Source organism: Neovison vison, chromosome X (genome assembly GCF_020171115.1).
Source record: "Neovison vison isolate M4711 chromosome X, ASM_NN_V1, whole genome shotgun sequence".
Classification (NCBI taxonomy): Eukaryota; Metazoa; Chordata; class Mammalia; order Carnivora; family Mustelidae; genus Neogale; species Neogale vison.
Genome location: NC_058105.1, coordinates 109,463,941 through 109,536,029, shown reverse-complemented (window position 1 = coordinate 109,536,029; position 72,089 = coordinate 109,463,941). Strand labels below are relative to the sequence as shown.

Below are 72,089 nucleotides of genomic sequence, written 5' to 3'. Positions count from 1 at the left end.
CTCTAGCCACACTGACCTCATCATCTTGCAAAAGGGCTAGGTACTCTCCTGCAAATTCCTCCAAATTCTGGATTAAAAACTTTCCTATTTTCTATTTCCCACTTGGGAGAAAAAACTTAGTTCTTACACTGGCTTTTAAGGGTCTCAGTCTCATTATTTTAACTTTAGGTTCTTAAAATCTCCAGACTGATCTACACATAGTCCCCAGAAAACATCATGGCCTTTCCGATTCCTGAGTCCTAATACTCATGCTATTCTCCCACTTTATGTGCCTTACTCTCTGTTTGTCACATTCTATCCATTTGCCAATGTTCAACTGAATGTCTGTCTCCTTTTTTAAGATTTTTCTGATCAGAGCACATGCTATTCTCTCACTTGTCCAAAGTCCGGTAATTACTAATATCCACACTTCTCACCAATTACTTTAAATTATACTGCTTTTACTATTTATTGCCTTGATTTCTGAATTATAAATGTAAGATGAAAAATTTGAATGACTCTAAAATCCCTATAGTAATAAGCATTTTATATTGACTTAGTCATTAAAGAGGTTTATATCATATTTTTCATTAGTTCTTGATATTCTGCATCTTCAGGAATTACTTCCCCATACAAGAAAGCAAACGTAATAAAATATACTATATTTTTCCTTTTATCTTTATGTCTAAGCTTGGAACATGATTAAGAAAGTTGAACATGAAGAGTTTATATTCACTGTTGCAAATAGATGGATTTATACTTAAATTTCTTTTTTAAGATTTTATTCATTCTCTTAAGAGACAAAGTGGGGAGAGTGGGACAGAGGGAAAGGGAGAAGCAGACACCCTGCTGAGCAGGAAGCCCAGCATGGGGTTCGATCCCAGAACTCGGAGATCATGACTTGAACTGAAGGCAGATGCTCAATTACCTGAGCGACTCAGGCACCCCAAATTTATATTTAAGCAACAGAAATATTTAAGGCATTTTGATGGCTTGAAAAACTCTAATAAGAGTTAAAATTTGAGGTATTTTATGTTGTCATAAGTACTTTACATTCATGTTTTTATTATGAGAATAACATGGGTCTCATATTCATTTTGGAAATGATGAGTCTGAGTCTGAGGAATATTAAATAAGTTCTGCAAGGTGAAGGAGTATAGGAGAGGATTATACGAAAGCTGTCTTACAAAGATATAACCATCCACAAACACATTCAGAATGAGGACTCTTTAAAATACAGACTATCCATAACTCTGACTTTACAGATGAGGAATTTGAGACATAGGTTAAGTGTCTTCCCAACATCACACAGGTACTAAGTGAAAAACTAAGATGAGAACAGGGAGTTAGTGCCTCTAATCTTGCTGTATTTTATAGGCAGAGACCACTGTTTGAGTTAATGCTCTTGGTAGCTTAACTAACATATTTGTATTTTTAAAATTTTTCAATGTTCAATAGTAAAATCAACTCCTCAGATGTAGGTAAATATACTAGAACAAGCTAGACACATTTTTTTAATTGAGAAAAGAATCAAGGTGAGATAAAATTATACAGAGAGGGCGCTATCTCAAACCACATAGCTGTCATTCCTGTGTTTCTAAAAATGAGCCCTTCATTGTCCTAGCTGTATGCCACTGCAGCTGTATCAGGGAGTGCGTCGTCGTCGTCGTCTTCTTCTTCTTCTTTTTTTATTAACTAAGATGTTTTCTTCTTTTCTCCTAATGCCCACGTTAGAAACTCATTTGGCATTTGTAGGTATTCATAAAGGAATTCTAGTTACTTCCTACACATACCTACCTGTTCTGATATAGCCAAAAACCATTTGGTGACATTATCAACTCATTAAAGTGAAAGATGTGACAGAAAGAGCACATGCCACATGGAATAAATATAAAAGTGTCAACCACTTAAATGGAAAAAAAAAATCCATCTGGCTGATTTGTCTTTGAAAAATGAGCTGTGTATTAAATTCCTTCCTTAATACTTGACTGCCAATTAATCTAAAATGGGTAGAAGCATATAGTATTCAATTTAATTAAAACCAAAGTGATTGAGAGTTTCCTATATGTAACACATGTGCTAGATTTGAGAAAGATTATATAAAGGAATGAAAGATAGTCACTTCCCTCAAGGGTGCTTGTCTTCTAAAGGGAAGGGGAGTAGTTAGAGGGGAATTAGATAAAAACGCTGCCAAAGAAATTCAAAATAAAATGAATAACTTCTGTATTACAGAATGAAAATCAATCACGTTTAGTTGAGAAGGAATCGAAAAAAGTTGCAAAAGATGCTTTAGGTGAGCCTTAAAGGAACAGACCAAAATATTTAGCACCTACTACCAGCATCTGCCTAGAATATATTTTGTTGCCCACATTGTGAATATATGAATCTATTGCCTATAACATAAAATGCTGCTATAATTATAAAATGGTGACATGCAATACAGCAAAATTAATAGGTGCTACAAATCAGGTATCAAAAAAAAAATCAGCAGTAGAGTATTTCAGTTTAATAATCTCTCCATTAAATTAAAACTAACATGCTGGAATAAAAATATTCTTTTTAGAATATAAGACAATTTAATATTATCTATTCCACTGTTTTTAATTACATGCTCATGAAACAGAAGCCATTCGGTATTTTCAAATAAAGAACACTATGGATACACAAAGACTACTTGGAAGGTATTTGCCAAACCCAGACAATGAATATTTAAGAAAACTGACTTGCCCCCAAATATATCGAGCATTAAGATACCAATCTGACCAATATTACCATACGGCCAGTCTTTTATCATATATCTTCATTTACAAGACATCTCTTAATTCTCTGCATCAATAAATTCTGAGAAGGAATGATTCCAAACCAGATTCTACAGGACTACCTGGCTAGAAGATACACCATATAACTTACTGGAAATTTTCTCATATTGCCTTAACATACTGGCCAAATATACTTAATTAATGACTCTAGTAAATGGAAATTTCAAAAACAAATTAAACTCCTTCGTTCTTGTGAATGTATTAACATGATATGCCACAAATGATTATTCTTTTAAAGCAGATGGTGCATTTTCAGCAACAATTATTGAAGAGTAGATAGCTATATTTAAACAAATTCCACCACCTACCATCATGTTTCATTTGACAATCTGTTCTTCTCAATTCTAAGATTCCCATCTTTTGTGAGCGCAGAACTTTCTTAATGTGTTTGAGAGACATTCAAAGACTTCATAGTTATATCAACTAAATCCCAAATTTGTAAGCATTAAGCTATTTCTTCCAAACAAAAACAGAACACCCCCCCCTTATAATTCCTGCCATTGGAGAGAGGTTATGGAAGGAAAAGCACCAAAATTTAGATATGTTATTTAACGGACTATAATACATGTTCTTCAAATCCATCCCAGGTACCACATATAGTTGTACAAGAGTTTTTAACAACAGGTTACATCATTTAAACAACTTGCTTCTATTTTCTGTGGGAAAAAAATAACATTTTTAAACATTTTGAAATTGTTTTACTCTTTTAAAGTAGTAATTAAATGATACCTGTTGTTTTTTTTTAACTGTTGTGTTTATTTTATATTTATAACCTTATATCTTTTAAGAAAATAAGTTAAGGAAAGATAGGTTTCCAGGTAGCACTGTCTGTCTATTCATATAATAATCCTAATTTTTTGCCTACTTTCCCAGAGCAAAGCTAATTTCATAATAACTGTAGTTAAAAGGGGGTGGGTATTTTGACCTAATATCAACATTTCTAAGCTACAAACCACAGAACTGGAGCAACTCATGGGCATGGCATATTTAACCTTTTTTTTTTTTTTACTTTTTATTTTATTTTATTTTATTTTATTTTATTTTAATTTGAGAGAGAAAGAGCATAGGGTTAGGAAGGGGCAGAGGGAGCGATGCAGGCTTTGATCTCATGACCCCAAGATCATGACCTGAGCTGAAATCAAGAGTTGGATGCTTAACCTACTAAGCCACCCAGGTGACTCTAGCATGTTTAACTTTAAAAGAGAGAAGTCTATTTAAAAAATTTGCCTGTCCTAATATACAAGAATTGCTTTGCATTAAAAAAAATATTTAAGATTCTTCTTAGTAAAGCATTTTCTCTTTTACTATTATTAAACAGACTTCAGGCTATGATAGAGACTTGACAATGTAAGTGACAGAATTGCTGGACTGAAATGGAAGCTGCATTACATTCCCCTAAGACTTCTTCTAACTTTGTGACTGTTCTCAAAAGTGATCATTTTGGAGACAAGATTTAACAAGATTAAGAAAGTGTTATGATCTTGGATAATATCATTTGATAAATAGAAGAAAACAGTGGTCACGCTTGGTGGCACAACTCACTATAGACTATTATAATTATTTTGTTTTATGTAAGGTATGGGTGAAAAACGGTTTAGAAATGTAGGAGCAGAAGGCACCTGGGTGGCTTAGTTGGTTAAGCAACTGCCTTCAGCTCAGGTCATGATCCCAGGGTCCTGTGATCAAGCCCCACATCTGGCTTCCTGCTCAGTGGAGAGTCTACTTCTCCCTCTGACCCTCTTCTCTCTCATGCTCTCTCACTCTCTCTCTCTCTCAAGTAAATAAATAAAATCTTAAAAAAAAGAAAGAAAGAAAGAAAGAAAAGAAATGTAGGAGTAGAGACAAGTTTCCTTGCCCAGTGTAATTAGTTACCAGGGGCAAGTGGCTATTAAACATCTAAGGTGTGGCTAGTCTGATTTCAGATGTACTATAAGCATAAAATATATATTGGATTTCTAAAAGTATTAAAAATGTAAAATATGTGTCATATGTTATATTAAATGTATGCTGAAAAATTATATTTTAGATATATTGGCTTAAATAAAATATATTATTATAAATAACCTCACCTGGTTCGTTTGTTTTTTTTAATGTGACTACTTGAAAATTTTAAATTATATATCTGGCTGTCATTTGTGATTCACTGTATTTCTATTGGACAGCATTGCTCTATACAGTAGAATTTCTTAACCCGCAGTAAAGCAACACTACTGACATTTGAATCAAGATAGTTCTTTGTTGTGGGAAGCTGTCCTGTGCATTGTAGAAGATTTGGAACCATCCCTGGGCTCTACCTACTAATGCCAAGAGCTCCTTGCCCCAAGATGTGACTATCAAAAATGTCTTCAGACACTGTCAAATGTCCTCTGGGGGTAAAACTGCTTCCATGTGAGAACCACTGGTCTACAGTATCCCCAGTGGTCTCATATGACTATACCAAGGTGAGTTTGCAATACCAAATTTCAGAAAGGAGATACACAGGTACCTTAAATTCAAAGGTATTAAATTTGCTGATTTGATGTGACTATCAGAATTATTTTTCAAAATGTTGTCTTCTATCAGAAACATAATGGAAGAGCAAGCTGCATATAGACATGTAATTGCAAATGTGTCCATAAACTGAATTCAAACAAATATATCCTTAATTTAAAATATATATAGAATGTTCACAAAAAATGAAACTAAAATTTCAATATGTAATATTGGTTTTTAAAAAGATCTTCTTATGGCATGATGCTATTTTTCTTTTTTTTTTTTTAAGGTTTTGTTTTGTTTTGTTTTGTTTTGAGAGGGACAGAGAGCAGGAGCAGGGGACGGGTAGGGGCAGAGGGAGAGGAAAAAATAGACTCACAGCTGAACACGGAAACTGCTGTGGGGCTTGATCCCAGGACCTTGAGATTTCAACCTGAGCCGAAAGACAGATGCTTAACAGACCGAGCCACCCAGGCACTCCAGTGTTATTTTTCATAATGACAAATATATGCTCTAAATGACAATAATTTTTAATGTATATAAATAATAGATTAATATGAATAAATTCTTTCTGTGAATTCCCTAGTTGTGACTTTGGATCACATCTGAAAAGAGATGGCTTTTAAGTCATTTTTATATTTGGCTTCATGATCAGTGTTTTGTCACAAAAGGAGAATAATAAGACTGTACATGATGAATAAAGCTCAAACTACTTGTTTTAGTAATCATCCATGTAGCGATACAAAAGGCAGCTCAAATTCCTAAACATACAACTAAGACCTGTTGATTATAATGTTAAGCAAAGAGTAGTATAGTTAGCTCAAGCCAATAGTTGGTAGTGATTTTCACCACAGTTCTGCTGCAGGTTCTTTCAAATAGTTATTATTTCTTTATTGCATGATATCACACAAATCAATAACCAACTGAATTAGGGCTTGTATATAATATTAATGACTGTGTTAATACTCAATGTTGTTTTCAACTGTGAAAAAGCAACAGGAAATCTTGTGCCTCATTTGTGTTTCATTTGAAGCAAAAGCAATAACCAAATCTTTTTAGCAAGAAAGAAAAATAAATTTGAATAAGGAAATATAATCATTTTGTATTATCTCATTTTTATTTTAAATGAAGGAAATGTGAATTTGATTTCACAAGAACTTCTCCCAGGGCACAGCAAGTTAGTAATGTTAATTTGGGGGCTAAGGCTTCATTTAAAAAATGGTCAAAGAGAAGAAAAGAACTGTTGAGATAAAGTGTGTAGGCATAAACAGCACAATTTTCACTAGGACAACAAAGAGAATAAGATAATCTACACTAACATGCTTCCTATCAAAGACATCCTCTCTGAGGATTTTATAACAACTGCTCTATCTTTTTCTACCACTATCGTTGTCCTATGTCCCAAGAACAACTACTAGCATGTGGTCCCCTGAAGGACAAATCTGTTACTCCAGGTCGATGAATAGCTACAGGGTAGTCCTGAAACTCTGTGACCCAAGGCTGCGGTGGATGTATGAAAAAGATCTAGAAAATATTCCTCGTTTAAACGACTACCTTTCATTTAATAATACTTAACCATTTCCTATAAATGTAATCCAACCTGCAATAAACTGTTGGACAGTTATTTGGAGGGTGAGATTATCTCATTAGTATAGACAGTCAAATCAGTTTTCAGAATTAAAACAAAAGACACAGACAAGTGTGGCTAACTGCTTGTTGTCTCCCTGATTCTATGCTTTTTGTTACCATGCCAGATAAATTATCTCATGCTTTTGTTTATTCATTGTGCAAAGAGACACTTCCAGGGGTCTTCACATTCTACCTTGATGAACACATTTGGTGTATGTTGATGGAAAGTTTTGCAGGAATAAGCCAAGAATTCTGAGAATTGTAATAACTCTGCCAGAGGACACTCTGCAAAGTAATCTCATTTAAAATACCCTTCTGAAAAAAATACTTAAATAATAGAAGATAATATGGGATCCAGAAAGGCAAAAACATGGAGTCCCAGGATAGGAAACAGTCCTTTAGAACTACTAGTTAGAAATTCCTCAATCAGTGAACAACAACTGATGGCCAGGGTTTTTTCTTTTTTCTGTACTCCTCCTCTCCCCCCATCACCCCCCCACTCCTTCACCACCACCACCAACCCGTTTCCTCCTCTTTCTCCTTTCTCTTTGTCCTCTCTCTCTAATTCTCCCCCACACCCTCTCTCTGCAGAAAAATAAAGTCAGAACACTGAACTCCTGAACTGATCTGGCCCTAGGCAGAACTGTAAAGCAGGTGAATATTGTGTATAATTTCTACGGACATTTTCAGTTTTTTGTGCTATCTGTCCATCCTAGTCCATCATCCACAAGCTACTCACTGTGCTATTAACTTATTCTTATTGCCTTACTCATTATTGAAACTACTGTTACAGAACCTACCACTTCCTCAGGACGTTTCTCATTTATGACATTAACTCATATAAAGAATATTGCGGAATCATCAGCTACTAGTGACACAATAATTTTTAGATGATCTATGAAAGACAACAAAACAAACGAACACATTTCTGAAGTGAGACTGAAACAAGCAATGATGCAAACTGGGACAGAGAAATTGGGTCAAATTTCTTGTCAAATTGTTTATTATGAACACTGTATATACCCATTCCCTGTCCCTGTCAAAACACCCTTTTGACAAGGTCATGCCAAGACATTTCGACCTGAAGAGGATCCAAAGAAGTGGTATATAAAATAAAGTAAAAGTTGAACCGAATGGTTTATGGTCTTCTGTGTTCTTCACAGGTGATACATATATGATAACATAATGTCCCAGACCAAAGAGTCTAGCAACTCCAAACTTTCGGAAAACTGGCTTCTTACTTACTTTGCTTCTCTGCCTGCAAGAATCTTTTTTTTTTTTTTTTAAGATTTTATTTATTTGACAGAGAGTGATCACAAACAGGCAGAGAGGCAGGCAGAGAGAGAGGAGGAAGCTGCCTGCAAGAATCTTAATAGACCTTTTCAACTGGATGATATCCTAGAAATCAGAATCTAGAATATCCAAGAAAATACCCAAATGTTGCACCACTAGAGATAAAATCCATTTTAAAACTGAGAAAAGTCCCATATGACTAATGAAAAATGGTTCAATCTTATTCTAGAATCAAATATATGTTTTTTACCAAATGGTTTTATACATACACAAACAACATAGGCAATCAGGGTAAAATATTCAAGGTAATACATAAATGTATGTAAAATTATTATCCCATAAAAATAAATATGAGGATCTAATCACTAAATGTTTATACTAACAGCAAGGCTTTTCAGAAGCTTTAGTAGTATGTATCAACTCCAGGGGACTATGTATCAGAAAACTTTTTCTGTAAAGGACCAGAGAATAAATGTTTTAGCCTTTATAGGAAATATGGTGCCTGTTATAACTAGTCAACCCTGCCATTATCTTGTGAGAGCCAAAGACAATACAAAACATAGGCAATACAAAAACATTTTATTTGTTTTAAAAAAAATGTATTTTATTTTAAAAAAGCATTTTATTTATTTATTTGTCAGAAAGAAAGAGTACAAGCAGGGGAAGCAGCAGGCAGAGGGAGAAGACTCCCCACTGAGCAGGGAGCCAGATGTAGGACTTGATCCCAAGACCCTAGGATGGTAACCTGAGCCAAAGGCAGATGCTAAACTGACTGAGCCACCCAGGTGTCCCCAAAATTCTTTGTCTTTGAGGGCAGATTTATTTCTTGGGAAATCTGTTTGCAGCAGTACTGAGGCATGCTGCAGTGGGATTCTTATTTTAACTTCCAAGCCTATTTCAGTAGAGTTGAGATTTTCCTCTATTAATTACCAAGAGAAATGGTTCCTTTTATTCTCCTTTTTCTTTCTTTCTTTCTTTCTTTCTTTCTTTCTTTCTTTCTTTCTTTTTTTTTTTTTTTTTTTTGGCCTCCCTTACAACTTTGCATTGAAAAGACCACTATCTGTTATCATGATCTTTCTAGTAAGTTCATAGAATTTTCAGCTTCTACATTTAATCAAAAGCTGAACAACAGTGGTTGCTCTTCAGAGCTACTGCACATCTTTACACAAATGCCTGGGTGATCCAGCACAGTTATGTGAAAGTGTGTGTCTGATTAGCTGGAACAAGTTTCTTTCTGTCTACTGCCTCCGTGTTACAGAGTTTCCTGGTTGCTATGAATGTTCATCTGAGCAAGGTGGTAATTACAGTGCCTTTCTGTTCTTCCTTTAGGGGACAGGAAAGCTCCCTTTATGCAGATGTCATTGGTTCTACCGTTCTTATATAGTGTAACTTAATTTATTAAAATAATGCTATTGTGATTATCCCATTCTAGGTCTATCCCACAAAGGCACCATAATAGTGTTCACGTCTACATCTTTGAGGTGGGTAACTTTTTAAATGTTTTCTTCTTCAATACATAACATTAACACAATCCTATTGCTCTATATTTGCTTGATTTACGCATTCTTTTATGTTAGCTACTTGGTTCTTTTTGAAGACTGGCTAATTTCTGTCACGTAACATCCCCCTGGTTACCAAATTTCATAATCAGCAGACTTCCAAAATGAGATCTCATAGGAGCAGCACATGCTGAAGAACTTATGGCAATCTTATTAATTTTGTCACTTTAAACAGAAGTTAAGAATTTCAAAGCCAAAAATGAATCAGGTTTTTTTTGGCTGAACACTCTCATAGAATGTCTCCATGAAAATAATGCTTGTTTACTCATTATTTAAAACATTTTTCATTTCTAATATTTGTATATGTTTAATAATGAACATGATACACTGGTACATTAGTACAAGTATAAAGTACAAAGTATAAATTTATGATCCAACTATTCAAAGGAATTGTCAATTAACTTAAAGTTCTGGCACTGGTCATGTCTTCAGAAGGAGAGAAACAAGATAGCATACACAGCAATAAGGGATATATAATGCTAAGTGGATGGCTAGGTTCGAGAACCCTTGTTGATATTTCGATACAGATTACTGCTAATCATTCAATCCTATAGGTAGATATACATGCTGGTTTTATTGTGCAGTTGATTTATCATATCACTCGAAAAGTTATGAAGACTATGACCTTACAGATATCATGTTTCCAAACTTCATAGAGATCTCTTAGATATGGCCTAAGGTTTTGTTGTAAAAAATAGAACATGTGCAATAAAGACTGCCCCAACTAAATAACTCAGGGAAGAATTATCTTGGTTTGGGAGGTGTGCAATAGCATGGAGGCTTACCCTGTTGATTGTCGCACTCAGTATCATAGCTCCAGCAACTAATTTGCAACAACTCCAATTCAGGACCTGAAATGGTCACTTGAATTCTCAGTGATATACACAGAGGAAATTACAGGCATTCATAATCTTTGAAAATTAGAAAACAACATTTGTGCCAAGTAAAACTGAATTTTAAAAATTCAAAACTTTGTGGGGGCACTTGGGTGGTACGTTTGGTTAAGCATCTGACTCTTGGTTTCAGCTCAGGTCATGACCTCAGGGTCGTGAGATGGAGCCCCATGTCAGGCTCCATGTTCAGCATAGAGTCTGCCTGGGCTTCTCTCTCCCTCTGCCCCTCAACTCTGATCTCTCTCTGAAATAAATAAATACATCTTTTTAAAAAATTTAAAACTTTGAAATAAAAAATGTATTATAGCCTCTTACTTAAGAAGCCACAAACACAGGAGATAAAGTAACTTGTCTAAATAAAGGCAAAAATAAAATTCAGTCAGCACATCCTTGGTATCTTTTATATGAATGACTCCTAATTGTCCTCTATGTGTCCAGTGTGGCATTTTCTGGCTATTGATTTCAAAAGAAATATATAGGATGGAAATGTATACCATTAGTAATTGGTACAAAAAAATGTGAAAAACTCTGGAAGTTCTTACTATATCAGAATTGTTAAGTAGCTGACGGTATACATATTCACCAAATCCAACCTCCCTCCTCTGTTTTATCATAATGAGGACTGCAAATCACCCAGGAGCAGATTACGGTCTCTATCACAAATACTCAAAGGAAGATACACATTCCTTCATGCCCTGTGTTTGTTTTACATAAAATAACCATATACTCTGTTTACTGTACAAGTGTGTCATTTAAGGCACAAATGTGAAGTATTCATTGCTCTCACTGACCCTTTCGACCAGCTCTATAAAGCTAAGTATTTCCCTGCCTAGAATGAAATTTCAAGCAGATCCCATAACCTTTGTGACACTGTGAGATAATAAAAAGATATTTGTTCACATTGAGTCATAAGAGCAGTCGTATTTTTACAATTAAAATATATATATTTTTGCATCATTATCAAAATTCCATAGTCTTGTTCAGTTAGAAGCTGGTTCTCTTACCTAGATGATCCTGTATCTCTCCCGCGCTATCATCGGGTTGTCATTTTCACCCCATCTTACACTTCTCCTTTTTCTCACTCTCCTACTCCAGATGAGCAGCCTATAAGATCAAGAAAATATTTATTTCAATGACAGGTATATTTCCTTGATGATTCCCACAGAGTACAGCAGAATCCTAATGCCAATTATTATTTCACAGAATTCTTCTTTTGTGTTAATCAGAATTAAATGAGAAACAGCCCAATTAGGTGCAGCCAAGTTCACTATTCTTAACCTTGAAAAGGTCTCTTCTATAGCCATAGAAGAGCTATTAGAGGGCCACTCAGGACACCTATAGAAGGGCACTCTGGACACTTCCCTCAATTTCTCTTCACAAGTTGGGGTGACATTCTACAATCAGGTGGTAATTTTAGGAAGAATTCAAGATAAACCCAGGAGGGCTTCTTCACATAAAATCCACACTTCTTATGCTGTGAGCTGCTTTTTAATTTTATTCTTCACTTATTTTTATTTTTGATGGGGGGCCAGTCTGTAAGACTCCCTGTCAATTTAGTAATTTTTTTTTCCAGATCCAAATATGTCAATAGTTCCCCTATAACCCAAATTCTAGGACACAGCTTTAATATTCCAACTGGTGTGGTTAGCACTGTGCCACATTTTCCACAAGGTCTTGTTTTCAAATAACTAAATCATTTCGGATCCTTCTCTGAGAATATTTAAGTATCTCCCCACAGGTACCTACCATCCAAATGGTGTTTAGCATGAACGGCTACACGCAAAAAAATGAAACTCGATCACTTTCTTATGGCATACACAAAAATTAATTGAAATTGAACTAAAGACTTGAATATAATGCCAGAAACCATAAAATTCCTAGAAGACATAGGCAGTAAGCTCTTTGACATCAATCTTGGCAATATTTTTTTGGATCAGTCTTCTCAGGCATGCGCAAAAATAACTAAAATAAACGAATAGGATTACACCAAACTAAAAAGCACAGCAAAGGAAACCACAACAAAACAAAAGGGTAATCTACTAAGTGGGAAAGGTATTCGCACTCACACATCTGACAATGGGGCAATATCAAAAATGCATCAAGAGGGGAGCCTGGGTGGCTCAGTGGGTTAAGCCGCTGTCTTCGGCTCAGGTCATGATCTCAGGGTCCTGGGATCGAACACCGCATCGGGCTCTCTGCTCAGCAGGGAGCCTGCTTCCCTCTCTCTCTCTCTGCCTGCCTCTCCATCTACTTGTGATTTCTCTCTGTCAAATAAATAAATAAAATCTTTAAAAAAAATGCATCAAGAAATGTTTTTAATATTAAAAAATCTAACCCAATTAACAAATGGGCAGAGGACTGGAATATACATTTTTCCAATGAAAACATACAGATGGCCAATAGGCACATGAAAAGATGCTCAACATCACTAACCATCAGGGAAACACAAATCAAAACCACAATGAGATATCACCTCACACCTGTCAGATAAACAATTATCAAAAAGACAAAAAATAACAAGTGCTGGTGAGAATATAAACAAAAGGGAACCCTCCTGCACTGTTGGTGGGAATGCAAACTGGTACAGCCACTATGGGAAACAGTATGGAGGTTCTTCAAAATTTTCAAAATAGGACTGCCCTATATGATGTAGCAATTCCACTTCTGGGTATTTATCTGAAGAAAATGAAAACACCAACTTGAAGAGATAAATGAAACCCTATATTCACTGCAACATTATTTACAATAGCCAAGATAAAGAAGCAACCTAAGTTTCCACTGATAAATGAATGGATAAAGGAAATGTGGTATTTATACAATGGAATATTACTCAACCATAAAAAATAATGAACGCTTGTCATTCACAACAATATAGATGGACCTTGAAGATATTATGCTAAGTGAGATAAGTAAGATAAGACAGACAACACACAATTTCACTTATATGAGAGCAAAACAAGCAAACAAAAAACAGGAACAGACTCATAGTTACAGGAAGCAAACTGTTGGTAACCAGAGTTGGGAGGGGTTTAGGGGGTGGTCTAAATAGGTGAAGGGGATTAAGAGGTACAAAATTCCAGTTATAAATAAGTCACAGGGATGAAAATACAACATAGGGAATATAAACAATAATATTTTAATAACTTTGTATGGTGGTCAATTGTAACTAGACTTACGGGGATCATTTTGTAAGGTACAAAAATATTGAATCACTATAACATATAGCTGAACTAAGGGAATACTGTCTGTCAAGTATGCTTCACTAAAAAATATTTTAAGGTGGTATTTTTCCTAAATTTTATATTTCATTATATCCATCTAGTTCCATAAATAATGTGCTATGGATTTTTTGTTTTTAAGCTTTATATAAGTGATGCAATAAAATTTGTTATCTTTCTATAATCTTACTTCCTCTCTCTTTTAAACTTTAGTGTTATAGGGGCACCTGGGCGACTTAGTCAGTTAAGCATATACCTCTTGATTTCAGCTAAAGTCATGATATCAAGGTCATGAAATTGAGCCCCACACCAGGCTGAATGCTCAATGGGGAGTCTGCTTTTCTCTATCTCTTTTCCCCCTTTTCCTCTGCTCCTCCCCTTGCCTGTTCTCTCTCTCTCTCTAAAATAAATAATCTTTTAAAAAATAAATAAAACTTTAGTACTATAGCACACTTATAATTCAGGATTTGCAGAACATTACATCATTGACTCATGATCTATAAATAACTAGTCATTCATTTTAACATCTACTAAGTATTCCATTGGAAAATATATAATTTATTGATTTACTTTTCTATGTGTAGGTCATAGATAATTTCTAATTTTCCACCATTACAAGCAATGCTGTATCAAATAATTATACAAATGTTTCCTCATGTTTCCTTCATTTCCTACGAGATCAAGAGTTACTTTGAAGGCATGAGCATCCTTAACAATTTTAAAGCTTGTCAAATTTTTCTTTTAAGTGACTATACCATTTTACCATACCATGGCAGCGTTTGGGGGCTTTTATTTTCCCAAATTATTACTGAAATTTACCTAGCAGACCTGTGAAAAGCTTGGTCATCTGATGAGTGTTGTATTCTTATATTATTTTTTGCCATTCTTAAATCATTAGCGAGTTTCTATGTGTGTGTTTAAAAAATGTTGGGGCTTCTGTTTCTTTTTATTAGGTTGTTTCTCCCTCTAGTTTACAAGTGCATCTTCTATATTTTGATTACTATGCTTTGTCATTTTTATGTGTTACTTTGTTTCTGAGCCGTGAGAGTTAACTCCCACAGGTCTGGAAAAGATCTGAGTGGTTTTATTGAAAAAAGAAAATTACCTGTATGGCACCGACACTGACCAGGGCAAAAACTACACTCACACTAGTGTTGCTTTGAAATATGGGTCTAAAAAGTTCTGGGATGATAGACCAGCATGTCGGCATTATTTATTGCTAAGCAAGCCTGATGATTTGCCGCTGGCATTGTGAGCGACCTGGAACACTCTGCCATCAGGACAGGTTATGCAGGAGGAAGATGCCTACATGATCATCAGGGTCCAACGAATCTTGATTGAGACTCCACTTTGACTTTCCCTGTTCTGTGGTTTTATGTACACACGTAGGTGGTTTCTGATAGGAGAGAAAATCATGCTCCTGGTCTGAGAGAGAAGGTGTATCCTGGTATGGCCTTTGCAAAAGGGAAGAACAGGAACCTACACTTCTCTAGACCCTTGCTCAGAAAAAGCCTTTGGCTGTGATCCATATCCTGACTTTACTGCTGTTGCTTTATTGTAGGCTTTTCATGCAATGAACTATAGGTTTTTAAGCCTTACGGTTGTTAGTGTTATGAGTCTTTCTTCCTTAGCAATTGAACCCTGTCTGATACCTAATGTCTAATGCCTAATCCGTAATGCAGTTTGCCATTTAATACTGTTGACAATGGAATCATTGATTTCTGTAATAAGAAAAGAAAATAAAGCAACTTTTTTTTTTATTAAAATGACTATATTACAGACTGTTTGGATTATTTTTATAATACGAAAATATCTATTTGCTATTTGGGATTGATATTTCCTAGGAAAGAAGTGAGCTTCTCAAAATACTCCAGAGGAAGTTCATAAAATATTAAATGGAATATCATATTTTTCATATATTGGTAAGTGCCACAGTTTAATAGTTCCAAGGGGCAGAATGTCCACTATGCAATTTTCCTTAATAGTAATGAACAGTCTGCTTGGACTGAATACAGATGGCAAACAAATGTTCACGGTGGGAGAATCTTCTTAACATAATATTCTGGTTTAAAATAAATATTTTCACACAATGTTTTGTTTTGTAGCATATAATTATAATGTTTAAGATTGCGCTACATGTGGGCAATAAAATGGAGCACAGAGCCAATTATCTACAAAAAATTTTAAATTACAATTACTTTTCTGGGTACACATCAGACAAAAATGTATGTGTTATATATGTGTATAAAAAGAGAAAACAATTTCTGCAAAATATGCAAGACATTCAGTTATAAATAAAAAAATATTTGCATATTTGGGAGTATATGCATATATATTTATATATTTAAGAGTTTTATATATATACACAAAACATATCTCTATATATGGAATATATACATTTATAAATTCTTATCTAATGATCTAATTACTTTCCTTTTATATGTTTTAATGGTTATATTAAGAGTCTTAAAATCAAATGTCCACATTCATTCATTTATGATTTAATCCAATTATTACTCAAAACAGTGGTTTTGAGTATTCTATATGCCAGACCATGGACCAAAGACTGAAGATTATAGAATAAATCAGACACAGGATATAACCACAAAGAGCTAGTAAACTTATAGAAAAATCAAAGAAATATATGCCAGGAGGAGAGATAACTAAAGTAATTCAGTGGAGGGAGAAATCACTTACAGCATGGAAAACCAGGAAAAGTGTCATGAAATAAACGGCTACTTCACCTGAAACAATTAATCCAATTGAAAAACGGGCAGAATATCTGAATAGACATTTTTCCAAAGCAGACATATAGCCAGTGGACACATGAAAAGATGCTCAACATTACTAATTATCAGGGAAATGCAAATCAAACCACATGCCTGTAAGGATGGTCACCATCAGAAACACAAGAAACAAGTGTAGGCAAGGATGTGGAGAAAAGGGAATCCTCGTGCACTGCTGGTGGGAATGCAAACTGGTGCAGCCACTGTGGAAAACAGTATGGCAGTTCCTCAAAAAATTAAAAATGAAACTACCATATAATTCATCAGTTGAACTACTGGGTTTTTATCCAAAAAAAAAGTGAAAACACTAACTTGAAAAGATATATGCACCCCCGTGTTCAGTGCAGCATTATTTATAATCTCCAAAATGAGGAAACAACCTAAGCGCTCACAGATGAATGAATGGATACAGAAGATGGGATATATATGTGTGTATTATATATACACACACACACACACACACACACACAATGGAATATTGCTCAGTCCTAAGTAAGAATGAAATCTTGCCATTTGCAACAACATGGATGGACTTTGAGGTTATTATGCTAAGTGAAGTAAGTCAGGGAAAGACAAAAGACAAATACTATATGATCTTTCTTTCTTTCTTTCTTTTTTAAGTAAGCTTTATGCCCAAGATGGGGTTTGAACTCACAACCCTAAGATGAACAGTCACATGCTCCATCAGCAAAGCCAGCTAGGTACCCATATATGATATTTCTTACATTTAGAATCTTAAAACAAAACAAAAACAAAAACAAAAACAAACAAAAAAAAGCTCATAGATACAGAGAACAGAATAGATTGGTGGTTGCCAGAGGTGAGAGTGAGGGGTGGGAAGAATGGGTAAACCTTTTTTCCCTCTTACTTTAAATAAATTGAATTAAAAAAAAAAAACTAGAAGAGACATAACAAAGTTTATTAGGCACAATTCCCTTGTGGGGAAAATAATAATAGGGATAATGAGACAAATACTCTTTTTTTTTTAAGATTTTTAAGTTTATTTTAGAAAGAAATAGAGGAGAGAAAGAGAGTAAAAGTGAGAGAGAGAGGACATACATGAACAGGAGGGCCAGAGAGAGAGGGGAAAAAGAATCTAAAGCAGACAGAACGCTGAGCTTGGAGCCCGATTTGGTCTTGATCTCACAGCCTTGAGACCATGACCTGAGCTAAAATGCAGAGTTGGACTCTTTTTTTTTTTTTAAAATATTATTTATTTATTTATTTGACAGACAGAGATCACAAGTATGCAGAGAGGCAGGCAGAGAGAGAGGAGTAAGCAGACTCCCTGCTGAACAGAGAGCCGGATGCGGGGCTCGGTCCCAGGACCCTGGGATCATGACCTGAGCCGAAGGCAGAGGCTTTAACCCACTGAGCCACCCAGGCACCCAGGCACCTCAGAGTTGGGCTCTTAACCAACTCTGCTACCCACGCATCCCAGATAAATATTCTTTTTTTTTTTTTAAGATTGTATTTATTATTTGAGAGAGAGGGCATGAGAGAGAGCATGAGAGAGAGCGAGAGCACAAGCAGTTGGGAGGGGGTAGAGGGAAAAGCCGGCTCCCTGTGCAGCTGGGAGGCCGATGTGGGACTTGATCCCAAGACACTGGGATCATGACCTGAGCCAAAGGCAGACGCTTAATCGAATGAACCACCTAGGGGCCCCCAAACACTCTTAAGGCATCCTGGGACTTCTGAAATAAATCAGACTCTAATCCACTGAGATAGCTGTTGGGGAAATGGCTTTGCTCTGCATAATTTCACAAAACATATTCTATTGTTATATTGCAAATACATTTGAAATTTCCTTAAAAAGACAAACAAAATCCCCCCAAAACTATTAAGATGACTTGGAATGTAGTTTGGGCAGAGAATTTCTAAAAGGGAATAATACATGAAACAAATTCTCAGTGTGGAAAAAGTATAAGCAATGAACTCAGAATAAAGATAAGGATGTAGACAGTGACTGGAAAAATGTGATGGAAACAGACCAAAGTGGATGCTATATATGACCCTATGGAATTTGATTTAAGTAGTAACTAAATAAGAGGAGGCACTGAAAGTCTTATGCAGCAGAGTAATATGAAGTCTCCTGTGTTTAAGAGCACAATGATCCAAAGGCCCATATCTTGGAATTTCTAAGACCCATTCAAACTACCAAAAACATTCTATAACTGTGCTCTTCAAGATAGTAGCTACTAGTCTTAAGTGTGCATTCAAATTTAAATTAATGTTAATTAAAATGAAAGTTTCAGTACCTCATTTGCATTAGCCACATTTCAATATTCAATAGCTCCTCTAATGGCTATCATCATCTTAGACAACACAGGTATATAACATTTCCATCACTACAGAAAGTTCTACTGGTTGGCACTGTCTAGAGCTATGAGCTTACCTCTCTTATATATGGCTACAGCAGTAGATATTGGAGAGGAGAGAAGATATTGATGAGATATGACAGATGGATTTTTTGAAACTTAGTGGTGAACTAACTAGAAAGGGACAGAAAGAGAGGGGAATTAGAAATTGGCCACTGGTGGGGCGCCTGGATGGCTCAGTGGGTTAAAGCCTCAGTGGGTTAAAGCCTCAGGTCATGATCCCAGGGTCCTGGGATAGAGCCCCACATCGGGCTCTCTGCTTGGCAGGGAGCCTGCCTCCTCCAATCTCTCTCTGCCTACTTGTGATTGCTGTCAAATAAATAAATAAAAATAAATAAATAAATAATAATAAATAAAATAATAAATAATCCATTCGTTATAAATAAATAAATGTCAAATAAATAAATAAATAAAGATAAATAAATAAATGTCAAATAAATAAATAGAAATCTTAAAAAAAAAAGAAGTTGGCTGCTGGAAAGAATTGAGGAGATTAATATTTGTTATTATCTGTATATACTTGGCAAAGCAAAAAGATTGGATGAACAATTTAAGGAAGAGACTTTGGGAATACAGTGTTTTTTAAAACTGCCATTAACATGTGAAGGAAGCAGAGGTAGTAAAATAAAAAAAAATGAGATCTAGAAAGAAGTACTGGACAAAAAAAAAAATGGAGAAGTATGAGAAAAAAAGTAAACCTGACAGAGTACAAGGAAGGAAATTATTTCAAGGACAGAATAACCACGTTCAACATCAAATTTCATTTTGATAAATACTATAGTATTCTTGCCATAATAATACAGTGGATTGGGGCAACATTAGTTAAAATAGAGTTAATAGTTAATTAACTAATATTTAACTAATAATTAAATAATTAACTAATAGCTTAGTTAATGCACCTTAATATGTATTTAATAATATAAAACACTTAATTTAGAGTCATATGCACAAGTTAGTTAATGGATGGAGAGCTGATTTGCCTTCCATAACATCACTTAATATTACTGATGTGTGAACAAGTGTTAACAGGTGTTAACAAATTCATGACAGCCAAGTACTTCCAGCCATTCTATCTTATTTTCCTTTTGAATATTTTTGCACATGCTTTTAGTCTACTGAAGCCATAGCTGAAAGAATTAAATTTACACTCACAATTCATCTGTACTTTGTCTCACTGGAAAAAAGTCAGCAAAATTATTTCTTCCATCTTTCTTCAGAAAGAACATTCAAAGATATTACTTAGCATTTAAAAGACACCCTTGCATTTTCAAAGTTCTCTGAAATTACATAATATATAGTCTAAACGTGCTGGTCATCAAATTGTTTAGTCTACTATACAACAGCATGGTCTAACCTAAAAATTCCATTAAGAAATATCTCTAGAGTGCATTTGACCTTGGTCCATTAGATTGAAAATATGCTGACAGATTTGCATGGCCTAGGAATAAGCACTTTAAAACAATGAGAAGGACTATAATTTCCCTTGGTTTATGCATACTTATATGATAAACATTTTAAAATGTTTTAGAAGAAAATGAAATAAATCAGATTAAGATGGTAATTACACAGTTGTTTACAGTTATTTCTACCAAAAAACACATTCAGTCAAACTTTGTTTTAAAATATTATTTTGGGGCCTGTGGGTGGCTCAGTCAGTTGAGTGTCTGACTCTTTTGATTTCAGCTCAGGTCAGGATCTCAGGGTCATGGGATCAAGCCGTATGGCAACAGATGCTGTGCTCAGCTTCTGCCCCTCTCTCTACTCAGGTTTGCGTGTGTGCATGAGAAAGCCCTCCCTCTCAAATGAATAAAAAAATCTTTAGAAAATATTATGTCAGTCTGGTGCTATAAAAGAGCAATATTTGAAGAATTGGTCATATTATAAAATATGATTCTCTTACTTTATGGAAACCTTAAAACAAAGTACATATGATTTAGTATGTTTTAATTGTCTTTAGTTAAGCAAAACGTTCATGTTACTTTTTAAGTTATGAGAAACTAAAATTCATTTTACAAGTGTCAATTTGCACTAGTCAAATAATATACCTTAAATATTTTGAAGATTAAAATTATTTTTAAATATTGACTGTAAAATATTGGTAGGAAACACAAGTATATTATAGTGATTATCTGCTTATCTTTGACTTCATGTTTTCCTTACGTGATCTATGTGTTAGAAACAGTCCATAATAACAATGTAGCACTTTTGTTTAAAGATTTATTTATTTAATTATTTGAGAGAGAGTGCGAGAAAGCGTGGGAGAGGGAGAAAGTGGGGAGAGAGAAAGTACATGAGTGGACTGAGGGGCAGAGGGAAGAGCAGACTCCCAGCTGAGCAGAGAGCCTGATAATGGGGGACTCGATCCCAGAACTCTGGGATCATGACCTGAGTGGAAGTCAGAGGCTTAACAACTGAGCCACCCAGGCGCCCCTTATTTGAATTATTAAAGAGGATGGTCAAAGGGTACAAGCCTTCAGTTAAAGATGCTTACTTTCTGGGGATCTAATGTGTAGCTTGGTGACCATAACAACACTGTATTGTGTATTTGAAATGTGCTATGAGAGCAGATCTTACAGGATCTCAATGTACTCATACACAAATGGGAACTTAAAATGCAGTTCTTATGAAGAAAGTTTTGAGTAGAAATCCCTCTGAAATATCCCTACTTTACAGTTCAGTGAGGAGAAGGTATCATTTAACAGACATACATTTGAGCTTTTGGGGTTTATCTCTTTCTGCTTTTTAAAAAATTATCTGGTTACAGGGGTGCTGAGATGGCTCAATTGATAGAACATGCAACTTGATCTTGGGGTTGTGAGTTCAAGCCCCACACTGAGTGTAGAGACTACTTAAAAAAATTATCTGATTACAAAAGCTGTACTTTTGATTAAGAATGATGTTACTATTGATTATTTATGACAAAGGAGGCACTATAATAACACCTTTAAAAATAGTACCGCATTGAATAATCTAAAATAATTCTATATGGTCATTATACTATTTTACATATATGGATACTGCTAACATCATTTATCCAAAGTAACAGTTAGCAAGTAAATAGATCCAGGTTTGTCAATTGAAATCCTTGGCTCTTGGGGCGCCTGAGTGGCTCAGTGGATTAAAGCCTCTGCCTTTGGCTCAGGTCATGGTCCCAGAGTCCTGGGATCGAGCCCCGCATCGGGCGCTCTGCTCAGCGGGGAGCCTGCTTCCTCCTCTCTCTCTCTGCCTGCCTCTCTGCCTGCTTGTGATCTCTGCCTGTCAAATAAATAAATAAAATCTTTAAAAAAAAAAAAAAGAAAGAAATCTTTGGCTCTTAACTGCTGTATTACAGTTTCTTTTTTTTTTTTTAAAGATTTTATTTATTTATTTGACAGAGATCACAAGTAGGCAGAGAGGCAGGCAGAGAGAGAGAGAGAGGAGGAAGCAGGCTCCCCGCTGAGCAGAGAGCCCAACGTGGGACTCGATCCCAGGACCCTGAGATCATGACCCGAGCTGAAGGCAGCGGCTCAACCCACTGAGCCACCCAGTTTCTTTAGAGAAAATAAAACAAAGCGAAACAGCAGACACTCTAAACAATATAGCAAAGAGTAAGGAAGAAAAGATATATTACTCAAATCCCACAACTCAGAAGAACATTTTGGTGATTTTTTTTTCCTGCCTTACGTTGTTTATTTCAAAATGATATATAATTTTAAAGCTCTGGGCTCAAATAACAGAGAGAGATGTGTATTCAGCTCATTTTGTAAGCATACTCCATATCATTTAAAATTCCTTCATTACTTTCTAACAGTAATCGGAAACTCATTCATTTGATTTTATCTTATCTAATGACAAAAAAGAGTATACATTGTTTTGAATTCTACTAGTGTTGATTTTAAGCTTTGCTACCATTTAATTTATATTTCTTCAGTTATTTCTGCATCACTTATTAGTCATCTCTGTTCCTTAAACAAACATAACTTCCCAAAGATCCCCACGCTTAAGGCTTTCTCTGTCCTGACTGACTGTTCTGACCTAGATACTTGTGGAGCTCACTCCCTTATCTCCTGGTCTCAAGTCAAATGTCACTTTCTCAGTAAGGACTTGACTGGCTGACTTATTTAAAGTTGCAATCATGCAATTGCAAACTCTCACCATCTTTATCCCCCTTTTGTATCGTATTTTACTATTTGTACTGTTACTATCTAAAATGCAATATAATATTTTACCTATGTCATCTTTGTTATTACTGGTCTTCACCTGCCAGTATGCAAGCTGCATATGAGGGCAGGGGTATTTTTCCTGATAGACTCAGTGGTGTATCTCCAGTACCTAGAACAGTTTCTGATATGTAGTAGATGTTTAATAAACATTTGTCAAATGAGTATATGAATAATCATCAATAAAATGATCAGCGTGTCCCTCGTCCTTCTCACTGAAAAAAATGAATTGAGAAATAAAAGTAAATAATGCTGGCTCTCAGGCACCTATGATACCTAAAAATTAGTAGATTCAGGGATGGCTAGGTGGCTCAGTCCATCTACCTTTGACTCAGGTCATGATCCCGGGGTTTTGGGATCAAGTCCCACATCAGGCTCCTTGCTCAGCTGAGAGCTTGCATTTCCCTCTGCCTATCACTCCCCCTGCTTGTGCTTTCTCTCTCTCTCTCCCTCCCTCTCTCTGAGAAATAAATAAATAAATAAAATCTTTAAAAAAGAATCCTAAAAATTAGTAGATTCAGGAAGAGAGTAAGGACATCCTCACATGATCCAAATAAATATAAAACACTTTCTGGAGTCTAAATTTTGGTAGAATGGTGAAATGAAACACTGTTTTCTTTTTTTTTTTTTTTTTAAAGATTTTATTTATTTATTTGAGAGAGAGAGACAGTGAGAGAGAGCATGAGCGAGGAGAAGGTCAGAGAGCGAAGCAGACTCCCCATGGAGCTGGGAGCCTGATGCGGGACTCGATCCCGGGACTCCAGGATCACGCCCTGAGCCGAAGGCAGTAGTCCAACCAACTGAGCCACCCAGGCGTCCCTGAAACACTGTTTTCAACTAACTTACTAATATTTCAAATTCTTGCTAGAATAAGCAAAAATGTGACTCAATCACCAAAGTGAGTATACTTACCCAGTTCCTATAATAAAGTCAGTTGAGAAACCCGGAAAGTCTAGACTGATAGGGAGGCTAAGTCACACTGAAGGATATCCCTGCAATGTAGCCAGAAGTGATTACAGTGATTCCTTCAAGTCTTCTCCTAGAGGGCATGATAGCCATTTACTAGGATCATATGAGCACTAGGGAAAATAAAATGTCCTAAACTTTTGGGAATCTTTAGATGCTAGCTATGGATTGTCTATAATCCCTAGGGAGTCTGAATCCTACCTTGATCTACTGATCCAAATGGAGGCTTAGGGAAATCAGGTGTAGAATGGGTCTTGGGTGAAGTTCATTTAAGAGTGGGTTTAGACTCTTCTTAGTTACTGAGTATATACTGGCCAAGACTTATGAAATATCCAACAGAAACCCCACATTGGCTCCTGAATTCATGGAGTGGGAGCTATTTTAAAAAAAGTTGGGGGGCAGGGGGCAATTTCAAGACTGTGGAGCTGTGTCTTTCTTCCAAAATAGTAAGCCAAAACACTAGACATCATCAGAGGATGTCAGAGATTAATGCCAACTTCAAAAGCGTAAAAGTTGCAGTGTCAGTGATTTTAATTTAACTCACCTCTTTTACAGTGCAGAGGGCAAAGAGGTCTCAAGGAAATGACTGGAGATTATTATAAATGCAATCACGTGGTGATTCTAGCTGTTCCTGAAAAAAATATCTTTACTGGGGCATACTTAGACTGACACCTGGTATAAAGCTAACCTAGCAAACACTTTCTTTCCAATACAATTCAGTAAAGAAAATGTTAAGTTGTTTGCTTTCCCCTGCCAAGGGCAAGAGCACACACTCCTTATCTAAGGGCTATATCAACTGTACTGCTCTTGTTTTTCATTTTCATTTAGGCTCCACATCCAATGTGGAGCCCCATATGGGGCTTGAACTCACAACCCTGAAATCAAGACCTGAGCTGAGATCAACAGTCAGATGCCTAAGTGATGAGCCAACCCAGATAATGCACAGGGACGCCTGAGTGGCTCAGTGGGTTAGGCCTCTGCCTTCCGCTCAGGTTATGATCTCAGGGTCCTGGGATCAAGACCCACATCGGGCTCTCTGCTCCACGGAGAGCCTACTTCTCTCTCTCTGCCTGCCTCTCTGCCTACTTGTGATCTCTGTCTGTCAAATACATAAATAAAATCTTAAAAAAAAACAAATATATATATGTATATACATATATATATAATGCATAAAAGGGACTTTGGTTTTATTCGGATCATAGCTCTGGTCTATTACATTGACTATGCTAACTGAATCTTGTCACAAGGAAGTAGCAGCACCCTAGATGGCCAAATACAGGCATTAAAATCCTCAAAAGCAAAAAAAAAAAAAAAAAAATCCTCAAAAGCTCATTTGCCGCATCACTGAAGTTACTAGGTATCCAATAGTCTAAGTTATATTGAGATAGTCCTTTTAAAGTGGGAAACAAGTTCCTGCAAGTCAAACTTACCACAACAAAGAAAGAAGCACAATTCTTGCAACTGTGAAGCAAAATAAACCCTGCTTAGGAGTGCTTTTCCGATCAATTTCAGTAACTAGCCACTTTTGTGGAAGGCCTCAAATGATAGAGAATTCTGTAGCAAGCTCAGACTGTGCTTTAAATGCCTGAGCATGTGATAAAGTGCCCGTGGCATAGAGGCAAAACACAAACACGAATCAGAGCAGAGACCCCCTAAATATTTGGAGAAAGGCAATGCTGTATTATGCTAAAAAAATTTCCCCTTTCATTGGATCACAGATTGGGCCCTCATAGACAGAGGGCAAAAACAGAGGTGGCCTCCCAGGATGGATGGGGGGCGGGTTTAAGAAACAAGAGAACTTACCCTCGAGGTTTGTTTTAGGGGCCCGATAGACAAGATCTCCACACTGGTCACCAGAATTTTTTTTTTTTTTTAAGTAAACTCCCCACTCAACGTGGCTCTTCACATCATGATCCCAGAGTGATCCAGAATCGCATGCTCTACCAAATAAGCCAGCCAGGCATCTCCACCACCAGAATCTTAGTTTACAGAAGGGGCCACCGGGCTCAGTCACAAAATACGGAGCAGATGGGCTCCGTAACACGGCACTTTGCCCAGGCTACATCCTGGCAAACAGCTTCGGCATTGTGAGCATGCGCAGGACGAGCATGCGCAGAACATACATTAGGTGCACAGGTGTTGATGGGGCGCCTCTGACTGCCTGAATTAACTCCCGGGTCAACCGGCGGTCATGTCCTCTCATTGACCTCTTCCACCATTCGAAAATGAGGTTCTAGTTTGGTCTAGACACTGATAAAGAATGATGCGGGGCACCTGGGTGGCTCAGTGGGTTAAGCCTCTGCCTTCAGCTCAGGTCATGATCTCAGGGTCCTGGGATCGAGCCCCATATCGGGTTCTCTGCTGGACAGAGAGCCTGCTTCCCTCTCTCTCTGCCTGCCTCTCTGCCTACTTGTGATCTCTGTCAAACAAATAATAAGGAAGAAAAAAGAATGAATGCATGAATATAGAAAATCAAGTGAGCATGCAACCACAGTTTCCCACGATCAATTATGTGCTATCAGACACATATATGTTTGAATGTATATATCAATATTCCATTTCTTTAGATGAAATGTAGGATACTGGTGCAAAGCAGCTTTAATAGCACAAGTAAATTTAATGAGCATGTGGCTCATACTCCTACTGTACCTACTTCAGCTAGTTCCTCCTCCCTCAAACCCACACCTATGGCTTCCAGGGGAGTTCCCTGAGACAAGTTAAAAGAATCAGGAAAAACATAGACCTGACTTGTGGATGATTCTGCACGTCTGCGGGGACAAGATGGCAGCACAATCTTAGCCATCACAGCCTTACAGACAAGAGAGCTTTAACAAGAATTCCTTCTCCATGAGCAGAACCTTGAGTTCACTTTGTCCTCTTCATATAGAAAGGGACAGCACCCATGATACTGTTATACAGTGACTTCTGGACAGTTTTGGTAGTACTAATAAAATTTTGGTATTAGCTACTTTTGTTCCTTTAAAGCTCTAAGCACCTGCTCCTTCATGGCCTCATAAATTGTTCCACTAACAGCTTTTCCTCCTCTTGCCTCCCAGTATTAGGGGAGGTAAAATGATTCCAACAGTGCCTTTCTAAGTGTCCACCATCCTTTATTGGTCCCCTTAATCCTGTCCTTGCCTCTTATATAAAACCTTCACTGAATTCAATCAGACCTTTTTGAGTTAGCATTCTATTTTCTGAGGGAGCCATGACCAATGTAGATGTGAGGCAAGCAGAATTGCCCCTCTACTTCTAAGTATAGAGATCCAATGAAATGTAAAGTTCCCAGAAGAGAGCTGTTGCTGATTAGACTTTCATAATTAGACCATTCTATGGATGTGGTTTACCACTGAGATGTAGCCTATGTGGAAAATCATCAATTTAACCACCTCAGAACACCCAAATATAACAGCAGGGGAGAAACAGGGTAACGATGACTTCCAAAAGTAATTTTATTTAGAAAAATAGTAAAGGGGAGTTAACATATAGTGGTTATTGATTCCATGCATGTACCATCTCTTTATGGACAAGAATGGTAACAGTTCTAAGTGGAGAGGGCTCTGGTTACCTAACACCCTTATACCCATCAGGGGAGTTTTTCTTGTCCACCTCTTTTCATGAGTGTGGACGAGAGACTGTATGTATAGGAAAACCACTACAGTAGGTAAGTGCAGACCCATTTGCCAGATATTGGCTTTCAAACCACCACTGAAAACTGTAATCTGTTTGTTTTTTAACTCTTCTTCGGTTTAGGTGCTCTTTTAGATGTTGGTAATTGAAAGAAATTTAACAGAATATGACACTTGAATGTGAACAATGACTTTATTTTTTTCTGAATCTTCATAAGCAAGCTTCTTTAGTCTGTTATAGAGAAAAGGAAATAAGAAAGTAGGGTAAGCTCATGCCATCATCAGTTTTATTTCAAGACTGAAGGAAACTGCCTAAACCTAAAAAAAGATGGCACATCTGATCTGAATTAAGATTCTTGGGACTGAGTTCATTCATGTGTTCAATAAGAAATTACTGAGCACCAGCATCAGGCACTCTTCCCACCATTGGAGATTCAGTAATAATAAAGGTTGCTTAAATTTTAATAGAGCTGTTTAGAATTAAAAGAAAAACGTAAAGCATATTCTATGAGTCTTTAAGTATACGGAGTAATAGAAGGCAAGGCAGACGGATAGGGATTTTTGAAGAGTAAAATAAGAATCCTGATATTAACAAGTTGGTCAAAGAAAGTCTCACTGAGAAGGCCTCATGTGATTACAGCCTGAAAGAAGAAAGGGAGGAAACTACGTGGCTATCTTTAGAAGAACAGTCTAAGCAAGGTCAAAGGAGGTGAAGGTTGCCATTCAGGGTGTGTGGGCACTAAAGGCATATTTGAATTACTTAATCTTTAGCTCAGGGCTTAGGTTTTCAACCCCACCACTGTTGACAGATTGGGCCAGATCATTCTTTTTTTTTTTTTTTTTTTTTGTGGAGACTGTCCTGTATGTTACAGGATGTTTACCAGCATCCTGGGTTCTACCTGCTACAAGCCAGCTAGTTGAGAGAATCAAAATGTCTTCAAACACTGCCAAATGTCTCTTGGGGAGCAAGATTGTGCCTGCTGAGAACCACTGACTAGGGTAACATAAATAGCGACGGCCAAATATATTTTCTTTAATTGCACAGCAATCATCTGCTAGGCCTGTAAAATGAAGAATAAATTCTTTTAGTTTTGGTTTTTCTTCCTTTCTTTTTTTTTTTTTTTTTGGCCTTGCTACATACTCAGTTTGAACTCAGTTCGAAGAATTTCATGATAGATGATTTTTCTGGTCCTGAAATGATATTTATTTTTCTAGCCATTCCACCCGTGTTCCACTATGTATGTTTTCTCTAGCTGGGACAAGGATTCAGAGTTCAACTGTGGCCATTACAGTGCATTAGACTAGACCTCTCTAATATATATCCATTCAACAACCAGAGCTTTTGTAGATCATGGGTGCAGTGGCAGGAAAAGGTTCCGAGCAAAGCCAGAACCCTTCATGCTACCATGTAACCGCATCACCCTCAGTACCTTACAAAATCCAGGGGCAAAAACTGGATTGACAAACTGAATACTTAAAGCACCAGCCCCATTCATTCAGATGATTTTTTAAAATTTTAAGTGATAGACCTCTGTAAAACCTAGAATCTAAGAGACCGGTCAAAAACACAGAAAATTGTCCCCTGGGTAGCAGTAATCACAAAAATACTGATAGGTATGCCAACATACACACACAATTCCATTACAATCCTGATTCACTTGGGATATATACAGACAGAAGGTTACAAAATTTCGATATTCTTATGTTAAACACACCCAGCTAAAAATCATTTTCAAACATCAAAAGAAATTTCCCTTACATCTCTAAGCCTGGATCCCATCCTTCCTTTCCTCATCAATTCTAATGTATTTGATGCTTAACTTTTTGCTAAACATATTATTGGAAAATATGTATTATTATTTTATGAGCATGTATTTTTAATTTATGTAAATGGAATTTTTCACTGAGCCTCATTTTTATGAGGCATGAGAAATGCATTGCTACATGCATTTCTAATCAGTTGTTTCTAACTACTGTATAATGATCAATTATTTCTAAAAGTTCTTTTAAAAAAAATTATTTATTTATTATTTGAGAGAGAAAGCAAGAGAGCACCAGTGGTGGAGGAGAAGTAGGTTGTCCTCTGAGCAGGGAGGCCAATATGGGGCTCAATTTCAGGACTCTGGGATCATAACATGAGCTGAAAGCAGATGCTTAACCAACTGAGTCACCCTGGTGTCCCCCAAATTGCTTTACTATATACTCTCCCAGTGAGGCACATGCCAGTAGCTTCTAATTCTGTACAAATAATGAAGCAATGTATATCATCCTTTAACTCTCTTCATGGGTCTACCTAGGAATTTTCCTGGAAAACATACATGGTAGAATGGCTGGACCACAGGTCACATTTATTTACTTGGATGATATAGCACCCGATTACTCTCTGGAATGGCTGTACCAATAGAACATCATACCTCCACGCCCTCACCAACACTTGGGATTATCCAGCTTTCTAAATGTTGCCAATACATTCTTATTACAAATGACTTATCACAAATGACTGTTAATTAACATTTTCTGATTCACTCTGTACTCTAAACAGCTCTACCAATGTTATTTTCACTTTTTGGATTTCCAATTCTAAAAACTGATCAATTATCTACTAGTGATTATGCATTTTTCTTAACTTGTAGCTGTTTCTTGTACAATTCAGTACTAATTACTTTTCTATTTTAGACACTGTAAATATCATGTGTTCCCTCATTCCTCAAACACTGTCGTGTTTGTGGTGGTTGTTAATGAACAAAAATCTTTGTCTGCAACGTACTACAAATTGTAAAAAAATTTGCTTTCTCTGCTTTCTATTCAGTAAACATAGGATAATCATCTATGAAGTGCTGAAGTCCAGGGAAGAGATTGTTAGTCCCACTCACTGGGGGTTGTTACTTGAGGAGAGAGAAGCATAGTTTTAATTAAAGGAAGATTTAAGTGAGAGAAACATCAAAACATTAATATGGGCATATAGAAAGTGGAAAAATATGTATTAATGAAGATTGGCTTTGCTGAAGTCAAAAGTGAAAAGAGAAAAAGATTTCATTCTTCTGTGAGAAAGGGAGGCAGGCTTTCTACCCCTCTCTTGGCTATCCTCCTGAATTTTCTCAGTGTTTCCCTAGTGGAAATGACAGCTTCTTAATCTTTTTTAAGAGCATTTATTGAGACAGACACTGTCTTGGAGCCAGTGATGTGGATATGGCTAAGAAACATATCCTGCCTTAAGGTTACAAAAAAAAAAAAATCTAGACACTTTTCTTTTCACACACTGGGTTAGGGACATCCTCTGCTTGTTTTTAGTCAAAGTATTTAACTCTGAAATTCCATAGTTGTTCTTTCTGGATTGTATTCTGCATATCTAAGCATCACCCTTTATAACATTAACAATTGTTCATTTAAATTCTGTATTTGTTTCATTTAACACAGCTGAGTCCCACAGGGAGATGGTGCAGATATAGTTAAAGAATGAGGAAAAGGCAGATAATAAATATAATAATAAACTGGATGGAGATTGATAAAGACTTGGAAGTAGAATGTTGATATAATCAGATTTTCATTTTAAAATGATTATTCAAACTACAGTGTGAGAAATGTGTTAGGCTTATTTTGCTTTGAAAGTAGTGGATAAGATCAGTGTATAAAAGTAAGTATGAATATGTTTTAACAAAACAGAGGACAGGCAAGGTAGTCTTTACTATAGAAACATCACCATGATGGAAGAACATTCACAAAGAGAATGTTTACGAGGATTAATTCACTAGCATTTAAAAACTACATTAACAGTTTATATAACATCAGGTGAACTATCGCAAATGACTTTTAATTTCTGACTTGGCTGATATCATGTATTATCCCCATGCACGATGTTGCATGGTCTGTCATAAAGAAATACCACAAGTAAGATCGTATAAACAGAAATTTATTTTCTTACAATTCTGCTGGTATATGTCCAAAATCAAAGAACCAGTAGCGTCAGCATTTAGACAAGCCTCTCTTGCTGGCATGGAGAATGCGGTCTTCCCCATATGTGCACGTAATAGGTTTCCTCTGTATATACATGCACAGAGATCTCTGGTGTCTCTTCCACTTCTTTTTAAAATAATATTTATTTACTTATATTTAATTACTCTATGCCCACTAGGGCACTAACTCATACACCAGATAAAGAGCCACATGAGCTGGCCAGTGGGCCAAACAGGTACACCTGAAAAATTCCTTTTAGGGAAAAAAATTCCTATCATATTAAGGCTCCATGGATATGATATCACTTCCACAAAATTAACTCCATAAGCATTTTCTCCAAATATAGTCAAGATGTGGAAATATTTCAACGCATTAAAATTAGAATTCCAAATGCATAACAATAAAAGATTATGGATCCCAAAAGAAAAGGAGAGTGGACGCTAACGATGAACTCATTGGTTCAAGCATCTATAGAAGAGCCAGACATGCGACACGCTGCACAGGACCATGAACACACTGTCCACATGTCACCATTAGGAGAACGAGGTGCCCAGTGACCACAGGGACTCAAATTGAAGCAGAGCAGTGTCCAGAAATCAGGCCAGGAGCAGGGAATTGCCTACTGGAAGAAAGGAAAGCAACAGAGTAAGGACTAGTTTTGCAAATTTGCATACATATCCTTAGTATATACTGGCATCGAGTAACTAATACCGTGATTGGATGCGAATCATTCCGGATAGGCTGCATCAATTCTCTTATCTAACCTCTGAAATCCAGAGCACACATGCTGTAAGTTTGATGCCAACATGCTTTTAAAAACCCCAACGGCGGCACGCCCAACGGGATGGGGTAGTTGCAACAGACGATTTAGGGTGGGGCTGGTTTGTGGGCTAGATGAGTAATTTATGAACTACATGACATATTTGGTTGAGCATAAAGAGTATCTACACGTCCCCCGGTTGCCACTTAAAATGCCATTTCCTTCTGCATGTTTTCTCTTGAAATAGAATGATTTTATTCCACTTAAATGTAGAGGAAAACCAATGGCCACATGGCTGCTGCCAGAATATTCCTGCAAGTAGGCACAGTCAGAGGGAGTGTGCTCAGGAATCTCCAACATCCTGATTCACCCACATTGATGAAATTCTCAGATAACCTCCTTCCAACACAGGCCCTAGAAGGCAATGCAGTGGTGCCCCCCAGGAGCAGAATCCATGTTATGTAAGAACTCGTTACCAGTGCAGAGGGCCCACATCGCACTCGGTAAGTGAGTACTGGGACAGAAAATCTGGGGCTGGAGCAGGGGACCAGCAATGTGAGTTTTAACAAGCCTCCCTGGTGACCATAGTGCATGCTGCCATGAGCTAGACACCTAATGGCACAGGAGGAACCACTTACTAGGATGCGGTGACCCCGAAGAAGATCCTCTTTGGCCAGGACATCTTCTGCACCTCTGGAGCAGCCAATCCTGGGAGCCGAAAGGGTGCTTGGGGCGGTGGGGGTGGTGGGGTGCTTTAGAAACTGCCACACCGGTGAGTTCCTACAGCTTCCTCAGGGGGGCGAGAGTGAGCACCTCCACATCCTCAGAGAAGCTGTCAATCAGGGATCATCTCCAGTGTGTCCTTGGAGCAGGCATCACCCAGAGCCATCTTGAGACAACAGGCTTTCCCGGAGAGCCTCTTTCTTTTCAGAGGTTGGAGGACCACTCCCTGTGTCCCCTGTGAACTTCCTGCTGGGCTGGCCCTGAGGTGGGCAAAGGCCCTGAGGCCTCTCAAACGTGGCTCCACGCAAAGGCAAAGTATCTTTCCTCCTTCCCTCCTGAGCTTGGGAAAATGCATGACAGGGACGCACCTGCCTGCAAAGAGTCTCGCCCGCATCTTGCTGCACCACAGCTCCTGGACATCACTTTGCTGAGTGAAGAGCGAACGCCCGCGGAAGCGCTGCTGGCCGGGTCCTTGGGCACGACCGTCACCATCCGTCACCTCACTTCACAACGTGGGAGTGGGGCAATTCCCCAACTTCGGCGCTTGGCCTTGGCCGTTTCTGGCCAGATGCTCACGCAGAGGAACCGCTGCCTTCAACACCCGGTTGAACACCGGCATGCGGGCAGATGTTTGACCCACCAGACCTTCACTCACAATGCGTCTCACCAAAGGCAGTAGGGGCGGATGTCCTTTCCCTTCCCACAGGAGAGGAGACAGGGCCTGAAGCGACCACAAAGCAGTAGTGCCGCATACTGCAGTGGCCTCAGACTGACCGTGGACAAGGGAACGACCTGCCCAGAAGGACCCAGACCAGGCACCTCCTCGTAGTGTGAAATTGCTTCTCATCTTGCTCAAGAGCACAGCTTCTGGGTCTGGCTCTCCAGGAACCAGGCAGACAGACCTCTGGCGCTTCCCAACCCTGTTGCCTGAGGACAGTTGGTTCAGGCCCTCCGCTTCCAATGTCCCTACAGGGGCCAAGCTTCCACACCTCGGCCCTGAAGAGAGGCTGAAATGAGATGAAAAACACAAGCTTCAGTACAACGTGTGGCCCACAACACAGCAGCCGTCTTTGCTCCCCATCGACTCACAGTTCAGGCTCTGCCTACGATTGTCAAAGGGCAGTGAGAGAGCTATCTCAGTTGTGTCGGAGTGTGGCCCGCCACACTACAGTCGCCTGAGACCTTCTGTCAAGTGCAAATATACAGGGGCCCACAGACGACAGATGTGCCTTGAAGACCTTAGGAGTCTCGGAAGGTTATCGGAGCGTGTCTGTGCACCCGTGTGAACGTGTGTGTGTTCCTTGTGTGCATCTGCCTACCCGCCTGCGTGCCTGTCTGTCTCCGTTTTAAACCGTTTATGTGGCTCTTGCTAAGGGAACAGGGCAGCTGTGTCTCCCTGGCACAGTCAGACCTTAACTCGTAGAGCAGAGCAGTCACGCCACAGTCCCTTCCTCGGGTCAGCGACCCTTGGCCACCTCTTCCATACAGAGATGCCCACTGTAGCCACCCACACCCACCCGGGCAGACACTCAGAGGCAGAAGGGGGCCCAAACAATGTGGACGTGAAAAGCACACCAGGGATCCCAGTGAGAGCCCAGCTTGAGGAAATCCCTCCTACGGTCACTCCTCCTAATCAAAATTTTCTGCAAAGGGAAAGCATTTGGGAAGTCAGCGGAAAAACAACGGAAGCGTGGACTTTTTGCCTTTTTGTGTTTTTGTTTCTCCCCACGGTGAACTTGTGGTGATCCTGAGGGGTGGGATCGCCAGGGCCCCAGGAGGTACGGGCACCTCCTGCTGGGTCAGATCTCTGGGGTCCCAGCCCGTTTTGCTCTCTGCCTCCCCTGGCCAACCATACATACAGACACACAGGAGCAAAAGGCCTTGTCCCCAGCCATCTCAGGAAAACACCTCACATCGACCCACCTCCCGCCCTGGGGCAGAGACGACTGAGAAACAGACCCCGGGCCTTCTCCCTGCGCCACTGGGGAAGCATCTGCTCTCCACGCAATTCCATGTAATTAACATCCACACCACACTACACGGCACTGATACGGACACCGTATTTGACTTCACATTCAAGTTCTACTTCCCTTACTAGGCTCAGACTCAAACGGGAACTCTATTCATTTTTCCCAAGCGTGGTGAGAAGGTGGGCTAGTCTGTTCACCTGACATGTGGCCCTCAGATCCCGGAATCAGGAATCTCTTGCTTCCAGGATATCTGTACTGGTCTCATTCTCCCGTAGCCTCCCTTCCCGGGGCCGCCTTGCCTGTGCCACTCGTGGTCACCCGAGGGGGACAGTCAGACTGGACGATGTGGGATCAGCCGTGCTCATGGGAAATGTGCACAGACCCAAGGCCCGCTCGGACATACTGAGCCTTAAATAATGAGAGTACAGAAAGGGTTCCAGCAGCCGTCGTTCCTCAGACATGACGCATGCTCATGTGTGACAAACGATCGTATGGCTCATGGGAGAACACTCACTGTGTGCCATGTGGAATCCAGAGTATCTTCACTCATCCTTTAGCCGGAGGCTCCAGAGGAGGCAAACGTGTCTTCCTGTCTTTCTATGGGCCCTCGGGGAGAACGCAGTCACCGCCACCCAGGGAACGTCTTTCAGTTCCCTCCGGGTTCTGCACCCTCCTGGTGGTTCTCAGAGAACATGCAAATAAAGGATGACCTCCCACGCTTAGTGGGATGCCCATGTTGAGCGGGACTCTCTGGACCAGTGGATTGTCGGGGAAAAGCTTCTTTGCTTCAGAAGAAGACTACGAGCCACTCACTCACTGCATCTGCACTGAGTATCCGCAGAGCTGGCCTCATACAGACACTGCATCTGAGGCCTCTTGCCCTTGGCCTGCAACAGGGGCAAGCAGACGGAAGCTTTGGCTCTCTCTCTGTCTCTCTCTCTCTCTCCTCCTCGCTAGCTTGTGACGTTGGAGGACATAAGTGCCATGCAGAAAGAACCCTCTGCAGTTCTGCTTCCGAGGTCCTCCCCAGCAAAGCTTCTGGAGCTCTGGGCTGACAGGTGAGCGATGGCCCGCAGGGGCCATCTGGGCAGTTCCTTTGCAAGAAAACCCAGCCTCTGCTATCGAAGGAGGTGGCTATGTGCCACTTGTGGTTTTGGCTTTTGGCACACGGTGCTAAGGTCTCTTGTAGGAGGTGCTACAGCTTTCCACATGCAGAGCAACCCACCCTTTGAGGCCCTGGTTGACCCACAGCACCTTCACGCCAAACACTTTGGAACTCATGGTACACACAATGCATGTGGACATCTGCCCCAAGAGGAAGAGAGACACGCGTGAGATTACCGCGGAACAGCAGAGGCTGCTTACCACCGTGGACTCAGATGGACCATGGATAAAATGTCTCTTTGCCCAGAAGGATAACGGGTCACGGATCTCTAGCAGGCATGAGACCTTCTCCTCGCCGTACTCAAGAGCACACCCTGGGCTCACGCTTATGTTCCTCGCTGACCTCTGCCACAAGTGTTCCCGTGGCCCCAACAAAGTTATTTCTTTTGGAGGCTCGGTTCCTTTCTTGCTAGAGGGTCACACTCTTCTGCATTCCCCATTCGGTGAGGCTAAAGTGACATGAGAAACAGAAGCTTCAGGACAATGCCTGGCCCACAACACAGGGACTCTCACCAGTTTTCACAGGACCAGAGTCTAGACTCGGTGTAAAGATGTCCAAGGGTGAGTGAGCTACGCCCTAACTGTCAAATTGCAGGGCCCACACAGCACCATTTGACAGCCTGGGACCTTTGGGGAAATCCTAATTCATGGGTGTCCTATCCATGCAGACCACCCTGGAGTGTGGGTCATTAACCTGACAATTTTACCCAAAAATTTTTTAAAAGGGAAGAAAGAAAAGAAAAAAGAAAGCAAAACAACATTGTCTGCTAGTCCACCTTCTGAACAGACAAAGTTTGCATGGGTGTAGTAGGACATTAACTCAGGAGCAGATCAGGCGTTCCCAAAGTGAGGTCCCTGGGGCAAGCGGTGCCGTGGTGCTGGGAGGCACGGCAAGGTCTTAGCTCTCCAGCCAACCCTGACCTACCTCGGAAATGAGAGTGGATGCAGTGCGGTTCTGCGAGCAGCCCTCCAAGGACTCCCTCGGTGCTGAAGTTTGAGAAAACTATACTCTTCATCACTCGCCATCAGAATCTCAATATGTCAAACCACACAATTTGGCTGCAACATTCCACTTACGAGAAAGACATCAGATGTGCTCCTGATCAGCCAAGCAAAAAGGGATCAGCTCACGACAAGAGGGCAAAACATCAAATTCAGAAGACCCATTTCAAGGACACTACCAGAACAAGGATTCCAAATACCAAACGAAAGGTAGCTTGGACGAGCAAAGTCAACCAGCACAGATACAGGAGATCTTCATGAATTCTTAGGATTCAGCGGCCACAAAGAAGCTGGGGGTGGGGCTATATGCAGTGAAAGTACATAAGCTTCCACACGTCCCTGGTGGAGAAACTACTACGTACGACCTTTAGGACCCCCCCTGACCTCTGGAATGTCACAAATCCTGGATCGTGAAAGCCAAGATGAGCCGATGCTGTCTCTGAACTCTTTGGTTCAAGTGGCTATAGCGGAGCTGGGCACAAGACCTGTTGCACGGGACCTTGAACACACTGTCCACATGTCACCGTTGGGAGAATGAGGTGCCCAGTGACCACAGGGACTCCAGTGGAAGCAGAGCAGCGTCCAGAGATCAGGCCAGGAGCAGGGAATCGCCTTCTGGAAGAAGGGAAAGCAACAGAGTAAGGACTAGTTTTGCAAATTTGCATACATATCCTTAGTATATACTGGCATCGAGTAACTAATACCGTGATTGGATGCGAATCGTTCCAGATAGGCTGCATCACTTCTCTTCTCTAAACCTCTGAAATCCACAGCACGCTTGCTGCAAGTTTGATGCCAACATGCTTTTCAAAAACCCCAACGGCGGCACGCCCAACGGGATGGGGTAGTTGCAACAGACGATTTAGGGTGGGGCTGGTTTGTGGGCTAGATGAGTAATTTATGAACTACACGACATATTTGGTTGAGCATAAAGAGTATCTACACGTCCCCCAGTTGCCACTTAAAATGCCATTTCCTTCTGCATGTTTTCTCTTGAAATAGAATGATTTTATTCCACTTAAGTGTAGAGGAAAACCAATGGCCACATGGCTGCTGCCAGAATATTCCTGCAAGTAGGCACAGTCAGAGGGAGTGTGCTCAGGAATCTCCAACATCCTGATTCACCCACATTGATGAAATTCTCAGATAACCTCCTTCCAACACAGGCCCTAGAAGGCAATGCAGTGGTGCCCCCCAGGAGCAGCATCCACGTCATATAAGAAGTCGTTACCAGCGCAGAGGGCCCAAAACGCACTCGGTAAGTGAGTACTGGGACAGAAAATCTGGGGCTGGAGCAGGGGACCAGCAATGTGAGTTTTAACAAGCCTCCCTGGTGACCATAGTGCATGCTGCCATGAGCTAGACACCTAATGGCACAGGAGGAACCACTTACTAGGATGCGGTGACCCTGAAGAGGATCCTCTTTGGCCAGGACATCTTCTGCACCTCTGGAGCAGCCAATCCTGGGAGCCTAAAGGGTGCTGGGGGGTGGGGTGGCGGGATGTGGTAGAAACTGCCACACCGGTGAGTTCCTACAGCTTCCTCAGGGGGGCGAGAGTGAGCACCTCCACATCCTCAGAGAAGCTGTCAATCAGGGATCATCTCCAGTGTGTCCTTGGAGCAGGCATCACCCAGAGCCATCTTGAGACAACAGGCTTTCCCAGAGAGCCTCTTTCTTTTCAGAGGTTGGAGGACCACTCCCTGTGTCCCCTGTGAACTTCCTGCTGGGCTGGCCCTGAGGTGGGCAAAGGCCCTGAGGCCTCTCAAACGTGGCTCCACGCAAAGGCAAAGTATCTTTCCTCCTTCCCTCCTGAGCTTGGGAAAATGCATGACAGGGACGCACCTGCCTGCAAAGAGTCTCGCCCGCATCTTGCTGCACCACAGCTCCTGGACATCACTTTGCTGAGTGAAGAGCGAACGCCCGCGGAAGCGCTGCTGGCCGGGTCCTTGGGCACGACCGTCACCATCCGTCACCTCACTTCACAACGTGGGAGTGGGGCAATTCCCCAACTTCGGCGCTTGGCCTTGGCCGTTTCTGGCCAGATGCTCACGCAGAGGAACCGCTGCCTTCAACACCCGGTTGAACACCGGCATGCGGGCAGATGTTTGACCCACCAGACCTTCACTCACAATGCGTCTCACCAAAGGCAGTAGGGGCGGATGTCCTTTCCCTTCCCACAGGAGAGGAGACAGGGCCTGAAGCGACCACAAAGCAGTAGTGCCGCATACTGCAGTGGCCTCAGACTGACCGTGGACAAGGGAACGACCTGCCCAGAAGGACCCAGACCAGGCACCTCCTCGTAGTGTGAAATTGCTTCTCATCTTGCTCAAGAGCACAGCTTCTGGGTCTGGCTCTCCAGGAACCAGGCAGACAGACCTCTGGCGCTTCCCAACCCTGTTGCCTGAGGACAGTAGGTTCAGGCCCTCCGCTTCCATTGTCCCTACAGGGGCCAAGCTTCCACACCTCGGCCCTGAAGAGAGGCTGAAATGAGATGAAAAACACAAGCTTCAGTACAACGTGTGGCCCACAACACAGCAGCCGTCTTTGCTCCCCATCGACTCACAGTTCAGGCTCTGCCTACGATTGTCAAAGGGCAGTGAGAGAGCTATCTCAGTTGTGTCGGAGTGTGGCCTGCCACACTAGTCACCTGACTGAGACCTGTCAAGTGCAAATATGCAGGGGCCCACAGACGACAGATGTGCCTTGAAGACCTTAGGAGTCTCGGAAGGTTATCGGAGCGTGTCTGTGCACCCGTGTGAACGTGTGTGTGTTCCTTGTGTGCATCTGCCTACCCGCCTGCGTGCCTGTCTGTCTCTGTTTTAAACCATTTATGTGGCTCTTGCTAAGGGAACAGGGCAGCTGTGTCTCCCTGGCACAGTCAGACCTTAACTCGTAGAGCAGAGCAGTCACGCCACAGTCCCTTCCTCGGGTCAGCGACCCTTGGCCACCTCTTCCATACGGAGATGCCCACTGTAGCCACCCACACCCACCCGGGCAGACACTCAGAGGCAGAAGGGGGCCCAAACAATGTGGACGTGAAAAGCACACCAGGGATCCCAGTGAGAGCCCAGCTTGAGGAAATCCCTCCTACGGTCACTCCTCCTAATCAAAATTTTCTGCAAAGGGAAAGCATTTGGGAAGTCAGCGGAAAAACAACGGAAGCGTGGACTTTTTGCCTTTTTGTGTTTTTGTTTCTCCCCACGGTGAACTTGTGGTGATCCTGAGGGGTGGGATCGCCAGGGCCCCAGGAGTTACAGGCACTTCCTGCTGTGTCAGATCTCTGGGGTCCCAGCCCATTTTGCTCTCTGCCTCCCTTGGCCAACCATACATACAGACACACAGGAGCAAAAGGCCTTGTCCCCAGCCATCTCAGGAAAACACCTCACATCGATCCACCTCCCGCCCTGGGGCAGAGACGACTGAGAAACAGACCCCGGGCCTTCTCCCTGTGCCACTGGGGAAGCATCTGCTCTCCACGCAATTCCATGTAATTAACATCCACACCACACTAAACGGCACTGATATGGATTCCGTATTTGACTTCACATTCAAGTTCTACTTCCCTTACTAGTTTCAGACTCGAATGGGAACTCTATTCATTTTTCCCAAGCGTGGTGAGAAGGTGGGCTAGTCTGTTCACCTGACATGTGGCCCCCAGATCCCGGAATCAGGAATCTCTTGCTTCCAGGATATCTGTACTGGTCTTATTCTCCCGTAGCCTCCCTTCCCGGGGCCGCCTTGCCTGTGCCACTCGCGGTCACCTGAGGGGGACATTCAGAATGGACGATGTGGGATCAGCCGTGCTCACTGGAAATGTGCACAGACCTAAGGCCCGCTCAGACATACTGAGCCTTAAACACTGAGAGTACAGGAAGGGTTCCAGCAGCCGTCCTTCCGCAGACATGACACATGCTCACGTGTGAGAAACGATCATACGGCGCGTGGGAGAACACTCACTGTGTGCCATGTGGAATCCAGAGTATCTTCACTCATCCTTTAGCCGGAGGCTCCAGAGCAGGCAAACGTGTCTTCCTGTCTTACTATGGGCCCTTGGGGAACACGCAGTCACCGCCACCCAGGGAACGTCCTTCAGTTCCCTCCGGGTTCTGCACCTTCCTGGTGGTTCTCAGAGAGCATGCAAATAAAGGATGACCTCCCACGCTTAGTGGGATGCCCATGTTGAGCGGGACTCTCTGGACCAGTGGATTGTGGGGGGGAAGGTTCTTTGCTTCAGAAGAAGACTATGAGCCACTCACTCACTGCATCTACTGAGTATCCGTAGAGCTGGCCTCATACAGACACAGCATCTGAGGCCTCTTGCCCTTGGCCTGCAACAGGGGCAAGCAGATGGAAGCTTTGGCTCTCTCTCTCTCTCTCTCTCTCCCCCTCGCTAGCTCGTGACGTTGGAGGACATAGGTGCCATGCAGAAAGAACCCTCTGCAGTTTTGTTTCCGAGGTCCTCCCCAGAAAAGCTTCTGGAGCTCTGGGCTGACAGGTGAGCGATGGCCCATTGGGGCCATCAGTGCAGGTCCGTTGCAAGATAACCCAGTATCTGCCATCAAAGAAGGAGGCTATTTGCCACGTGTGGTTTTGGCTTTTGGCACACGGTGCTAAGGTCTCTTGTAGGAGGTGCTACAGCTTTCCCCATGCAGAGCAACCCACCATTTGAGGCCCTGGTTGACCCACAGCACCTTCACGCCAAACACTTTGGAACTCGTGGTACACACAATGCATGTGGACATCTGCCCCAAGAGGGAGAGAGACACGCGTGAGATTACCGTGGAACAGCAGAGGCTGCTTACCACTGTGGACTCAGACGGACCATGGAGAAAATGTCTCTTTGCCCAGAAGAATAACGAGTCACAGATCTCTAGCAGGCATAAGACCTCCTCCTCGCTGTACTCAAGAGCACACCCTGTGCTCACGCTTATGTTCCTCGCTGACCTCTGCCACAAGTGTTCCCGTGGCCCCAACAAAGTTATTTCTTTTGGAGGCTCAGTTCTTTTCTTGCTAGAGGGTCACACTCTTCTGCATTCCCCATTCAGTGAGGCTAAAGTGACATGAGAAACAGAAGCTTCAGTACAATGCCTGGCCCACAACACAGGGACTCTTTACCAGTTGTCACAGGACCAGAGTCTAGACTCGGTGTAAAGATGTCCAAGGGTGAGTGAGCTACGCCCTAACTGTCAAATTGCAGGGCCCAAACAGCAGCATTTGACAGCCTGGAACCTTTGGGGAAATCCTAATTCACGGGTGTCCTATCCATACAGACCACCCTGGAGTGTGGGTCATTAACCTGACAATTCTATCCCAAAAATTTTTAAAAAAAGAAAGAGAGAATAGGATAAAGAAAACACAACAATGTTGTCTGCTAGTCTACCTTCTGAACAGACAATGTTTGCATGGGTGTAGTAGGACATTAACTCAGGAGCAGATCAGGCATTCCCAAAGTGAGGTCCCTGGGGCAAGCGGTGCCGTCGTGCTGGGAGGCATGGCAAGGTCTTTAGCCCTCCAACCCTGACCTACCTTGGAAAGAAGAGTGGAGGCAGTGCAGTTCTTCAAGAAGCCCTCCAAGGACTCCCTCGGTCCTGACGTTTGTGAAAACTATTCTCTTCATCACTCGCCGTCAGGATCTCAGTATGTCAAACTACACTATTTGGTTGTGATGATCCACTTACAAGAAAAGCATCAGAAATGTCCCTGATTGGGCAAGCAAGAAGGAATCAGCTCGTGACAAGAGGGCAGGATGTGAAATTCAGAAGACACATTTCAAGGACATTACTGGAATTAGGATTCCAAATACAGAAAGAAAGGTAGCCAAGATCATCAAAGCCAACCAGTACAGGTACAGGAGCTCTTCCTGAGTACTAAGGATTCCACAGCCACACAGAAGCTTGGGATGCGACTACACCCAGTGGAAAGTGCACAAGATTCCATATGTCACTGGTGGGAAACTAGTAATCGTTTGCACAGGGAAACACCTAGAAAAACTGAAGGTGCCCAGAGCAGTCTAAGGGAACAATGGCACCACTGAATCATGAAACACAGCAGTATCAGGAGACATATTTCAACAATGATAATGGAAGTAGGATTCCAATTAAATGCAACAAAAGGTGTTGGAAGTCAAAAGCCAAGGAAAGCACACGTGCATTCTGAAGACTTGCACATAAGCAGACATAGTAAAGCCTTGAATGAAAAGAAATGCTCTGAAAAGTGCACCAATTGTCATACGACAGTGCTGCGAAAAGGGGTAATTATTTCAAATGGGAATCTCATAAAGCAACTAAATACCCTGAGATCAGTCTACAGGGAACAATAAAACCCTTGAATCATGAAAACACAGTAGGTTCAGTAGAAACATTTCAACAATATTAATGGAATTAGGATTCCATTACGTTCAACAAAATAGCTTGTGGCACTAAAGCCAGGGAGACCAGGAATGCTTTCTGAAGACTTTCAAATAATCAGCACAGAGAATGTGGACATAGGAAGAAATGCACTGAAAAGTTAGCAGGGTGTCACATGACACAGGCAGCAATTGTAGGGATCATTTCCCCTACATGAAAGGACGGGAATTGCATGAAAGCACGGAACACCCCTACATTAGACTAGAGGGAACCAACACAGCTGAATAATGACACCACAGCAGATTCAGGAGAGACATTTAAATAATATGAATGGAATTGGAATTCAGGCATGCTTTCAGAGGATTTTGGGGTGGGAAAAGTAGAAGAACCACCCACGGGCATCCTGGAGAAGCCCCAAAGGGCCTCCAGATCAGTGTGGAGGAATCAACCGGCCTGCAGAACATGGGCAACAGGCTGGCTGAGTAGAGATAATTCAACGATAATGGTGGAATTAGGACTCCCATTTCGTGAAACAAAAGACTTCGGAGCATCATCGCCAATGAGGCAAGGCAGGCTTTCCACGACTTTCCGTTAATCAGCACAGAGAAGTTGGACATGGGAAGAAATGCCCTGAAAAGTGCCAAAGGTGTCATACGACACAGGCAGCAACTGCATGGATCATTTCCCCTGGGAATTGCAGAAAAGCACAGAACACCCCGAGATCAGTCTAGAGGGAGCCATCCCAGCTGAATTAGGACAACACAGCAGATTCAGGAGAGACATTTCAACAATATGAAAGGAATTGGAATTCCCATCTTGTACCACCAAAATCAAGGAGACCAGGCACGCTTTCAGAGGACTTTGTGGTGGGAAAAGTAGAAGAACCACCGACAGGCATCCTGGAGAAGCCCTAAAAGACCCCCAGATCAGAGTGGAGGAATCAAGCGGCCTGCAGAACCTGAGCAACAGGCAGGCTGAGTAGAGATATTTCAACAATAATGGTGGAATCAGGATTCCAGTGACGTGATTCAAGAGTTTGGAGCACCAACGCCAAGGAGGACAGGCATGCTTTCTAATGAATTTCAGTGGATCAGCACAGACCATTCGGCCATGGGAAGAATTGCACTGAAAACTGCCCAAGGTGTCACACAAAGGTGGCACGAATTCTAGGCATCATTTCCCTGGGAATTGCATGAAAGCGCCGAAACCCCCTGACTAGACTAGAGGGAACAAACACAGCTGAATAAGGACACCACAGGAGGTTCAGGAGATACATTTCACCAATATGAATGGCATTGGAATTCCCATCTCTTACCACCAAAGTCAAGGAGACCTGGAACGCTTTCAGAGGATTTTGGGTTGGGAAAACCTGAAGGACCACCCACGGGCATTCTCGAGAAGCCCTAAGCGCCCCGAGATCAGTGTGGAGGAAGGAACTGGCCTGCAGAAACTGGGCACCGGGCAGTCTGTGTAAAGACATTTCAAAAATAATGCTGGAATTCGGATTCCAATTACATGACACAGGAGGAGTTGGGAGCACCAACACCAAGGAGGCCAGGCATGCTTTCTGAAGACTTTCAGTTCATCATCACAGACCATTTGGCCCTGGGAAGAAGTGCCCTGGAAACTGCCCAAGGTGCCACACAACAGTGGCAGGAATTCTAGGGATCATTGGCCCTGGGAATTGCAGGAAAGCAGAGAGCACACCCAGATCAGTCTCAGGGGGCAATCACAGCTGAATAATAACACCACAGCAGATTCAGGAGACACAGATCAACAACATGAATGGAATTAGGCCTCCAATTACGTGCAACAAAACAGTTTGTGGCACCAAAGTCTAGGAGACCAGGCATGCTTTCAGAGGAATTTGGGGTGGATATATTAGCAGTTCCACACTCGGGCGAACAGGAGGAGCCAAGGTGGGCCCGCGTATCAGTGTGGAAGAACCAACGAAACTGCACGAACTCCACACCAGACACGCTGAGTAGAGATATTTCAACAATAATGGTGGAATTAGGATTCCAATTATATTGAAACAGGAGGAGATGGGAGCACCAATGCCAAGGAAGCCGGGCACACTCTCCTCGCCTTTCAGTTAATCAGCACAGAGAATTCGTGATTGGGAACAAATGCCCTGAAGAGTTCCCAGGGTGTCACACGACACAGGCAGTAATTGTAGGGATCATTTCCCCTGGGAATGGCATAAAAGCACAGAACACCCCCAGATCAGTCTAGAGGGAGCCATCCCAGCTGAATTAGGACACCACAGCAGTTTCAGGAGACACATTTCAACAATATGAATGGAATTCGAATTCCATTCTTGTAGCACCAAAGCCAAGGTGACCAGGCCCACGTTCAGAGGACTTTGGGGTGGGGAAACTTGAAGTACCACCCACAGGCATCCCGGAGAAGATCTGAAGGGCCCCAGATCAGTGTGCAGGAAGCAAACGGCCTGCGGAACCTGGGCACCACAGCAGGCTGAGTAGAGATATTTCAGCAATAACGGTGGAATCAGGATTCCAGGGACGTGATACAAGAGTTTGGCGCACCAACGCCAAGGAGGCCAGGCATGCTTTCTGATGACTTTCAGTTGATCAGCACAGACCATTCGGCCATGGGAAGAATTGCACTGAAAACTGCCCAAGGTGTCACACCACAGTGGCAGGAATTCTAGGCATCATTTCCCCTTGGAATTGCATAAAGCGCCGTCAACCCCCAGACTAGACTAGAGGGAAAAAACACAGCTGAATAAGGACACCACAGCAAGTTCAGGAGACACATTTCAACAATATGAATGGCATTGGAATTCCCATCTCGTACCACCAAAGTCAAGGACCAGGCACGCTTTCAGAGGACTTTGGGTTGGGAAAACCTGAAGGAGCACCCACGGGCATTCTCGAGAAGCCCTGAAGCGCCCCCAGAACAGTGTGGAGGAAGCAACCGTCCTGCAGAACCTGGGCACCGGGCAGTCTGTGTAGAGACATTTCAACAATAATGCTGGAATTCGGATTCCAATTACATGACACAGGAGGAGCTGGGAGCACCAACGCCGAGGAGGCCAGGCATGCTTTCTGAAGACTTTCAGTTCATCATCACAGACCATTTGGCCCTGGGAAGAATTGCCCTGGAAACTGCCCAAGGTGCCACACAACAGTGGCAAGAATTCTAGGGATCATTGGCCCTGGGAATTGCAGGAAAGCAGAGAGCACACCCAGATCAGTCTCAGGGGGCAATCACAGCTGAATAATAACACCACAGCAGATTCAGGAGACACAGATCAACAATATGAATGGAATTAGGCCTCCAATTACGTGCAACAAAACAGTTTGTGGCACCAAAGTCTAGGAGACCAGGCATGCTTTCAGAGGAATTTGGGGTGGATATATTAGCAGTTCCACACTCGGGCGAACCGGAGGAGCCAAGGTGGGCCCGCGTATCAGTGTGGAGGAACCAAAAGGACTGTACAACCTCGGCACCAGGCACGCTGAGTAGAGATATTTCAACAATAATGGTGGAATTAGGATTCCAATGATACTGAAACAGGAGGAGCTGGGAGCACCAATGCCAAGGAGGCCGGGCACACTTTCCGCGCCTTTCAGTTAATCTGCACAGAGAAGTCGGGAATGGGAGCAAATGAAGAGTGCCTGAAGAGTGCCCAGGGTGTCACACGACACAGGCAGTAATTGTAGGGATCATTGCCCCTGGGAATTGCGTGAAAGCAAGGAACACCCCCACATTAGACTAGAGGGAACCAACACAGCTGAATAATAACACCACAGCAGATTCAGGAGAGTCATTTGAACAATATGAATGGAATTGGAATTCCCATCTTGTACCACCAAAGTCAAGGAGACCAGGCACACTTTCAGAGGAGTTTGGGGAGGGAAAAGTAGACGTATCACCCACGGGTATCCTGGAGAAACCCTAGAGGGCCCCCAGATCAGTGTGGATGAATCAACCGGCCTGAACAACCTGGGCACGAGGCAGGCTCAGTAGAGATATTTAAACAATAATGGTGGAATTAGGATTCCACTTCCATGAAACAGGAGGAGTTGGGAGCACCAAAGCCAACAGGCCGGGCAGGCGGTCCACACCTTTCAGTTAATCAGCACAGAGAAGTTGGGCATGGGAAGAAATGCCCTGAAAAGTACCCAGGGTGTCACAAGACACAGGCAGCAACTCCTGGGATCATTTCCCCTGGGAATGGCATAAAAGCACAGAACACCCCCAGATCAGTCTAGAGGGAGCCATCCCAGCTGAATTAGGACACCACAGCAGTTTCAGGAGACACATTTCAACAATATGAATGGAATTCGAATTCCATTCTTGTAGCACCAAAGCCAAGGTGACCAGGCCCACGTTCAGAGGACTTTGGGGTGGGGAAACTTGAAGTACCACCCACAGGCATCCCGGAGAAGATCTGAAGTCCCCAGATCAGTGTGCAGGAAGCAAACGGCCTGCGGAACCTGGGCACCACAGCAGGCTGAGTAGAGATATTTCAGCAATAACGGTGGAATCAGGATTCCAGGGACGTGATACAAGAGTTTGGCGCACCAACGCCAAGGAGGCCAGGCATGCTTTCTGATGACTTTCAGTTGATCAGCACAGACCATTCGGCCATGGGAAGAATTGCACTGAAAACTGCCCAAGGTGTCACACCACAGAGGCAGGAATTCTAGGCATCATTTCCCTGGGAATTGCATGAAAGCGCCGTCAACCCCCAGACTAGACTAGAGGGAACAAACACAGCTGAATAAGGACACCTTATTCAGCAGGTTCAGGAGACACATTTCAACAATATGAATGGCATTGGAATTCCCATCTCGTACCACCAAAGTCAAGGACCAGGCACGCTTTCAGAGGACTTTGGGTTGGGAAAACCTGAAGGACCACCCACGGGCATTCTCGAGAAGCCCTGAAGCGCCCCCAGAACAGTGTGGAGGAAGCAACCGTCCTGCAGAACCTGGGCACCGGGCAGTCTGTGTAGAGACATTTCAACAATAATGCTGGAATTCGGATTCCAATTACATGACACAGGAGGAGCTGGGAGCACCAACGCCGAGGAGGCCAGGCATGCTTTCTGAAGACTTTCAGTTCATCATCACAGACCATTTGGCCCTGGGAAGAAGTGCCCTGGAAACTGCCCAAGGTGCCACACAACAGTGGCAGGAATTCTAGGGATCATTGGCCCTGGGAATTGCAGGAAAGCAGAGAGCACACCCAGATCAGTCTCAGGAGGCAATCACAGCTGAATAATAACACCACAGCAGATTCAGGAGACACAGATCAACAATATGAATGGAATTAGGCCTCCAATTACGTGCAACAAAACAGTTTGTGGCACCAAAGTCTAGGAGACCAGGCATGCTTTCAGAGGAATTTGGGGTGGATATATTAGCAGTTCCACACTCGGGCGAACCGGAGGAGCCAAGGTGGGCCCGCGTATCATTGTGGAGGAACCAAACGGACTGTACAACCTCGGCACCAGGCACGCTGAGTAGAGATATTTCAACAATAATGGTGGAATTAGGATTCCAATGATACTGAAACAGGAGGAGCTGGGAGCACCAATGCCAAGGAGGCCGGGCAAACTTTCCGCGCCTTTCAGTTAATCTGCACAGAGAAGTCGGGAATGGGAGCAAATGAAGAGTGCCTGAAGAGTGCCCACGGTGTCACACGACACAGGCAGTAATTGTAGGGATCATTGCCCCTGGGAATTGCGTGAAAGCAAGGAACACCCCCACATTAGACTAGAGGGAACCAACACAGCTGAATAATAACACCACAGCAGATTCAGGAGAGTCATTTGAACAATATGAATGGAATTGTTATTCCCACCTTGTTCCACCAAAATCAAGGAGACCAGGCACACTTTCAGAGGAGTTTGGGGAGGGAAAAGTAGACGTATCACCCACGGGTATCCTGGAGAAACCCTAGAGGGCCCCCAGATCAGTGTGGATGAATCAACCGGCCTGAACAACCTGGGCACGAGGCAGGCTCAGTAGAGATATTTCAACAATAATGGTGGAATTAGGATTCCACTTCCATGAAACAGGAGGAGTTGGGAGCACCAAAGCCAACAGGCCGGGCAGGCTGTCCACACCTTTCAGTTAATCAGCACAGAGAAGTTGGGCATGGGAAGAAATGCCCTGAAAAGTGCCCAGGGTGTCACAAGACACAGGCAGCAACTCCTGGGATCATTTCCCCTGGGAATGGCATAAAAGCACAGAACACCCCCAGATCAGTCTAGAGGGAGCCATCCCAGCTGAATTAGGACACCACAGCAGTTTCAGGAGACACATTTCAACAATATGAATGGAATTCGAATTCCATTCTTGTAGCACCAAAGCCAAGGTGACCAGGCCCACGTTCAGAGGACTTTGGGGTGGGGAAACTTGAAGTACCACCCACAGGCATCCCGGAGAAGATCTGAAGGGCCCCAGATCAGTGTGCAGGAAGCAAACGGCCTGCGGAACCTGGGCACCACAGCAGGCTGAGTAGAGATATTTCAGCAATAACGGTGGAATCAGGATTCCAGGGACGTGATACAAGAGTTTGGCGCACCAACGCCAAGGAGGCCAGGCATGCTTTCTGATGACTTTCAGTTGATCAGCACAGACCATTCGGCCATGGGAAGAATTGCACTGAAAACTGCCCAAGGTGTCACACCACAGAGGCAGGAATTCTAGGCATCATTTCCCTGGGAATTGCATGAAAGCGCCGTCAACCCCCAGACTAGACTAGAGGGAACAAACACAACTGAATAAGGACACCTTATTCAGCAGGTTCAGGAGACACATTTCAACAATATGAATGGCATTGGAATTCCCATCTCGTACCACCAAAGTCAAGGACCAGGCACGCTTTCAGAGGACTTTGGGTTGGGAAAACCTGAAGGGCCACCCACGGGCATTCTCGAGAAGCCCTGAAGCGCCCCCAGAACAGTGTGGAGGAAGCAACCGTCCTGCAGAACCTGGGCACCGGGCAGTCTGTGTAGAGACATTTCAACAATAATGCTGGAATTCAGATTCCAATTACATGACACAGGAGGAGCTGGGAGCACCAACGCCGAGGAGGCCAGGCATGCTTTCTGAAGACTTTCAGTTCATCATCACAGACCATTTGGCCCTGGGAAGAAGTGCCCTGGAAACTGCCCAAGGTGCCACACAACAGTGGCAGGAATTCTAGGGATCATTGGCCCTGGGAATTGCAGGAAAGCAGAGAGCACACCCAGATCATTCTCAGGGGGCAATCACAGCTGAATAATAACACCACAGCAGATTCAGGAGACACAGATCAACAATATGAATGGAATTAGGCCTCCAATTACGTGCAACAAAACAGTTTGTGGCACCAAAGTCTAGGAGACCAGGCATGCTTTCAGAGGAATTTGGGGTGGATATATTAGCAGTTCCACACTCGGGCGAACCGGAGGAGCCAAGGTGGGCCCGCGTATCAGTGTGGAGGAACCAAAAGACGGTACAACCTCGGCACCAGGCACCCTGAGTAGAGATATTTCAACAATAATGGTGGAATTAGGATTCCAATGATACTGAAACAGGAGGAGCTGGGAGCACCAATGCCAAGGAGGCTGGGCACACTTTCCGCGCCTTTCAGTTAATCAGCACAGAGAAGTCGGGAATGGGAGCAAATGAAGAGTGCCTCAAGAGTGCCCAGGGTGTCACACGACACAGGCAGTAATTGTAGGGATCATTTCCCCTGGGAATGGCATAAAAGCACAGAACACCCCCAGATCAGTCTAGAGGGAGCCATCCCAGCTGAATTAGGACACCACAGCAGTTTCAGGAGACACATTTCAACAATATGAATGGAATTCGAATTCCATTCTTGTAGCACCAAAGCCAAGGTGACCAGGCCCACGTTCAGAGGACTTTGGGGTGGGGAAACTTGAAGTACCACCCACAGGCATCCCGGAGAAGATCTGAAGGGCCCCAGATCAGTGTGCAGGAAGCAAACGGCCTGCGGAACCTGGGCACCACAGCAGGCTGAGTAGAGATATTTCAGCAATAACGGTGGAATCAGGATTCCAGGGACGTGATACAAGAGTTTGGCGCACCAAAGCCAAGGAGGCCAGGCATGCTTTCTGATGACTTTCAGTTGATCAGCACAGACCATTCGGCCATGGGAAGAACTGCACTGAAAACTGCCCAAGGTGTCACACCACAGTGGCAGGAATTCTAGGCATCATTTCCCCTGGGAATTGCATGAAAGCGCCGTCAACCCCCAGACTAGACTAGAGGGAACAAACACAGCTGAATAAGGACACCACAGCAAGTTCAGGAGACACATTTCAACAATATGAATGGCATTGGAATTCCCATCTCGTACCACCAAAGTCAAGGACCAGGCACGCTTTCAGAGGACTTTGGGTTGGGAAAACCTGAAGGGCCACCCACGGGCATTCTCGAGAAGCCCTGAAGCGCCCCCAGAACAGTGTGGAGGAAGCAACCGTCCTGCAGAACCTGGGCACCGGGCAGTCTGTGTAGAGACATTTCAACAATAATGCTGGAATTCAGATTCCAATTACATGACACAGGAGGAGCTGGGAGCACCAACGCCGAGGAGGCCAGGCATGCTTTCTGAAGACTTTCAGTTCATCATCACAGACCATTTGGCCCTGGGAAGAAGTGCCCTGGAAACTGCCCAAGGTGCCACACAACAGTGGCAGGAATTCTAGGGATCATTGGCCCTGGGAATTGCAGGAAAGCAGAGAGCACTCCCAGATCAGTCTCAGGGGGCAATCGCAGCTGAATAATAACACCACAGCAGATTCAGGAGACACAGATCAACAATATGAATGGAATTAGGCCTCCAATTACGTGAAACAAAACAGTTTGTGGCACCAAAGTCTAGGAGACCAGGCATGCTTTCAGAGGAATTTGGGGTGGATATATTAGCAGTTCCACACTCGGGCGAACCGGAGGAGCCAAGGTGGGGCCGCGTATCAGTGTGGAGGAACCAAACGGACTGTACAACCTCGGCACCAGGCACGCTGAGTAGAGATATTTCAACTATAATGGTGGAATTAGGATTCCAATGATACTGAAACAGGAGGAGCTGGGAGCACCAATGCCAAGGAGGCCGGGCACACTTTCCGCGCCTTTCAGTTAATCAGCACAGAGAAGTCGGGAATGGGAGCAAATGAAGAGTGCCTCAAGAGTGCCCAGGGTGTCACACGACACAGGCAGTAATTGTAGGGATCATTTCCCCTGGGAATGGCATAAAAGCACAGAACACCCCCAGATCAGTCTAGAGGGAGCCATCCCAGCTGAATTAGGACACCACAGCAGTTTCAGGAGACACATTTCAACAATATGAATGGAATTCGAATTCCATTCTTGTAGCACCAAAGCCAAGGTGACCAGGCCCACGTTCAGAGGACTTTGGGGTGGGGAAACTTGAAGTACCACCCACAGGCATCCCGGAGAAGATCTGAAGGGCCCCAGATCAGTGTGCAGGAAGCAAACGGCCTGCGGAACTTGGGCACCACAGCAGGCTGAGTAGAGATATTTCAGCAATAACGGTGGAATCAGGATTCCAGGGACGTGAAACAAGAGTTTGGCGCACCAACGCCAAGGAGGCCAGGCATGCTTTCTGATGACTTTCAGTTGATCAGCACAGACCATTCGGCCATGGGAAGAATTGCACTGAAAACTGCCCAAGGTGTCACACCACAGAGGCAGGAATTCTAGGCATCATTTCCCCTGGGAATTGCATGAAAGCGCCGTCAACCCCCAGACTAGACTAGAGGGAACAAACACAGCTGAATAAGGACACCTTATTCATCAGGTTCAGGAGACACATTTCAACAATATGAATGGCATTGGAATTCCCATCTCGTACCACCAAAGTCAAGGAACAGGCACGCTTTCAGAGGACTTTGGGTTGGGAAAACCTGAAGGACCACCCACGGGCATTCTCCAGAAGTCCTGAAGCGCCCCCAGAACAGTGTGGAGGAAGCAACCGTCCTGCAGAACCTGGGCACCGGGCAGTCTGTGTAGAGACATTTCAACAATAATGCTGGAATTAGGATTCCAATTACATGACACAGGAGGAGCTGGTAGCACCGCCGAGGAGGCCAGGCATGCTTTCTGAAGACTTTCAGTTCATCATCACAGACCATTTGGCCCTGGGAAGAATTGCCCTGGAAACTGCCCAAGGTGCCACACAACAGTGGCAGGAATTCTAGGGATCATTGGCCCTGGGAATTGCAGGAAAGCAGAGAGCACACCCAGATCAGTCTCAGGGGGCAATCACAGCTGAATAATAACACCACAGCAGATTCAGGAGACACAGATCAACAATATGAATGGAATTAGGCCTCCAATTACGTGAAACAAAACAGTTTGTGGCACCAAAGTCTAGGAGACCAGGCATGCTTTCAGAGGAATTTGGGGTGGATATATTAGCAGTTCCACACTTGGGCGAACCGGAGGAGCTGAGTTGGGCCCGCATATCAGTGTGGAGGAACCAAAAGGACTGTACAACCTCGGAACCAGGCACGCTGAGTAGAGATATTTCAACAATAATGGTGGAATTAGGATTCCAATGATACTGAAACAGGAGGAGCTGGGAGCACCAATGCCAAGGAGGCCGGGCACACTTTCCGCGCCTTTCAGTTAATCTGCACAGAGAAGTCGGGAATGGGAGCAAATGAAGAGTGCCTCAAGGGTGCCCAGGGTGTCACACGACACAGGCAGTAATTGTAGGGATCATTGCCCCTGGGAATTGCGTGAAAGCAAGGAACACCCCCACATTAGACTAGAGGGAACCAACACAGCTGAATAATAACACCACAGCAGATTCAGGAGAGTCATTTGAACAATATGAATGGAATTGGAATTCCCATCTTGTACCACCAAAGTCAAGGAGACCAGGCACACTTTCAGAGGAGTTTGGGGAGGGAAAAGTAGACGTATCACCCACGGGTATCCTGGAGAAACCCTAGAGGGCCCCCAGATCAGTGTGGATGAATCAACCGGCCTGAACAACCTGGGCACGAGGCAGGCTCAGTAGAGATATTTCAACAATAATGGTGGAATTAGGATTCCAATGATACTGAAACAGGAGGAGCTGGGAGCACCAATCCCAAGGAGGCTGGGCACACTTTCCGCGCCTTTCAGTTAATCAGCACAGAGAAGTCGGGAATGGGAGCAAATGAAGAGTGCCTCAAGAGTGCCCAGGGTGTCACACGACACAGGCAGTAATTGTAGGGATCATTTCCCCTGGGAATGGCATAAAAGCACAGAACACCCCCAGATCAGTCTAGAGGGAGCCATCCCAGCTGAATTAGGACACCACAGCAGTTTCAGGAGACACATTTCAACAATATGAATGGAATTCGAATTCCATTCTTGTAGCACCAAAGCCAAGGTGACCAGGCCCACGTTCAGAGGACTTTGGGGTGGGGAAACTTGAAGTACCACCCACAGGCATCCCGGAGAAGATCTGAAGGGCCCCAGATCAGTGTGCAGGAAGCAAACGGCCTGCGGAACCTGGGCACCACAGCAGGCTGAGTAGAGATATTTCAGCAATAACGGTGGAATCAGGATTCCAGGGACGTGATACAAGAGTTTGGCGCACCAACGCCAAGGAGGCCAGGCATGCTTTCTGATGACTTTCAGTTGATCAGCACAGACCATTCGGCCATGGGAAGAATTGCACTGAAAACTGCCCAAGGTGTCACACCACAGAGGCAGGAATTCTAGGCATCATTTCCCCTGGGAATTGCATGAAAGCGCCGTCAACCCCCAGACTAGACTAGAGGGAACAAACACAGCTGAATAAGGACACCTTATTCGGCAGGTTCAGGAGACACATTTCAACAATATGAATGGCATTGGAATTCCCATCTCGTACCACCAAAGTCAAGGACCAGGCACGCTTTCAGAGGACTTTGGGTTGGGAAAACCTGAAGGACCACCCACGGGCATTCTCGAGAAGCCCTGAAGCGCCCCCAGAACAGTGTGGAGGAAGCAACCGTCCTGCAGAACCTGGGCACCGGGCAGTCTGTGTAGAGACATTTCAACAATAATGCTGGAATTCGGATTCCAATTACATGACACAGGAGGAGCTGGGAGCACCAACGCCGAGGAGGCCAGGCATGCTTTCTGAAGACTTTCAGTTCATCATCACAGACCATTTGGCCCTGGGAAGAAGTGCCCTGGAAACTGCCCAAGGTGCCACACAACAGTGGCAGGAATTCTAGGGATCATTGGCCCTGGGAATTGCAGGAAAGCAGAGAGCACACCCAGATCAGTCTCAGGGGGCAATCACAGCTGAATAATAACACCACAGCAGATTCAGGAGACACAGATCAACAATATGAATGGAATTAGGCCTCCAATTACGTGCAACAAAACAGTTTGTGGCACCAAAGTCTAGGAGACCAGGCATGCTTTCAGAGGAATTTGGGGTGGATATATTAGCAGTTCCACACTCGGGCGAACCGGAGGAGCCAAGGTGGGCCCGCGTATCAGTGTGGAGGAACCAAAAGGACTGTACAACCTCGGCACCAGGCACGCTGAGTAGAGATATTTCAACAATAATGGTGGAATTAGGATTCCAATGATACTGAAACAGGAGGAGCTGGGAGCACCAATGCCAAGGAGGCCGGGCACACTTTCCGCGCCTTTCAGTTAATCAGCACAGAGAAGTCGGGAATGGGAGCAAATGAAGAGTGCCTCAAGAGTGCCCAGGGTGTCACACGACACAGGCAGTAATTGTAGGGATCATTTCCCCTGGGAATGGCATAAAAGCACAGAACACCCCCAGATCAGTCTAGAGGGAGCCATCCCAGCTGAATTAGAACACCACAGCAGTTTCAGGAGACACATTTCAACAATATGAATGGAATTCGTATTCCATTCTTGTAGCACCAAAGCCAAGGTGACCAGGCCCACGTTCAGAGGACTTTGGGGTGGGGAAACTTGAAGTACCACCCACAGGCATCCCGGAGAAGATCTGAAGGGCCCCAGATCAGTGTGCAGGAAGCAAACGGCCTGCGGAACCTGGGCACCACAGCAGGCTGAGTAGAGATATTTCAGCAATAACGGTGGAATCAGGATTCCAGGGACGTGATACCAGAGTTTGGCGCACCAACGCCAAGGAGGCCAGGCATGCTTTCTGATGACTTTCAGTTGATCAGCACAGACCATTCGGCCATGGGAAGAATTGCACTGAAAACTGCCCAAGGTGTCACACCACAGTGGCAGGAATTCTAGGCATCATTTCCCCTGGGAATTGCATGAAAGCGCCGTCAACCCCCAGACTAGACTAGAGGGAACAAACACAGCTGAATAAGGACACCACAGCAATTTCAGGAGACACATTTCAACAATATGAATGGCATTGGAATTCCCATCTCGTACCACCAAAGTCAAGGACCAGGCACGCTTTCAGAGGACTTTGGGTTGGGAAAACCTGAAGGACCACCCACGGGCATTCTCGAGAAGCCCTGAAGTGCCCCCAGAACAGTGTGGAGGAAGCAACCGTCCTGCAGAACCTGGGCACCGGGCAGTCTGTGTAGAGACATTTCAACAATAATGCTGGAATTCGGATTCCAATTACATGACACAGGAGGAGCTGGGAGCACCGCCGAGGAGGCCAGGCATGCTTTCTGAAGACTTTCAGTTCATCATCACAGACCATTTGGCCCTGGGAAGAAGTGCCCTGGAAACTGCCCAAGGTGCCACACAACAGTAGCAGGAATTCTAGGGATCATTGGCCCCGGGAATTGCAGGAAAGCAGGGAGCACACCCAGATCAGTCTCAGGGGGCAATCACAGCTGAATAATAACACCACAGCAGATTCAGGAGACACAGATCAACAATATGAATGGAATTAGGCCTCCAATTACGTGCAACAAAACAGTTTGTGGCACCAAAGTCTAGGAGACCAGGCATGCTTTCAGAGGAATTTGGGGTGGATATATTAGCAGTTCCACACTTGGGCGAACCGGAGGAGCCGAGGTGGGCCCGCATATCAGTGTGGAGGAACCAAAAGGACTGTACAACCTCGGCACCAGGCACGCTGAGTAGAGATATTTCAACAATAATGGTGGAATTAGGATTCCAATTATATTGAAACAGGAGCTGGGAGCACCAATGCCAAGGAGGCCGGGCACACTTTCCGCGCCTTTCAGTTAATCAGCACAGAGAAGTCGGGAATGGGAGCAAATGAAGAGTGCCTCAAGAGTGCCCAGAGTGTCACACGACACAGGCAGTAATTGTAGGGATCATTTCCCCTGGGAATGGCATAAAAGCACAGAACACCCCCAGATCAGTCTAGAGGGAGCCATCCCAGCTGAATTAGGACACCACAGCAGTTTCAGGAGACACATTTCAACAATATGAATGGAATTCGAATTCCATTCTTGTAGCACCAAAGCCAAGGTGACCAGGCCCACGTTCAGAGGACTTTGGGGTGGGGAAACTTGAAGTACCACCCACAGGCATCCCGGAGAAGATCTGAAGGGCCCCAGATCAGTGTGCAGGAAGCAAACGGCCTGCGGAACCTGGGCACCACAGCACGCTGAGTAGAGATATTTCAGCAATAACAGTGGAATCAGGATTCCAGGGACGTGATACAAGAGATTGGCGCACCAACACCAAGGAGGCCAGGCATGCTTTCTGATGACTTTCAGTTGATCAGCACAGACCATTAAGCCATGGGAAGAATTGCACTGAAAACTGCCCAAGGTGTCACACCACAGTGGCAGGAATTCTAGGCATCATTTCCCCTGGGAATTGCATGAAAGCGCCGTCAGCCCCCAGACTAGAGTAGAGGGAACAAACACAGCTGAATAAGGACACCTTATTCAGCAGGTTCAGGAGACACATTTCAACAATATGAACAATATGAATGGCATTGGAATTCCCATCTCGTACCACCAAGTCAAGGACCAGGCACGCTTTCAGAGGACTTTGGGTTGGGAAAACCTGAAGGACCACCCACGGGCATTCTCGGGAAGCGCTAAAGCGCACCCAGAACAGTGTGGAGGAAGCAACCGTCCTGCAGAACCTGGGCACCGGGCAGTCTGTGTAGAGACATTTCAACAATAATGCTGGAATTCGGATTCCAATTACATGACACAGGAGGAGCTGGGAGCACCGCCGAGGAGGCCAGGCATGCTTTCTGAAGACTTTCAGTTCATCATCACAGACCATTTGGCCCTGGGAAGAAGTGCCCTGGAAACTGCCCAAGGTGCCACACAACAGTGGCAGGAATTCTAGGGATCATTGGCCCTGGGAATTGCAGGAAAGCAGAGAGCACACCCAGATCAGTCTCAGGGGGCCATCACAGCTGAATAATAACACCACAGCAGATTCAGAGACACAGATCAACAATATGAATGGAATTAGGCCTCCAATTACGTGCAACAAAACAGTTTGTGGCACCAAAGTCTAGGAGACCAGGCATGCTTTCAGAGGAATTTGGGGTGGATATATTAGCAGTTCCACACTCGGGCGAACCGGAGGAGCCAAGGTGGGCCCGCGTATCAGTGTGGAGGAACCAAACGGACTGTACAACCTCGGCACCAGGCACGCTGAGTAGAGATATTTCAACAATAATGGTGGAATTAGGATTCCAATGATACTGAAACAGGAGGAGCTGGGAGCACCAATGCCAAGGAGGCCGGGCACACTTTCCGCGCCTTTCAGTTAATCAGCACAGAGAAGTCGGGAATGGGAGCAAATGAAGAGTGCCTCAAGGGTGCCCAGGGTGTCACACGACACAGGCAGTAATTGTAGGGATCATTGTCCCTGGGAATTGCGTGAAAGCAAGGAACACCCCCACATTAGACTAGAGGGAACCAACACAGCTGAATAATAACACCACAGCAGATTCCGGAGAGTCATTTGAACAATATGAATGGAATTGTTATTCCCATCTTGTACCACCAAAGTCAAGGAGACCAGGCACACTTTCAGAGGAGTTTGGGGAGGGAAAAGTAGACGTATCACCCACGGGTATCCTGGAGAAACCCTAGAGGGCCCCCAGATCAGTGTGGATGAATCAACCGGCCTGAACAACCTGGGCACGAGGCAGGCTGAGTAGAGATATTTCAACAATAATGGTGGAATTAGGATTCCACTTACATGAAATAGGAGGAGTTGGGAGCACCAAAGCCAAGGATGCCGGGCAAGCTGTCCACACCTTTCAGTTAATCAGCACAGAGAAGTTGAGCATGGGAAGAAATGCCCTGAAAAGTGCCCAGGATGTCACAGGACACAGGCAGCAACTGCAGGGATCATTTCCCCTGGGAATGGCATAAAAGCACAGACCTCCCCCAGATCAGTCTAGAGGGAGGATCCCAGCTGAATTAGGACACCACAGCAGTTTCAGGAGACACATTTCAACAATATGAATGGAATTCGAATTCCATTCTTGTAGCACCAAAGCCAAGGTGACCAGGCCCACGTTCAGAGGACTTTGGGGTGGGGAAACTTGAAGTACCACCCACAGGCATCCCGGAGAAGATCTGAAGGGCCCCAGATCAGTGTGCAGGAAGCAAACGGCCTGCGGAACCTGGGCACCACAGCAGGCTGAGTAGAGATATTTCAGCAATAACGGTGGAATCAGGATTCCAGGGACGTGATACAAGAGTTTGGAGCACCAACGCCAAGGAGGCAAGGCATGCTTTCTGATGACTTTCAGTTGATCAGCAAAGACCACTCGGCCATGGGAAGAATTGCACTGAAAACTGCCCAAGGTGTCACACCACAGTGGCAGGAATTCTAGGCATCATTTCCCCTGGGAATTGCATGAACGTGCGTCAGCCCCCAGACTAGACTAGAGGGAACAAACACAGCTGAATAAGGACACCTTATTCGGCAGGTTCAGGAGACACATTTCAACAATATGAACAATATGAATGGCATTGGAATTCCCATCTCGTACCACCAAAGTCAAGGACCAGGCACGCTTTCAGAGGACTTTGGGTTGGGAAAACCTGAAGGACCACCCACGGGCATTCTCGAGAAGCCCTGAAGCGCCCCCAGAACAGTGTGGAGGAAGCAACCGTCCTGCAGAACCTGGGCACCGGGCAGTCTGCGTAGAGACATTTCAACAATAATGCTGGAATTCAGATTCCAATTACATGACACAGGAGGAGCTGGGAGCACCAACGCCGAGGAGGCCAGGCATGCTTTCTGAAGACTTTCAGTTCATCATCACAGACCATTTGGCCCTGGGAAGAAGTGCCCTGGAAACTGCCCAAGGTGCCACACAACAGTGGCAGGAATTCTAGGGATCATTGGCCCTGGGAATTGCAGGAAAGCAGAGAGCACACCCAGATCAGTCTCAGGGGGCAATCACAGCTGAATAATAACACCACAGCAGATTCAGGAGACACAGATCAACAATATGAATGGAATTAGGCCTCCAATTACGTGCAACAAAACAGTTTGTGGCACCAAAGTCTAGGAGACCAGGCATGCTTTCAGAGGAATTTGGGGTGGATATATTAGCAGTTCCACACTCGGGCGAACCGGCGGAGCCAAGGTGGGCCCGCGTATCAGTGTGGAGGAACCAAACGGACTGTACAACCTCGGCACCAGGCACGCTGAGTAGAGATATTTCAACAATAATGGTGGAATTAGGATTCCAATGATACTGAAACAGGAGGAGCTGGGAGCACCAATGCCAAGGAGGCCGGGCACACTTTCCGCGCCTTTCAGTTAATCAGCACAGAGAAGTCGGGAATGGGAGCAAATGAAGAGTGCCTCAAGAGTGCCCAGGGTGTCACACGACACAGGCAGTAATTGTAGGGATCATTTCCCCTGGGAATGGCATAAAAGCACAGAACACCCCCAGATCAGTCTAGAGGGAGCCATCCCAGCTGAATTAGAACACCACAGCAGTTTCAGGAGACACATTTCAACAATATGAATGGAATTCGTATTCCATTCTTGTAGCACCAAAGCCAAGGTGACCAGGCCCACGTTCAGAGGACTTTGGGGTGGGGAAACTTGAAGTACCACCCACAGGCATCCCGGAGAAGATCTGAAGGGCCCCAGATCAGTGTGCAGGAAGCAAACGGCCTGCGGAACCTGGGCACCACAGCAGGCTGAGTAGAGATATTTCAGCAATAACGGTGGAATCAGGATTCCAGGGACGTGATACAAGAGTTTGGCGCACCAACGCCAAGGAGGCCAGGCATGCTTTCTGATGACTTTCAGTTGATCAGCACAGACCATTCGGCCATGGGAAGAATTGCACTGAAAACTGCCCAAGGTGTCACACCACAGAGGCAGGAATTCTAGGCATCATTTCCCTGGGAATTGCATGAAAGCGCCGTCAACCCCCAGACTAGACTAGAGGGAACAAACACAGCTGAATAAGGACACCACAGCAAGTTCAGGAGACACATTTCAACAATATGAATGGCATTGGAATTCCCATCTCGTACCACCAAAGTCAAGGACCAGGCACGCTTTCAGAGGACTTTGGGTTGGGAAAACCTGAAGGACCACCCACGGGCATTCTCGAGAAGCCCTGAAGCGCCCCCAGAACAGTGTGGAGGAAGCAACCGTCCTGCAGAACCTGGGCACCGGGCAGTCTGTGTAGAGACATTTCAACAATAATGCTGGAATTCGGATTCCAATTACATGACACAGGAGGAGCTGGTAGCACCGCCGAGGAGGCCAGGCATGCTTTCTGAAGACTTTCAGTTCATCATCACAGACCATTTGGCCCTGGGAAGAAGTGCCCTGGAAACTGCCCAAGGTGCCACACAACAGTAGCAGGAATTCTAGGGATCATTGGCCCCGGGAATTGCAGGAAAGCAGGGAGCACACCCAGATCAGTCTCAGGGGGCAATCACAGCTGAATAATAACACCACAGCAGATTCAGGAGACACAGATCAACAATATGAATGGAATTAGGCCTCCAATTACGTGCAACAAAACAGTTTGTGGCACCAAAGTCTAGGAGACCAGGCATGCTTTCAGAGGAATTTGGGGTGGATATATTAGCAGTTCCACACTTGGGCGAACCGGAGGAGCCGAGGTGGGCCCGCATATCAGTGTGGAGGAACCAAAAGGACTGTACAACCTCGGCACCAGGCACGCTGAGTAGAGATATTTCAACAATAATGGTGGAATTAGGATTCCAATTATATTGAAACAGGAGCTGGGAGCACCAATGCCAAGGAGGCCGGGCACACTTTCCGCGCCTTTCAGTTAATCAGCACAGAGAAGTCGGGAATGGGAGCAAATGAAGAGTGCCTCAAGAGTGCCCAGAGTGTCACACGACACAGGCAGTAATTGTAGGGATCATTTCCCCTGGGAATGGCATAAAAGCACAGAACACCCCCAGATCAGTCTAGAGGGAGCCATCCCAGCTGAATTAGGACACCACAGCAGTTTCAGGAGACACATTTCAACAATATGAATGGAATTCGAATTCCATTCTTGTAGCACCAAAGCCAAGGTGACCAGGCCCACGTTCAGAGGACTTTGGGGTGGGGAAACTTGAAGTACCACCCACAGGCATCCCGGAGAAGATCTGAAGGGCCCCAGATCAGTGTGCAGGAAGCAAACGGCCTGCGGAACCTGGGCACCACAGCACGCTGAGTAGAGATATTTCAGCAATAACAGTGGAATCAGGATTCCAGGGACGTGATACAAGAGTTTGGCGCACCAACACCAAGGAGGCCAGGCATGCTTTCTGATGACTTTCAGTTGATCAGCACAGACCATTAAGCCATGGGAAGAATTGCACTGAAAACTTCCCAAGATGTCACACCACAGTGGCAGGAATTCTAGGCATCATTTCCCCTGGGAATTGCATGAAAGCGCCGTCAGCCCCCAGACTAGAGTAGAGGGAACAAACACAGCTGAATAAGGACACCTTATTCAGCAGGTTCAGGAGACACATTTCAACAATATGAACAATATGAATGGCATTGGAATTCCCATCTCGTACCACCAAGTCAAGGACCAGGCACGCTTTCAGAGGACTTTGGGTTGGGAAAACCTGAAGGACCACCCACGGGCATTCTCGGGAAGCGCTAAAGCGCACCCAGAACAGTGTGGAGGAAGCAACCGTCCTGCAGAACCTGGGCACCGGGCAGTCTGTGTAGAGACATTTCAACAATAATGCTGGAATTCGGATTCCAATTACATGACACAGGAGGAGCTGGGAGCACCGCCGAGGAGGCCAGGCATGCTTTCTGAAGACTTTCAGTTCATCATCACAGACCATTTGGCCCTGGGAAGAAGTGCCCTGGAAACTGCCCAAGGTGCCACACAACAGTAGCAGGAATTCTAGGGATCATTGGCCCCGGGAATTGCAGGAAAGCAGGGAGCACACCCAGATCAGTCTCAGGGGGCAATCACAGCTGAATAATAACACCACAGCAGATTCAGGAGACACAGATCAACAATATGAATGGAATTAGGCCTCCAATTACGTGCAACAAAACAGTTTGTGGCACCAAACTCTAGGAGACCAGGCATGCTTTCAGAGGAATTTGGGGTGGATATATTAGCAGTTCCACACTTGGGCGAACCGGAGGAGCCGAGGTGGGCCCGCATATCAGTGTGGAGGAACCAAAAGGACTGTACAACCTCGGCACCAGGCACGCTGAGTAGAGATATTTCAACAATAATGGTGGAATTAGGATTCCAATTATATTGAAACAGGAGCTGGGAGCACCAATGCCAAGGAGGCCGGGCACACTTTCCGCGCCTTTCAGTTAATCAGCACAGAGAAGTCGGGAATGGGAGCAAATGAAGAGTGCCTCAAGAGTGCCCAGAGTGTCACACGACACAGGCAGTAATTGTAGGGATCATTTCCCCTGGGAATGGCATAAAAGCACAGAACACCCCCAGATCAGTCTAGAGGGAGCCATCCCAGCTGAATTAGGACACCACAGCAGTTTCAGGAGACACATTTCAACAATATGAATGGAATTCGAATTCCATTCTTGTAGCACCAAAGCCAAGGTGACCAGGCCCACGTTCAGAGGACTTTGGGGTGGGGAAACGTGAAGTACCACCCACAGGCATCCCGGAGAAGATCTGAAGGGCCCCAGATCAGTGTGCAGGAAGCAAACGGCCTGCGGAACCTGGGCACCACAGCACGCTGAGTAGAGATATTTCAGCAATAACAGTGGAATCAGGAATCCAGGGACGTGATACAAGAGTTTGGCGCACCAACAACAAGGAGGCCAGGCATGCTTTCTGATGACTTTCAGTTGATCAGCACAGACCATTAAGCCATGGGAAGAATTGCACTGAAAACTTCCCAAGATGTCACACCACAGTGGCAGGAATTCTAGGCATCATTTCCCCTGGGAATTGCATGAAAGCGCCGTCAGCCCCCAGACTAGAGTAGAGGGAACAAACACAGCTGAATAAGGACACCTTATTCAGCAGGTTCAGGAGACACATTTCAACAATATGAACAATATGAATGGCATTGGAATTCCCATCTCGTACCACCAAGTCAAGGACCAGGCACGCTTTCAGAGGACTTTGGGTTGGGAAAACCTGAAGGATCACCCACGGGCATTCTCGGGAAGCGCTAAAGCGCACCCAGAACAGTGTGGAGGAAGCAACCGTCCTGCAGAACCTGGGCACCGGGCAGTCTGTGTAGAGACATTTCAACAATAATGCTGGAATTCGGATTCCAATTACATGACACAGGAGGAGCTGGTAGCACCGCCGAGGAGGCCAGGCATGCTTTCTGAAGACTTTCAGTTCATCATCACAGACCATTTGGCCCTGGGAAGAAGTGCCCTGGAAACTGCCCAAGGTGCCACACAACAGTGGCAGGAATTCTAGGGATCATTGGCCCTGGGAATTGCAGGAAAGCAGGGAGCACACCCAGATCAGTCTCAGGGGGCAATCACAGCTGAATAATAACACCACAGCAGATTCAGAGACACAGATCAACAATATGAATGGAATTAGGCCTCCAATTACGTGCAACAAAACAGTTTGTGGCACCAAAGTCTAGGAGACCAGGCATGCTTTCAGAGGAATTTGGGGTGGATATATTAGCAGTTCCACACTCGGGCGAACCGGAGGAGCCAAGGTGGGCCCGCATATCAGTGTGGAGGAACCAAAAGGACTGTACAACCTCGGCACCAGGCACGCTGAGTAGAGATATTTCAATAATAATGGTGGAATTAGGATTCCAATTATATTGAAACAGGAGGAGCTGGGAGCACCAATGCCAAGGAGGCCGGGCACACTTTCCGCGCCTTTCAGTTAATCAGCACAGAGAAGTCGGGAATGGGAGCAAATGAAGAGTGCCTGAAGAGTGCCCAGGGTGTCACACGACACAGGCAGTAATTGTAGGGATCATTGCCCCTGGGAATTGCGTGAAAGCAAGGAACACCCCCACATTAGACTAGAGGGAACCAACACAGCTGAATAATAACACCACAGCAGATTCCGGAGAGTCATTTGAACAATATGAATGGAATTGTTATTCCCATCTTGTACCACCAAAGTCAAGGAGACCAGGCACACTTTCAGAGGAGTTTGGGGAGGGAAAAGTAGACGTATCACCCACGGGTATCCTGGAGAAACCCTAGAGGGCCCCCAGATCAGTGTGGATGAATCAACCGGCCTGAACAACCTGGGCACGAGGCAGGCTGAGTAGAGATATTTCAACAATAATGGTGGAATTAGGATTCCACTTACATGAAATAGGAGGAGTTGGGAGCACCAAAGCCAAGGATGCCGGGCAAGCTGTCCACACCTTTCAGTTAATCAGCACAGAGAAGTTGAGCATGGGAAGAAATGCCCTGAAAAGTGCCCAGGATGTCACAGGACACAGGCAGCAACTGCAGGGATCATTTCCCCTGGGAATGGCATAAAAGCACAGACCTCCCCCAGATCAGTCTAGAGGGAGGATCCCAGCTGAATTAGGACACCACAGCAGTTTCAGGAGACACATTTCAACAATATGAATGGAATTCGAATTCCATTCTTGTAGCACCAAAGCCAAGGTGACCAGGCCCACGTTCAGAGGACTTTGGGGTGGGGAAACTTGAAGTACCACCCACAGGCATCCCGGAGAAGATCTGAAGGGCCCCAGATCAGTGTGCAGGAAGCAAACGGCCTGCGGAACCTGGGCACCACAGCAGGCTGAGTAGAGATATTTCAGCAATAACGGTGGAATCAGGATTCCAGGGACGTGATACAAGAGTTTGGAGCACCAACGCCAAGGAGGCAAGGCATGCTTTCTGATGACTTTCAGTTGATCAGCAAAGACCACTCGGCCATGGGAAGAATTGCACTGAAAACTGCCCAAGGTGTCACACCACAGTGGCAGGAATTCTAGGCATCATTTCCCCTGGGAATTGCATGAACCTGCCGTCAGCCCCCAGACTAGACTAGAGGGAACAAACACAGCTGAATAAGGACACCTTATTCGGCAGGTTCAGGAGACACATTTCAACAATATGAATGGCATTGGAATTCCCATCTCGTACCACCAAAGTCAAGGACCAGGCACGCTTTCAGAGGACTTTGGGTTGGGAAAACCTGAAGGACCACCCACGGGCATTCACGAGAAGCCCTGAAGCGCCCCCAGAACAGTGTGGAGGAAGCAACCGTCCTGCAGAACCTGGGCACCGGGCAGTCTGTGTAGAGACATTTCAACAATAATGCTGGAATTCGGATTCCAATTACATGACACAGGAGGAGCTGGGAGCACCAACGCCGAGGAGGCCAGGCATGCTTTCTGAAGACTTTCAGTTCATCATCACAGACCATTTGGCCCTGGGAAGAAGTGCCCTGGAAACTGCCCAAGGTGCCACACAACAGTGGCAGGAATTCTAGGGATCATTGGCCCTGGGAATTGCAGGAAAGCAGAGAGCACACCCAGATCAGTCTCAGGGGGCAATCGCAGCTGAATAATAACACCACAGCAGATTCAGGAGACACAGATCAACAATATGAATGGAATTAGGCCTCCAATTACGTGCAACAAAACAGTTTGTGGCACCAAAGTCTAGGAGACCAGGCATGCTTTCAGAGGAATTTGGGGTGGATATATTAGCAGTTCCACACTCGGGCGAACCGGAGGAGCCAAAGTGGGCCCGCGTATCAGTGTGGAGGAACCAAACGGACTGTACAACCTCGGCACCAGGCACGCTGAGTAGAGATATTTCAACAATAATGGTGGAATTAGGATTCCAATGATACTGAAACAGGAGGAGCTGGGAGCACCAATGCCAAGGAGGCCGGGCACACTTTCCGCGCCTTTCAGTTAATCAGCACAGAGAAGTCGGGAATGGGAGCAAATGAAGAGTGCCTCAAGAGTGCCCAGGGTGTCACACGACACAGGCAGTAATTGTAGGGATCATTTCCCCTGGGAATGGCATAAAAGCACAGAACACCCCCAGATCAGTCTAGAGGGAGCCATCCCAGCTGAATTAGAACACCACAGCAGTTTCAGGAGACACATTTCAACAATATGAATGGAATTCGTATTCCATTCTTGTAGCACCAAAGCCAAGGTGACCAGGCCCACGTTCAGAGGACTTTGGGGTGGGGAAACTTGAAGTACCACCCACAGGCATCCCGGAGAAGATCTGAAGGGCCCCAGATCAGTGTGCAGGAAGCAAACGGCCTGCGGAACCTGGGCACCACAGCAGGCTGAGTAGAGATATTTCAGCAATAACGGTGGAATCAGGATTCCAGGGACGTGATGCAAGAGTTTGGCGCACCAACGCCAAGGAGGCCAGGCATGCTTTCTGATGACTTTCAGTTGATCAGCACAGACCATTCGGCCATGGGAAGAATTGCACTGAAAACTGCCCAAGGTGTCACACCACAGTGGCAGGAATTCTAGGCATCATTTCCCCTGGGAATTGCATGAAAGCGCCGTCAACCCCCAGACTAGACTAGAGGGAACAAACACAGGTGAATAAGGACACCACAGCTAGTTCAGGAGACACATTTCAACAATATGAATGGCATTGGAATTCCCATCTCGTACCACCAAAGTCAAGGACCAGGCACGCTTTCAGAGGACTTTGGGTTGGGAAAACCTGAAGGACCACCCACGGGCATTCGCGAGAAGCCCTGAAGCGCCCCCAGAACAGTGTGGAGGAAGCAACCGTCCTGCAGAACCTGGGCACCGGGCAGTCTGTGTAGAGACATTTCAACAATAATGCTGGAATTCAGATTCCAATTACATGACACAGGAGGAGCTGGGAGCACCAACGCCGAGGAGGCCAGGCATGCTTTCTGAAGACTTTCAGTTCATCATCACAGACCATTTGGCCCTGGGAAGAAGTGCCCTGGAAACTGCCCAAGGTGCCACACAACAGTAGCAGGAATTCTAGGGATCATTGGCCCCGGGAATTGCAGGAAAGCAGGGAGCACACCCAGATCAGTCTCAGGGGGCAATCACAGCTGAATAATAACACCACAGCAGATTCTGGAGACACAGATCAACAATATGAATGGAATTAGGCCTCCAATTACGTGCAACAAAACAGTTTGTGGCACCAAAGTCTAGGAGACCAGGCATGCTTTCAGAGGAATTTGGGGTGGATATATTAGCAGTTCCACACTTGGGCGAACCGGAGGAGCCGAGGTGGGCCCGCATATCAGTGTGGAGGAACCAAAAGGACTGTACAACCTCGGCACCAGGCACGCTGAGTAGAGATATTTCAACAATAATGGTGGAATTAGGATTCCAATTATATTGAAACAGGAGCTGGGAGCACCAATGCCAAGGAGGCCGGGCACACTTTCCGCGCCTTTCAGTTAATCAGCACAGAGAAGTCGGGAATGGGAGCAAATGAAGAGTGCCTCAAGAGTGCCCAGAGTGTCACACGACACAGGCAGTAATTGTAGGGATCATTTCCCCTGGGAATGGCATAAAAGCACAGAACACCCCCAGATCAGTCTAGAGGGAGCCATCCCAGCTGAATTAGGACACCACAGCAGTTTCAGGAGACACATTTCAACAATATGAATGGAATTCGAATTCCATTCTTGTAGCACCAAAGCCAAGGTGACCAGGCCCACGTTCAGAGGACTTTGGGGTGGGGAAACTTGAAGTACCACCCACAGGCATCCCGGAGAAGATCTGAAGGGCCCCAGATCAGTGTGCAGGAAGCAAACGGCCTGCGGAACCTGGGCACCACAGCACGCTGAGTAGAGATATTTCAGCAATAACGGTGGAATCAGGATTCCAGGGACGTGATACAAGAGTTTGGCGCACCAACACCAAGGAGGCCAGGCATGCTTTCTGATGACTTTCATTTGATCAGCACAGACCATTCGGCCATGGGAAGAATTGACTGAAAACTTCCCAAGATGTCACACCACAGTGGCAGGAATTCTAGGCGTCATTTCCCCTGGGAATTGCATGAAAGCGCCGTCAGCCCCCAGACTAGAGTAGAGGGAACAAACACAGCTGAATAAGGACACCTTATTCAGCAGGTTCAGGAGACACATTTCAACAATATGAACAATATGAATGGCATTGGAATTCCCATCTCGTACCACCAAGTCAAGGACTAGGCACGCTTTCAGAGGACTTTGGGTTGGGAAAACCTGAAGGACCACCCACGGGCATTCTCGAGAAGCCCTGAAGCGCCCCCAGAACAGTGTGGAGGAAGCAACCGTCCTGCAGAACCTGGGCACCGGGCAGTCTGTGTAGAGACATTTCAACAATAATGCTGGAATTCGGATTCCAATTACATGACACAGGAGGAGCTGGGAGCACCGCCGAGGAGGCCAGGCATGCTTTCTGAAGACTTTCAGTTTATCATCACAGATCATTTGGCCCTGGGAAGAAGTGCCCTGGAAACTGCCCAAGGTGCCACACAACAGTGGCAGGAATTCTAGGGATCATTGGCCCTGGGAATTGCAGGAAAGCAGAGAGCACACCCAGATCAGTCTCAGGGGCCATCACAGCTGAATAATAACACCACAGCAGATTCAGGAGACACAGATCAACAATATGAATGGAATTAGGCCTCCAATTACGTGCAACAAAACAGTTTGTGGCACCAAAGTCTAGGAGACCAGGCATGCTTTCAGAGGAATTTGGGGTGGATATATTAGCAGTTCCACACTCGGGCGAACCGGAGGAGCCAAGGTGGGCCCGCATATCAGTGTGGAGGAACCAAAAGGACTGTACAACCTCGGCACCAGGCACGCTGAGTAGAGATATTTCAACAATAATGGTGGAATTAGGATTCCAATGATACTGAAACAGGAGGAGCTGGGAGCACCAATGCCAAGGAGGCCGGGCACACTTTCCGCGCCTTTCAGTTAATCAGCACAGAGAAGTCGGGAATGGGAGCAAATGAAGCTTGCCTGAAGAGTGCCCAGGGTGTCCCACGACACAGGCAGTAATTGTAGGGATCATTGCCCCTGGGAATTGCGTGAAAGCAAGGAACACCCCCACATTAGACTAGAGGGAACCAACACAGCTGAATAATAACACCACAGCAGATTCCGGAGAGTCATTTGAACAATATGAATGGAATTGTTATTCCCATCTTGTACCACCAAAGTCAAGGAGACCAGGCACACTTTCAGAGGAGTTTGGGGAGGGAAAAGTAGACGTATCACCCACGGGTATCCTGGAGAAACCCTAGAGGGCCCCCAGATCAGTGTGGATGAATCAACCGGCCTGAACAACCTGGGCACGAGGCAGGCTGAGTAGAGATATTTCAACAATAATGGTGGAATTAGGATTCCACTTACATGAAATAGGAGGAGTTGGGAGCACCAAAGCCAAGGATGCCGGGCAAGCTGTCCACACCTTTCAGTTAATCAGCACAGAGAGGTTGGGCATGGGAAGAAATGCCCTGAAAAGTGCCCAGGTTGTCACAGGACACAGGCAGCAACTGCAGGGATCATTTCCCCTGGGAATGGCATAAAAGCACAGACCTCCCCCAGATCAGTCTAGAGGGAGCCATCCCAGCTGAATTAGGACACCACAGCAGTTTCAGGAGACACATTTCAACAATATGAATGGAATTCGAATTCCATTCTTGTAGCACCAAAGCCAAGGTGACCAGGCCCACGTTCAGAGGACTTTGGGGTGGGGAAACTTGAAGTACCACCCACAGGCATCCCGGAGAAGATCTGAAGGGCCCCAGATCAGTGTGCAGGAAGCAAACGGCCTGCGGAACCTGGGCACCACAGCAGGCTGAGTAGAGATATTTCAGCAATAACGGTGGAATCAGATTCCAGGGACGTGATACAAGAGTTTGGAGCACCAACGCCAAGGAGGCAAGGCATGCTTTCTGATGACTTTCAGTTGATCAGCAAAGACCACTCGGCCATGGGAAGAATTGCACTGAAAACTGCCCAAGGTGTCACACCACAGTGG

General features: G+C 44.5%; 1 long non-coding RNA gene across 2 annotated transcripts; it reads right to left on the bottom strand.

The window, feature by feature from the left end:
- Positions 1-31,714: 31,714 nt before the first annotated feature.
- LOC122896310 lies at positions 31,715-42,046 on the bottom strand. 2 transcript variants are annotated; one of them, XR_006382403.1, is made up of 6 exons: positions 41,352-42,046; positions 38,787-39,875; positions 37,317-38,008; positions 35,742-36,840; positions 33,173-34,264; positions 31,715-32,396 (listed from the first exon to the last, which is right to left on the bottom strand). It is a non-coding gene; the product is annotated as an uncharacterized LOC122896310 (long non-coding RNA). The 2 variants fall into 2 exon arrangements; XR_006382404.1 differs by having other exon boundaries at positions 36,593-36,840.
- Between the last annotated feature and the right edge of the window lie 30,043 nt (positions 42,047-72,089).